Source organism: Hibiscus syriacus, unplaced genomic scaffold (assembly GCF_006381635.1).
Source record: "Hibiscus syriacus cultivar Baekdansim isolate YM2019G1 unplaced genomic scaffold, ASM638163v2 tig00110733_pilon, whole genome shotgun sequence".
Taxonomy (NCBI): Eukaryota; Viridiplantae; Streptophyta; class Magnoliopsida; order Malvales; family Malvaceae; genus Hibiscus; species Hibiscus syriacus.
In genome coordinates, this window is record NW_024062845.1 from 2,673,281 (window position 1) to 2,745,369 (window position 72,089).

Here is a 72,089-nt window from a genome sequence, read left to right on the forward strand (position 1 = left end):
TGAAAACAAAGATCAAAGAGAAGGAGGAAAAGCCTTCGACGTACAATGCTGGAGCTTCCCTCGGCCACCACGAACTGTCCCAACGATCTAGCTCCTCTCAGACGCCTAGTTCGCCACTCCCTCTAGCTTTTCAACGGAGAAATGCCACGGCAAAAACGATTGATGGAAAAATAAGAGATTTTTTTCTCTAAATTTTTAGGCTCTTGGCGGCTGTGTAAAAGTCTCTAAGTATCCTCAAAAAGTCTGGCTTCATCTCCTATTTATAGGGGAGAATGAACCTAGGGTTTTTGTCAAAATTACACAAGTACCCTAAAGTTCATTCCTTTTATGTGAAAGGCGGTGCATAGGTGGTAATGGGCCCCTCCTTTATGGTTGATTGCATAAATCACGCATAGTAAAAGACAGCTGGCTCTTACTAAAAATATTGTCTTTGACTTTTTCTGCCCAGAAATGTCGTCCGAGTTGTCACTAAAATCGCATTTTTCTCAGTAGTCTCATCTTGTCATGGCAATTCCCTTTTGGTTATCCTTGCTCTCAATTCCTGTACATCATCAAACAAAACACATTCCCCATAAAGCAGCACTGATTACAAAATAAAATACCTTGACAAACAGAATTCCACCACATGTAACTATATGCTACTAAATGCATCTATATGATCCTATATGAGCTCTTAGACAGTCAATAACTTTAGTGAAAAGGTCTCAAATATGACCTTTTTACGGAGTTATCAACTAATCCCTTCCTTTCTGTGTTTTCCTCCATCACAACTATTAAAGAGTGCCTTATAAAACCATGTAAATCTTTCAGGAGCTTGAAGTACTGGCAAATCCCATGAGAAATGAAGTTGTCATAGTGAGGAAGAAGATCGATGCGGTCAACAAATAATTGAAACCATTAGGGCAAACCTGCCAAAAAAAGGTACAAAATCACCACACTTTGAGACTATTCAACTTTTTTCAGAATTCATCGAGAGTAATATTATTCTCCCTAAAGCATTTGAGTTTTAAAAAGGAACTCTCAATCTCTCTACTGTATTCTTTAATCGGTTTTACCTCTTTTTTTCCATCTATCATCCAGTTCATCATAAAAAATAACACTAAAAAACCACTGCAATCTTATTTCTCTTATAAACATTATATTGTTTTTCTCTTGACTTGGAATACAACAAAATATCATCTATAAATACCGCCACGAATTGATCCAACTAAGGTTGGAATACTCGGTTCATCAAGTCCGTAAATGTTGCAGGAGCATTAGTCAATCCAAATGGCATCACTACAAATTCATAGTACCCATACCGAGTCCGAAAAGTTATCTTTGAAATATCATCCTCTTTGATCTTTAATTGATGGTACCCTGTCCTTAGATCTATCTTAAAAACACCACTGCTCCTTTCAGTTAATCGAACAGATCATCAATCCTCGGAAGAGGATACTTGCTCTTTATTGTTACTTTATTTAACTGACGGTAACCGATGCATAATCACATAGACCCATCATTCTTTTTCACAAACAGCACAGGTGATCCCCAAGAAGAAACATTGGGTCTTACAAATCCCTTATCGAGTATCTCTTACAGTTTGGCTTTTAATTCTCTCAATTCAGTCGGAGCCATCCGATATGGAGCCATAGAAATAGGTTCGGTGCCCGGGTAAACCCCAATCCCGAATTCTACTTCATGATCTGGAGGTAATCCCGGTAACTCTTTGGCAAAAACATCCCAAAATTCCCTAACTGTGGGGATATAATTTTCTCCAACTTTTGTTATTCGAGTGTCTATCACATTGGTTAGAAAAGCTATACATCCTTTTGACATCATTTTCCTTGCAGTCATGGTTGATATAACATTTGATGGTGCTTTTTCTTTTTTGCCAATCACTACGATTTTCAAACCTTCTACATCTTTTATAAACAATCATTTCTTGCAACAATCGACCCATCCATAATGTTAAGACAATCAATCCATTCCCAGAATAATTTCAAATTCATCGAAGGGCAACTCCATCAAGTTTGCCAGGAACACAATACCTTGGATCTTTATAGGGAATTCTACACACTCTAGTTACTAACGCACTGTGACCCATAGGGTTTACCACTATCATCTCACTAACAGTTGGTTCTAAAGGAATTCCTCTAGCTCTAACCAACTTTGTACTAATGAATGAGTATGTAGAACACATGTCAACTAAGACAAATACAGGCTCATCAAGATAGAAAGTACATGTTATGATTTCGGGGTCATCCCGATCCTTATTGGATTTAATGTTGTAAATTCTAGCGACTCCCTGAGTCTCTTGTCTCTTTATTGAATCAGATTATCCCCTAGATCTACCATTTCCTATTCTTCTATTAGAAACTACCAACGATCTTTCAGATTGAGGCAAATTGTCCCCAAATTTCTTAGGACAATTTCGGGCAAAGTGACCCATATCGCCACATTGAAAACAAGCTTTACTGAGAAGTCGGCATGCTCCATGGTGCAATTTACCACATGTTTAACATATATTACTTTCTCTGGTGCTCTACCCGAGCTAACAGTAAAAGACTTGTATTATTTATTTTTCTGTGAAGCTGCCGCAGAACTATCTCTATCAGTATATCTAGAACTCGAGCCCTTGTCTCTTTTAACATGATGGGGAATTGAAGGTATTCCCACTCTTTTTCCCGTCTGAAAACTCTGTTCTGTAGCTAAAATCTATTCTTGAGCTCTTTCAATAGCCTTGGCTCGATTTATGACTTCTTTCAAACTTGGCAAGTTTATAGTCAACATCATCTCTTTTAACTTTGTCCTCAAACCCTCTATAAACCAATCACGCTATGCTTTATCATTTCGAACCACTTCAGTAGCAAAACGGCTCAACTTGTTATACTCAGCCTCAAACTCATGTACGACTTAATCACCTTGCTTCAAATTAAGATACTTTAACATCAATGCCCATCTGAACTGCTCACCCACATACTTGTTCTTGAATTTTTCTAGGAAGAATTACTAGGTCACTTGCTTTGTGGTGCATACATCGTAGTATTTGGCCACCATGCTCGAGCTGATCCTCTAAGTAAAGATACAGCTCCTCCCAACTTTTCTGGATCCAAGCATTGAAGTCTTGTGAGCATTATTATAACATCATTTAGCCATAAGTCGGCCTCCATAGGACCCTCACCCTCTTCTCCTTAGAACTCTAGAGCTTCCAAGCTCTCCACTCTTTTGGAATTAACATCCTCGGTGCTGGAGGAGCAGGGGGAGGTTGAAATCGAGTCAGTATGGCGTCAATAGCTTGCATAAAAGTATCAAACTCAGGCACTAAAATCTTTGTTATGCAGGCACACTAGCATTTTCAGATGGGATCGGTTGTTCACTATTAGCCTCGTAATTTCACTATCAGTTCCTTATCTCATCTCTTATTCCCCCACTCTTCGCGAGTTCAAATATTCTGATATCTAGTAATACACACATAATAATAACACTTTAATTAGTAAGGAGTGTCATCAATCATACTCTAATGGCGCAGTGTCAGCAACATTGACAATCTTAATGGCATGTAATCCCTTTTCTATTTTTAAATAAAACCAGTTTCGGCCAAGACTCAACTAAACCTATGGCTCTAATACCAATAAATGTAACACCCATCTCTCGTATACCTTTCCGTACACGAGATACATATGTCATATCACTTGAAAAATATTTCCTCAATTAAAAACCCGTAAAATTTTGTTTCCATATTTCTTAAAACATAACATTTGCTTTCTACAGCAAAACATTAATTGGAATATTGTTGAAAACATTTTTGATATTTCGATATAACAAATCAAGTTAAATGAATTTTAAGATTTCACAAATGATTTTACAAATTTATATTCGATTCAATTAACCAAATATCAAATTATTACTCTAAGTTTTTCAAGATCAATTTTAATCCTTACTAAATGTGTAAAATTGTGATTTGTACTTAAACTATTTTTGAAACAATTTTCACAAAGTATTTTGAACCAAAAACAAGCCTTAAATCAATTATTCAAAGGCATGCACCGATGCATCAGTCCATGCATCGATGCATCGATGAATTAATTGAACATCGAATGCATTCCATGCACCGATGCACTCTCCATGCATCGATGGACTCTGAATATTTTCAAAACATCAAATGCATTTGATGCATCGATGCACAAGCCATGCATCGATGCACCAGGCTATTTTTCAAACATCGAATGCATTTCATGCATCGATGCACACTTGGTGCACCGATGCATCAAGTGTTCCAATGGTCAAAATATTTGAATTTTACACGAATGCACCGATGCATCCTTGATCATGCATCGATGCATGAGACGCTCCACCTAGAAAAATTAATTATTTTCACACTTAAACGGCTCTATTGACTCCACTAATTATCACCAACGTTCAGAATTGATTCAAGGGGTATTTAAACAAGTTCTGAAGCCATTGATCAATAACAAGAAACATCAAGCAACTAGAATCAAGAGAGAATCAAAGAGAAAGCATCAAACCTCAAGTTTGAGCATTTCAAGCCTATTTTTCATCCAATATTCATTTGCTTTCAAGAACACTTTTGTACTCAATTGTATTTATCTTTGAGTGTTCTTTTCTTTGTTCTAGAATTGTGCAAACATCTTACCTTGTGAGGTTTTCTTGTAAGTTTGCAAATTTGTAATCTTCTCTTTGGGAAAAAGAGTGTTCTCAAGAGTTGGGGTATACTCTTGAGGGATTTTGTAAGGTTATCTCTTTGGCCTCAAAAGAAAGAACAAATTAGTGAATTTGTTGGAAAATCCTTAGAGTGGATAGCTAAGGTAGTGGACGTAGACTTTGTTTGAGAAAGTCGAACCACTGTAAATCGCTGTGCAATTACTTTCAATTTTCTGCAAAAGCTTCCACGAAATTTTTAATTACCAATTCAACCCCCTCTTGGCCGATTCTGCCGATCGATTAACTCAATAATTGGTATCAGAGCCTCACTCATTTGAAGGCTTAATCACCTCTTGAGTAGATCCGGGAAGAGTTAAATCGATAAAGATGGCGTCCACTTCCGGTTCATTCTCCATAGAAGAATCCAGACCAATTGGCGTGCCTCCACACTTCAATGGAACAAATTATCGTCGTTGGAAGAGGTTCATGATGATGTTTATTCAAGCACATGATATGGAAGCTTGGATGATAATCGAGAACGGATATTCTTTTCCTACAAAGAAGGTAAAGAAGTGGAGTAATCAAGAACGGAAGGAAGCTCAACAAAACACAAAGGCTATGCATATGTTGTGTTGTGCAATTGATCCTAATGTATATAAAGGAGTTTCTTCTTGTTCAAGTGCCAAGGAAATATGGGATAAACTTGAGGAGATCTATGGAGACAAGGAAAAAGAAGAACCAATAAAAGTGATGTCTCTATTAGCTCTCACAGAGCCAAAGGTATCTTCTAACTCAAATAGATTAAATTCAAAATCTTTTAGTGGGTTACAAGATGCTTATGATGAATTATTTTCGGAGTTTGAAACCATGAACTCCAAATACAATAAATTGATTTCTAAATTTATTACTAAAAATGATCTTATTTTGAAAGCTAAAAAGGACTTGGAAAATAAAAATGAAATGTTGAAAAAGGAGTTAGAGCTTTCAAAAATAAAATCGGAAAACTTTGAAAAAGAAATTTTCAAATTAAACAAACTTCTTCTAGAAACTAAAATGGATTTTGAAAAACAAAATGAAATTTCGAAGAAGAATTTAGAGCTTTCAAAGATAAAATTTGAAAGTATGGAAAAGGAAATTTTCGATTTAGAAGTTAAGCTTGAATGTTTAACAAAAGAAAAAGAGATCATTTTAAATAATTCATCTAGTTCAATAATGACAATATGCTCACATTGTCATTATCATGGTCATAAGGAACATACTTGTCCTTTAAAGAAAGGAAAACGATTTAAAATTAGACAAGTATGGGTTCCAAAAGGAACAAGAGGCATTGAAACTAATGTTCAAGGATCCAAAGCAATTTGGATACCAAAATACACTTAAATGTCTCTTGTAGATGTGTGGGAGCAATGGTGATGAAGATGATGATATTCAAGATGCTCTAGCCACACATGAAAAAGGAATGGGTAACCTCTAAACTTAATGTTATTATTTTATTTGGTTTCTCATTTAGTTTGTGCATACATGAGGTTTTAAATGTTGAATAATTTTTGATTTTGCATAATTGTTTTATTCTCATGTATGTTGAAAATATGGTTATGATGAACATTTTAAAGTTATATTTATTTTTTTAGAATTTTAGTTCATCATAATAAAACTTGGTCAAAATTTTAACGTAATTGATATTCATTTTAAACCATTGATATCAATTTTCAAACAATTTGATTTTTGACCTTAAATTTTGTTCTAATGTTTATGCAAGTAATTTCAAAGTTTTAATGATATCTCTCTAAATCGATATCAATCTTTAATGCATAACATCTTTGTAAAACTTTATGCATATGCTCTTAATTTTGATAATCAACATTGCATAATGTTTTATATGTAAATGGATTAAAGCATAATCTATTGAGTATTAGTCAATTATGCGATAAAGGATTCAATGTCTTATTTGAAATTAATGGTTGTAAAGTCATTGACATTGCATCTAATCGGATTATGCTTGTTGGTCATAGAATAGGGAACATTTACATGGTGCATTTAGATTCTTTTGATATGACTAATTTATGCCTAGTTGCTAAAGATGAACATGATAGTTGGTTATGGCATAGGAGACTAGGACATGCTAGTATGAGTGTTTTGCAACGGCTAATTCAAGGTGATTTAGTTCGAGGGTTGCCTAATCTTAAATTTGATAATGATAAAATCTGTGATGCTTGTGCTAAAGGAAAACAAAAGCGTGTTTCTTTTAAATCCATTAATGACGTATCAACTAGTAGAGTATTACAATTGATCCATGTAGATCTTTTTGGGCCAACTAGGACTACTAGCTTGGGTGGAAAACAATATGCATTTGTCTTGGTAGATGACTATTCTAGATATACTTGGGTTCTATTTTTAAATACTAAAGACGAAGCATTAGAACAGTTCATCACATTTTCAAAAATAATCCAAAATGAAAAGGGTTACTCTATAACTAGTGTTACGAGTGATCATGGCACTGAATTTGAAAATCTTGGATTTATTGAATTTTGTAATTCTAATGGTATTAGTCATAATTTTTCAGCACCTAGAACCCCTCAACAAAATGGAGTTGTTGAGAGGAAAAATCGAACTTTAGAAGAAATGGCTAGAACCATGTTTTGTGAAAATAGTTTGCCAAAATATTTTTGGGCGGAAGCCACAAATACCGCTTGTTATGTTGTAAATCGAGTAATGATTAGGCCAATTTTAAAGAAAACTCCATATGAAATTTTCAAAAATAAAAAGCCTAACATTAGTTATTTTCATCCTTTTGGATGTAAATGTTTTGTTTTAAACAACGGTAAAGAAAACCTTGGCAAATTTGATGCTAAAAGTGATGAAGGACTTTTTCTGGGTTATTCCTTAAATTCTAAAGCCTATCATGTATTTAATAAAAGAACTTTAGTTGTAGAAGAGTCTATACATGTTGTTTTCGATGATAATCCCCTTCCGAGGAAGGATTCTTGTGTGAATGATGATGTTGGTGTTATAAATACAAATGACGTTAGACATGAAGTTAGAGAACCATCATCAAAGGAAGAAACGAAAAATGAGGAAACTCATGATCCTCTTGAGAATCCAACCATTGAAGAAAGGGAAGTATCTTATCCAAGAGAGTACAACTATGTCAAGGATGGTGAAATTATAGGTGATCCATCAAAAGGGGTAACAACTCGATCTTCTCTTAGAAATATTTGTAATTATGTTGCATTTATCTCATGCATAGAGCCTAAGAATATTAAAGAAGCATTAAATGATGAACATTGGATTATGGCTATGCAAGAAGAGTTAAATCAATTTGAGAGAAATAAAGTATGGACATTAGTTGAAAGGCCTAGTAATAAATCTACTGTAGGTACTAGATGGGTATTTAGGAATAAGCTTGATGAGAGTGGTAATATAGTGAGAAACAAGGCTAGACTTGTTGCTCAAGGGTATACTCAAGAAGAGGGCATAGACTATGTTGAAACATACGCTCCCATAGCTAGGATGGAAGCAATTAGAATGTTATTAGCATTTGCATGTTTTCATGAATTTAAATTATATCAAATGGATGTTAAAAGTGCATTTTTAAATGGTTTTATAAAAGAAGAAGTGTATGTGGAACAACCTCCAGGTTTTGAAGATTCAAAATTTCCAGATCATGTTCTTAAATTGACAAAAGGTCTTTATGGTTTAAAACAAGCTCCTAGAGCTTGGTATGAAAGATTGTCAAATTTTTTAATTGAAAAAGGTTTTTCAAAAGGAAAGGTTGACACTACATTGTTTTTAAAGCATAAAGGTAAAGATTTATTAGTAGTTCAAATTTATGTTGATGATATAATATTTGGTTCTACTAATGATGTTCTTTGTCAAGAATTTTCTAAGCTAATGCAAAGTGAGTTTGAGATGAGCATGATGGGGGAGCTCTCATTTTTCTTGGGACTCCAAATCAAGCAAAGAAAAGATGGCATCTTCATTAATCAAGCTAAGTACGTCAAAGATATGCTCAAGAAGTTTGGACTAGAAAATGGGAAACCTCATAACACTCCAATGAGCTCTTCAATAAAGCTTGACTTAGATGAAGGAGGTAAATGTGTAGATGTTAAATTATATAGGTCAATGATTGGCTCTTTGCTCTATCTAACCGCAAGTAGACCGGATATTATGTTTATTGTTTTCTTATGTGCTAGATTTCAATCATGTCCTAAGGAATCACATTTACTAGCCGTTAAGAGGATCTTTAGATACCTTAAGGACTCTCCTAGTATAGGTCTTTGGTATCCTAGAGACTCTAGTTTTAGCTTGCATGCCTTCTCTGATGCGGATTATGGAGGATGCAAATTAGATAGGAAAAGCACCTCCGGTACTTGCCAATTCCTTGGAAATATGCTGATTTCTTGGTTTTCAAAGAAACAAATTTGTGTTGCATTATCTACCACTGAAGCGGAATACATTTCAGCCGGTAGTTGTTGTGCACAAGTTTTATGGATGAAACAACAACTTTTTGATTATGGAATTGAAGTAGGTACCATTCCTATCAAGTGTGACAATACTAGTGCTATTTGTCTCACTAAAAATCCCATCCAACACTCTAGAACTAAGCATATTGAAATAAGACATCACTTCATTAGGGACCATGTCACTAAGGAAGATGTAGTTCTAGAATTTGTTGATACTTTGCACCAATTAGCGGATATTTTTACAAAACCCTTAGATAAAGAAAGATTTTGGACACTTAGGAGAGAATTAGGTTTAACTGACCTATCTTCACTTAGTGTTTAAAATATTTTAGCACTTTTAAATAATATTGAAAAATGCTTATAATTATAATTTTTGATTGCATTCTTGCTATTAGTTAGGGGGAGTTTATGATTCTTAATGAAAATTAATTTTATGTTCAAATAAAGTTTGAAGATTAATTTGATTGATTGAACATAATTAATTTTTGATATATGAGTTGCCATTACCATTAGAGCCAAATTATTTAGCATTTTAAGTGTTTAAAACGGATTTTTGACATTTTTGTGCTTCATGCACCGATGCATTTAACAATGCATCGATGCATCCCTTTGAATATGTATCGATGCATCACCATGATGCACCGATACATGCCTTGAATAGGCATCGATGCATAAGACCATGCACCGATGCATCCGTCGGGTTTTAGGTTTAAAATCCTCATCTTCTTCATTTTATCAAAACCTAAAACACTAAACACACGGCCATTCGTCCCCCTCTCCCTCAAATCTCTATTTTTGCTCAAAATCTTCGGGAAATCATTGGATTCTTCAAGATTTTTATCCTACAAACCTGCTACAATCATTAAATCGCTCAAAACATCTCCACATTCTCCTCAATCTGAATTTTTCAAGGTATTTTTCTAAAAACCTCTATTTTACAAATTTATGATTTTAGAACTAGTTTTAATTAGTTCTAGAATGTACATTATATCGGGCATTTATTGTTTGTTGGTTCTAAACTAGATTTTACTACCAATTTCTTCAAAAACAAAAAAAAATTCAAAAATTTTCTTTGAATTTCGAAACTTAAAAAAAACGAAAATTAGTAAGATTTTTGATTTAATTGTTTTGTCTTCATGAAAACTATATTATGATTATCAAATATTTTTTTAAATAGTTTTCAAAACATGCCCATTAGGATATGGTTTAGAGAACCTTGAATTATTGAGGACTCATTTGAGTTTTGGGAATTGATTGTGCATACATGTGTTTCAAATTGCAGGTGATATTCCTTATTCCGATTTATTTTAATCATGTCTAATCCCAAACATCCTAGAACTTCGTCTAGTCGTTCTCATTCAAACCAATCGTCAAATCCCATTTTCCTCCGCTACCTCTCGATCCTTCTATAGACGAATAGATCTTGTTGTGGTTTTGGATCGTCTTGAACGTTTATTGTTAAACCATTTTGAATATTTTGGGGGTTATTGTTTGACTTGCTTGACTTCATTTGGATATAAGATTTGGATGTTTTATGGATAGTTTGTTTGAATTTTCATTTTGAGCTTAATATTTATTAATTTTTTCATCATCATATTAGTTGGATTATGACCAATTATCCATTTATGTTTATGAATATTGATTATGAAACTAATGGCTAATCTCTCTTTTGATTGTGATCTTAGCAGCCTATTATTAATAAATCAATTGGCTAATGTTTTTCAAAATTCTTGTTTAAAACGTTTTTATAGAGTCTTTTTGATTTAACAAAAAGGGGGAGAAAATTTAAGATGTGTGCTATAGTAAGGGGGAGTAAGTTTTTCAAAATCGATTTCAAAAATAATTTCTTAAACAAATCTTAAAATTATTCAAATGTTTTGTTATATTAAAAAGAGGGAGATTGTTGAAAACATTTTTGAAATTTCGATATAACAAATTAAGTTAAATGAATTTTAAGATTTCACAAATGATTTTACAAATTTATATTCGATTCAATTAACCGAATATCAAATTATTACTCCAAGTTTTTCAAGATCAATTTTAATCCTTACTAAATGTGTAAAATTGTGATTTGTACTTAAACTATTTTTGAAACAATTTTCACAAAGTATTTTGAACCAAAAACAAGCCTTAAATCAATTATTCAAAGGCATGCACCGATGCATCAGTCCATGCATCGATGCATCGATGAATTAATTGAACATCGAATGCATTCCATGCACCGATGCACTCTCCATGCATCGATGCACTCTGAATATTTTCAAAACATCGAATGCATTTGATGCATCGATGCACAAGCCATGCATCGATGCACCAGGCTATTTTTCAAACATCAAATGCATTTCATGCATCGATGCACACTTGGTGCACAGATGCATCAAGTGTTCCAACGGTCAAAATATTTGAATTTTACACGAATGCACCGATGCATCCTTGATCATGCATCGATGCATGAGACGCTCCACCTAGAAAAATTAATTGTTTTCACACTTAAACGGCTCTATTGACTCCACTAATTATCACCAACGTTCAGAATTGATTCAAGGGGTATTTAAATAAGTTCTGAAGCCATTGATCAATAACAAGAAACATCAAGCAACTAGAATCAAAAGAGAATCAAAGAGAAAGCATCAAACCTCAAGTTTGAGCATTTCAAGCTTATTTTTCATCCAATATTCATTTTCTTTCAAGAACACTTTTGTACTCAATTGTATTTATCTTTGAGTGTTCTTTTCTTTGTTCTAGAATTGTGCAAACATCTTACCTTGTGAGGTTTTCTTGTAAGTTTGCAAATTTGTAATCTTCTCTTTGGGAAAAAAGAGTGTTCTCAAGAGTTGGGGTATACTCTTGAGGGATTTTGTAAGGTTATCTCTTTGGCCTCAAAAGAAAGAACAAATTAGTGAATTTGTTGGAAAATCCTTAGTGTGGATAGCTAAGGTAGTGGACGTAGACTTTGTTTGAGAAAGTCGAACCACTGTAAATCGCTGTGCAATTACTTTCAATTTTCTACAAAAGCTTCCACAAAATTTTTAATTGCCAATTCACCCCCCTCTTGGCTGATTCCGTCGATCGATTAACTCAACAAATATGTTACGAGGTTCTACCTAAATACAATTCAGAGAATTTTTTGTACTTTAATTACATGCCAACTAAGTTTTTCAAAATAAACTAATTTTCCTATTGTTACTACGAGTCAACCTTAATTGATGATAAATGTTGCTTTTGCTGCACTCATTGCTTGGTTAATCTCTGCCTTTACCTACGTGTGAAATCAACATGTTAAATATTTACTTAGTGAGACATAATATTGTAAAGAAACATTAATTTATACATAAGTATATCATGATTATTTGATTTCGAAATAATTCGCATCGTCCATAAGGATTAGATAAGTTCCTATTATCTAAATCATATTCCTTTTAAACTATCATCATAAAAATTCTTAGTATATCCATCATACATTTCTTTCTATACATTTGTCTCATTATTCTTTAGTAATTGTTCATTATTTCCATTTATGGCATCCTTTAATGCACCGTTATGCATTTCATTTATGGAATTCTTTCATGCCTTTAATGCACCGGTAATCATTTCATTTATGGCAGCCTTTCATGCCTTTAATGCATCGTTCTGCATTTCATTTATGGCATCATTTCATGCCTTTAATGCAACGTTATGCATTTCATTTATGAAATCCTTTCATGCCTTTAATGCACCGTTATGCATTTCATTTATGTCATCCTTTCATGCCTTTAATACACCGTTATGCATTTCATTTATGGCATCCTTTCATGCCTTAATGCACCGTTATGCATTTCATGTATGGCATCCTTTCATTCCTTTAATGCATCGTTATGCATTTCATTTATGGCATCCTTTCATGCCTTTAATGCATCGTTATGCATTTCATTTATGAAATAAAAACATATTGAATACAATAAAACATACATTAAATTAAAACATTCTAATTTGAATCATTGCAAATATTTTTCATCTCAAATAAATACAATAAATGTAATCTCCTGACAATCCTCGCTAATAAAATGTAATGATGTCTGGCTACTCAGTAACTTTATCTTTACCCTTGTTCTTGCTAGATTCGGGAACTTGGTTATGATCTACACAAGCATCCATTAAAAACACATATCATACCAAATGTTAGTATATTCCTTAACATTTATACTTTAATAATACTCAAAAGTACTATTATTTCAATTTCTATAACAATTTCAGCCTATCTTGTAATTTTAGGCTCAATAGTATAGGTACCCTTACCATGGTATCGATACTTTTATACTATAGTACCGATACTCCATTTCAATATCGATACCATTTTGGCATTCTGTAATCCATGCTATCGATATTTTCATTTTAGTATCGATACCCTATTAATATCGATACTAATTACATCAGTACAGATATTGTTCATCGCATTTCTACCCATTTAAACCTATAGTATCGATACTATTCTTCCAATACCGATGCGCCTACCCAGATTTACCATTGTCAGCCCGATTTTTACCAACTTTTCCCTTAAATCTCTTACTTTTATTTTAACAGAACTATTAAACTCTTCTTTACTTAACTCAACTAACTTTCCTTCTTTTAGCTTCTTTTAACATTTAAAATCTCCAAAGAACATCTCAAATTATGAATCATACCACTTTTCCTAACATGTTTTTAATCATATCAAATGTTTCTAATCTCTTATTCACTCATTTGACAAATATACTAATAAACCTCAATAAAAACTAATATATCAACATATCATTCAAAAACTCATTTCCCTAAATCTCAAATAGAACTTCCACCCCTTAGTTTTAATCTTCTTTAAACCATCCTTTGGCTTACATATTACTTAATGTTACAAGAGCAAACCAGAAATGGAAGGAAGAACTAGCTGAAGGAAATTTACCTTTTCTATGGAGGAGATCACAACCCACGAGAGGAAGAATAAGAGGAGTAAGTAACCTAGCTAAATCTTTTACTTTCCCCTTTTTCTTAAATCACTAGTATTTTAAAAATAAGTTTTCATTTCATTTCCTTTCTAATGACCAAAATGCCCTTTTAATTATCATTTTCTTATTAATTGGTCTTACTTAAATCATTCCTTATACTTTAACATTTATTAAATTAAACCCTTAAATTTTTAAATTATTTTAAAATAGTCACTAACCTACCATTTGGGGTATTACAACTCTATAACATCCCAAAATCATGGCTAATGACTAAAATGGATGTTTTTGAAATTAGGTGACTAATTTAAGAAGAATTGAAAAGTTCAGGGATTTAAAGTGAAATATTCTTGGATTGAATTAAATAGTAAAGATGGAAAGAATAAAGGGTAGCATGGTTTTTTCATTTTAAATGATATTTTCTCTCCTTTATTAGGAGATAAACACGTGGGATTTGAGAGATATCTCTGGAAGCTTATTTCTTCTTGTTTTCTTCTTCTTCTTCTCGTTTGCTCCAGCTCCAAAGGTAAGTTTAATTTTAGTTGTTTAATTCTTGGATTTTTAAGTTGGGTTTTGTTCTTTGGGTGTTATATAAGCTTTAGGAAAGCTTATATAAGATCAAAACAACAAGAAGAGATAATTAGAAAGGAAATTGTAAAAAGGTTGAAGAAATGAATTATTAGTTTAAAGAGGTTTTTGAAGTTCTAATTAAGAATTTTACTTGTCATAAGAAGGAAAAAGAAGTTTAAAGTATTAGAAATGAATATGGAAAGTTTAGTAAGATTTTTAGTTTCAAGAATTTGAATGAGATATTGAAGTTTATAAGGTGTTAAGTTGATAAAAGATAGTTAAAATGGTTGTAGTTGAGTTTAAAGGCATAAAGAGAGTTAGATAAGTAGAATTTGGGTGAAGTGTTGGAAAGTTTTGGGTTAAGAAGCAGATTTTGGGTGAGTAGTATCGGTACCTGTTGGGTAGTACCGATACTACAAGGTAAAACATATGAAATTTAAGCATAGGGTATCGATACTGCATGAACAGTATCGATACCATAAGGCAATAATGGGATGAACGCTTCATAGGGTATCGATATTGAAGTGATAGTATCGGTATCATGGGTATCGATACTAATGGGAGGGTATCGATACCAGAAAACATCGAATCTAATTTTGGTACCGATACCAGAAGGGGGTATCGGTACCCTAGAGTAGAAGTATCGGTACTATGCTTGTAGTACCGATACTATTTTAGTTGGGAAGTTGAAAATTGGTATTTTTATTTAGTTTACATTGGTATGAAGCATTTCAAGTAATTCAATTCTGATATTCATTGGATTATATTCGTGTAGATATCGATCGAAAGCGAAGTTTGGTTAAGCCATCAGAATAAGATTCGAGAAAGAACAAGAGATTGATATTGGCAAGTAAACCAATGTGAGTACATGATATTATGTGTAAGTTAGGTTAAAGAATTAAGACTTGCGATAAGTCTAATTCTAATATTAGATTATATGAGTACAAGCATGTAATGATATGATGTTTATGTGCATATAAGTGTATGTATATGTCTACAGTTTAGGCTCATCTTGAGATGTGATTTATGTGAATAAGTTTATGTGATAATAAATTGTATGATTATATGATCATAAGAGATAAGATATATGACAAGAGATATGTGGAATTAATCTATGTGATTATAAGTTATATGAAAACAAGAACATGTGATATGAGAACATGTATATGATTATGAGCTATGTGATAATGTGATTAAATGAGCAAGAAATATAAGTTATGTGCTATGTGACATTTGAATCATATGGAAATGATCTACGTGTAAGTGAATTTGTGTGACTATGTGAATGTGTAATAACATAAATAATAATGCCCAAGTTATGTGTTATGAGAGCTAGGGGTATAGTTGGCATGCCAAGAGTCGAGGGTTCTACGTGGTCATTCGGGACATATATGTAATCTTTTGGAACATATATGTGGTACTTCAGTACACTTATTTAATCTATTGGAATATGTATGTGGTCCTTAAGGAGTGGTCCTTCGGGACATATGTGTTATATGTGGTGCTTCGGGACAAATTCTATGTGGCCCTAGTGGGAATTATACGAGATGTGGTGACAGCATACGTTCACAACCTCTATGTACTCACATACCTTAAGTTCTCAGATGTATACACGGGCTTTAAAGAGAATAAATAAACCAATTAATATGATACTATGTGTGTACTTTTGTGAAATGATATATTTGTGTTTTATGATGTGTATAGAAATGTTAAGTATATGTTTATATGATAAAAAGGAATTAGTGATATAAGAAGTGATAAAAATATTAATGATGATTTATGTATGTATACAAGCCTTGTGTTACATGATATGTGCATGTACATATATAGAAGCATTATGTAGAATGAAATGTACATGCATTTGTTAGATAGTAATAGTTTCCATTATTTATTTACATGTCAAACTAAGCCAACGACTTAGTGTGTGAGTGTTTCACACGTATGCTCAATAAGATTATGGAGTGATGTGGAGCAAGACATGTCAGATTCTCCTTTCTAAAGATCAAATCAAAAATGTATTTCAATAGTATATATTTTGTATAAGAAATATAGTTGGCATGTAAATAAAGATTTGAATTGTATAATATCTGTTATGTTTTGTAAAACCAATTGATTATTCATGTGAAATATTTATTTTCTTGAATTGTGAATTTAAATTTTAATCAATTTGTAAAGAAAAATGCTTTGAAAAGTCAAATATGATACCTCATACTCGTGTCCGGGTCGGATATGGGTTGGGGTGTTACATTTAATGGTATCAGAGCTAAGGTTTAGCTGATTCTAGGTTTAAACTGAAGTCAAATGAGTTTTAAAATGTGTACATGCCACCACAAAGTGAAACTTTTCTGATCTAATAAGTGTAAGGAGTATGCTATCTTGCTAATAGAATAAGATTAATAAGGTATAGTAGAAATCTGATTATGAGAATTGTTGAAGTGAACCGAGAGGTGATAAACCTGATGGTGGTAGTAATTCACCTGCTCAGGCCAGGCAGGATGAAGAGCGGACACTTTGGGAAATGCCTCATAAGATCAAAGGTTGATTTCAGAAAGTTGAAATCATGTCAGAATAACGTTAGAATGTCTCCATTGTTTTGAATCAGAAAAGTGATATGGAGTAGTTTCGTTATTACGTGGATAAGATAGAATATGGTGGACAAGTGTCACCATAAGAACGTTAAAAGATCAAATGACATGGGTAGAATTGGTAGAATAGTTCAAGAATAAGTGCCTTAGTGACAAGTGTATAAGATAAATGAAACCATAGCTTATGAGTGTGAAACAAGGGAATAGTATTGTGTGTGAGTAAGAGTGTGGATTTGATAAGGGTTTGTATCCTAGATTGATTGAGTTGGTACTGATGATTAAGGTTGTGTGATGGAAGTGTCCTGGAATTAAAAGATTTGAAGATATTATCAGGTTAAGTTAACCCAATATGAAGTGGATATGAATATGGTTGTGTATCTTGATCAATATGATGTAGTAAAGGAGATAAGGAATTGTATGTATGAAGAAAGTTAAGAGTATAGTAGAAAAGTTGAGATGATTTAAAATGTGATAAAGGTTAGTGCTCAGGAATAAGTACAAGTGATATGAAATGAGTATGGGAGTATAAAGGAGATTTTGATTTATGAAATAAGGAAATTAAAAGGATAGAGTTTAAAGGATAAGATATAGTAAAGGTTATGTTGAGGTATAGATTATAAGTTTGATTAGGAGTAAGAAAGGTTCGTCAGGTGATATGAAATATTGTTTTACTCTACAAAGTATATGTCTTAAAAATCTATGATGAAGATTTAAGTTGGTGTTTCTTGGTCAACTAGAAATAGTCCGAGAAAGGTAAGGATTTATTCATATGCATTAAGAAAGTTTAGGGAATGTATGTTTTTTTAAAGGGAAATGGAGTAAAGGTTTGGTTATTATTGCAAGGCAATTAGAGAATGATAAGGAAATTTATTGATTGATTGATTTATGATTTTGAGTAATAAGAACTAATGTTACTGTCTACATGATAAGTGTCATGATATGGAAATATTAAGGAAAAAGGTAGTTAAAGAATTGAAGTAATTAGAGAATGATAAGGAAATTGATTGATTGATTGATTTATGATTTTGAGTAATAAGAACTGATGTTACTGTCTACATGATAAGTGACATGATATGGAAATATTAAGGAAAAAGGTAGTTAAAGAATTGAAGTAATGAAATCCAAGTTTGTTAATGATAAAACGAAAGATTATATTGAGGAGGAAATATGAGAATATGAATAGGATATGTGTAGATAGTATCTTTATCTATTAGTGCAGTGAAAATTCGAGGACGAATTTTCTTAAAGGAGAGGTGATTTGTAACATCCCAAAATCAGGGCTAGTTCCTAAAATAGAAGTTTTTGAAATTAGGTGACCAATTTAAGAAGAATTAAAAAGTTTAGGGATTTAAAGTGAAATATTCTTGGATTGGATTAAATAGTAAAGATGGAAAGAATAAAGGGTAGCATGGTCTTTTCATTTTAAAGGATATTTTATATCCTTTATTAGGAGATAAACACGTTGGATTTGAGAGATATCTCTAGAAGTTTATTTCTTCTTGTTTTCTTCTTCTTCTTCCCGTTTGCTCCAGCTCCAAAGGTGAGTTTAATTTTAGTTGTTTAATTCATGGATTTTTAAGTTAGGTTTTGTTCTTTGAGTGTTATATAAGCTTTAGGAAAGCTTATATAAGATCAAAACAACAAGAAGAGATAATTAGAAAGGAAATTGTAAAAAGGGTGAAGAAATGAATTGTTAGTATGAAGAGGTTTTTGAAGTTCTAATTATGAATTTGACTTGTCATAAGAAGGATAAAGAAGTTTAAAGTATTAGAAATGAATTTAGAACATATAGAAAGTTTAGTAAGATTCTTAGTTTCAAGAATTTGAATTAGATACGGAAGTTTATAAGGTGTTAAGTTGATAAAAGATAGTTAAAATGGTTGTAGTTGAGTTTAAAGGCATAAAGAGAGTTAGATAAATAGAATTTGGGTAAAGTGTTGGAAATTTTCGGGTTAAGAAGCATTTTCTGGGTGAGTAGTATCGGTACCTATTGGGTAGTACCTATACTACAAGGCAAAACATATGAAATTTAAGCATAGGGTATCGATACTGCATGAACAGTAATATACCATAAGGCAATAATGGAATGAAAGCTTCATAGGGTATCAATACTGAAGTGATAGTATCGGTACCATGGGTATCGATACCAATGAGAGGGTATCGATACCAGACAACATCGAATCTAATTTTGGTATCGATACCAGAAAGGGGTATCTGTACCTAGGGTAGAAGTATCGGTACTGTGCTTGTAGTACCGATATTATTTTAGTAGGGAAGTTGAAATTTGGTATTTTATTTGGTTTACATTGGTATGAAGCATTTCGAGTAATTTAATTCCGATATTCATTGGATTATATTCGTGTAAACATCGATCGAAAGCCAAGATCGGATAAGTCATCAGAATAATATTCGAGAAAGAACAAGAGATTGATATTGGCAAGTAAACCAAGGTGAATACATGATATTAGGTGTAAGTTAGGTTAAAGAATTAAGACTTGCTATAAGTCTAATTCCGATATTAGATTATATGAGTATAAGGATATAAGCATGTAATGATATGATGTTTATGTGCATATAAGTGTATGTATTTGTCTAGATTTTAGGCTCATCTTGAGATATGATTTATGTGAATGCGTGTATGTGATAATAAATTGTATGACTATATGATCATAAGAGATAAGATATATGACAAGAGATATGCGAAAGTAATATATGTGATTATATGTTATTTGAAAACAAGCACATGTGATATGAGAACATGTATATGATTATGAGCTATGTGATAATATGTTATGTGATTAAATGAGCAAGAAATATAAGTTATGTGATATGTGACATGTGAATCATATGGAACTGATCTACGTGTAAGTGAATTTATGTGACTATGTGAATGTTTAATAACATAAATAATAATGCCCATGTTATGTGTTATGAGAGCTAGGGGTATAGTTGGCATACCAAGAGTCGAGGGTTCTACGTGGTCCTTCGGACATATATGTAATCCTTTGGAACATATATGCGGTACTTTAGTACACTTATTTGATCCATTGGAATATGTATGTGGTCCTTTGGGACATATGTGTTATATGTGGTCCTTCGGGACAAATTCTATGTGCCCCTAGTGGGAATTATACGAGCTGTGGTGACAGCATATGTGCACAACCTCTATGTACTCACATACCTTAAGTTCTCAGAAGTATACATGGGCTTTAAAGAGAATAAATAAACCAACTGATATGATACTATGTGTGTACTTTTGTGAAATGATATATTTGTGTTTTATGATGTGTATAGAAATGTTAAGTATATGCTTATATGATAAAAAGGAATTAGTGATATAAGAAATGATAAAAATGTTAATGATGATTTATGTATGTATACAAGCCTTGTGTTACATGGTATGTACATGTATATGTATGGAAGCATTATGTAGAATGAAATGTAGAATGAAATGTACATGCATTTGTTAGATAGTAATAGTTTCCATTATTTATTTACATGTCTCACTAAGTCAACGATTTAGCGTGTGAGTGTTTCACACGTAGGTTCAATAAGATTATGAAGCGAAGTGGAGCAAGACATGTCAGATTCTCCTTTCCAAAGATCAGATCAGAAATGTATTTGAATAGTATGTATTTTGTATAAGAAATATATTTAGCATGTAAATAAATATTTGAATTGTATAAGATCTGTTATGTTTTGTAAAACCAATTGATTTTTAATTAATGTGAAATATTTATTTTCTTGAATTGTGAATTTAAATTTTAATCAATTTTTAAAGAAAAACGTTTTGAAAAGTCAAATGTAACACCTCAGACTCGTGTCCTAGTCGGATACGGGTTAGGGTGTTACAAGCTCGACTCGACCCAAAAATTTTATATCTTCCATCTGACCCTACTCGACCCGAAAAATATATATCATCTACCCGATCCGAATTTTTAGAGTATAAATCCGACCAAACCCAATATAAAATAAGGACTTAATTAAAAAATAATAATTTTTTAAGGAAATTACATTATTATCCTCGGGTCGGGTCGGAGTTTTTGCACTCTTCACCTGACCCGACCTGACTCAACCCACCCCTTCAAAAATTTTACTCGACCCGACCCGACCCAACCCGAATCCGATTTTTTTAAATCGAACCCTATTAAGTCGAGTCGAAATCCATCGAATTTGGGTTAAATTATCAACTTTAGTATTATATAGTATGCATTCAGAGATAACACTTAATCTATTGATATTGAATGATAACACTCTTGACATTCATAGTGCTTAAACTCAAAATCCTAAAAATAATTATAATTATTTTATTACTGATGTTGCTTGGTTCGTGAAGAAATAAAATATTATTAAAATCAACATAAAGTAGATTTAGAAGATGTGGCCTACCTCTATTGCCAGAATGAAAACACACAGAAGTTACCGTATAAGGAAATTTGTCGCTTAACCCTTGCTTCTTTCCATTCATTGGGTCTGAATACGACGTGGAAGGTTGCAACTTGCAATTGGATTTTCCGTAGCACAAAAAAGGCGCGGGACCTCACGATGCACTCTTCACAAGAAACGGTGTCGTTGTGGTGTTTATTCCCGAGAGTAAAATATCCAATGAATTGAGGATGACCGGAATTAAACGATCCAAGAACATGGTGCACAGCGCCTATGATTCCTTCCAGCTCCTCACCGGCTGTCCTAATAAAATCGACGCCATCGAATCCTACGGCTCGAAGCTGCTTCTCGGTTGCTCCGATGGTTCCCTTCGAATATACGGTTCGGATCCCTCTGCTGATCGATCTCCTCCGTCCGATCCCCACGCCTTGCGGAAGGAACCTTACTCGCTGGAGAGAACCGTTTCTGGGTTGTCGAAGAAGGCTCTGATTTCAATGCAAGTACTGGAATCGAGAGAGCTACTGTTATCACTCTCTGAATCGATCGCTTTTCATCGCCTCCCCAATTTGGAAACCATTGCTGTGATCACCAAAGCTAAAGGCGCTAATGTCTACTCTTGGGACGATCGTAGAGGTTTCCTTTGCTTTGGTAGGCAAAAGAGGGTCTGTATCTTCAGGCACGACGGTAATTCCATGGAATCTCTCCTCCTTTTATTTCTTTCCCAGTTACAAATAATTTTAATTTTTTGATTTCTCAAGGAAGGGAATGAAAGCCAAATATTTTCTTACAATGTACTATTTCTGGACATGAATTTACGATAATATAGAATGATATATTAAAATTGGTATGCCTATTGAATCATCTTTTTACTTTTAGCTAATTAAGGTTTTATTAATCAAAAAGCAAACGGCACAGGTAACAAACAATCAAACAAGCCTTATTGATGTGATCTCCTGATTTAGATTTGATAAAAGACTGGTAACTGTTGAATGAAATTGATCCGAAAATTAATTTGCAGGAGGGCGAGGGTTTGTGGAGGTAAAAGATTTTGGTGTACCAGATACAGTGAAGTCTATGTCATGGTGTGGCGAGAACATATGTCTAGGAATTAGAAAGGAATACGTGATACTAAATGCCACAAATGGTGCATTGTGGGAGGTGTTTTCTTCTGGGAAGATAGCACCACCTTTGGTCGTTGCTCTTCCCTCTGGGGAACTTATTCTTGGGAAGGTAATGACTTAGTTCCATAACTTATTTACAACATCATAGATCTTTTAGCTATATAATAACATCCTGCTCTCACTTAGGAAAATATCGGTGTCTTTGTGGATCAAAATGGAAAGCTTCTTCAAGCTGATAGGATATGTTGGTCAGAAGCTCCTACTTCTGTTGTCATCCAGAAACCATATGCAATAGCTCTATTTCCAAGGCGTGTTGAGGTAGGTCTGATTAAATGCTAAAGAAAGTGAGCTTTTGCTTATATTAATAATTAAGCAGTTTCATTTATTTATTCTTTGCAGATTCGCTCTCTTAGAGTTCCTTATCAATTGATACAGACTATTGCGCTCCCTGGTGTTCGCCGTCTTATAAAAAGTAACAATGCCATTGTTGTAGCCTTAGAAAATTCTGTTCATGGACTCTTCCCTGTTCCTCTCGGTGCACAGGTATTCCTAGCATGCTAAAGAATTTTAATCTTCTCATATGAATTTTGATCCTTCCTTTTCCTTGTGCTCTAACATCAAAGTTTTCTCTAACTTGAAATGCTTTGAATGTTGCAATGAAAGCTTCCAACTTGCTTTGCAGATTGTCCAATTAACAGCATCCGGAAATTTTGAGGAAGCATTGGCTTTGTGTAAGTTGCTTCCACCAGAAGATGCAAGTCTTAGAGCTGCAAAGGAGGGATCAATTCATATGAGGTGGATTTTTCATTATTAACAGTGATTGTTAAGTGCAGTTTATCAAGTTTAATAAGATTTAATGAATCACTCACAAAGCTTATATTTATTTTAATATACCACATTATCATCGTACATCTTTTAGAAAAGTTCCACATGGCCATGCTCTATTTTGTCAAGAAATTATAAAAAAAAAACACACAGCATAAGAAACCTCTGTTTCTTACTAGGAAACTGCATTTTCCCTGGTATATAATCAAAAATTTCAATAGGTTATTCTGGTTTATTGTATGTTCCTCAAGTTATAAATTCTAGTTAAACGGTCGTTTCTGCAGGTACGCTCATTATCTTTTTGACAATGGGTCCTATGAGGAAGCAATGGAGCACTTTGTGGCATCTCAAGTAGATATTACGTATGTTCTTTCTTTGTATCCATCCATTATTCTTCCCAAAGCAACTGCAGTGTCAGAGCCAGAGAAGCTGGTGGGCCATTCTCTGGATGCTCCACACCTTTCAAGAGGCTCATCTGGACTGTCTGATGATCTGGAAACCTTTCTCCCACCATCAGAGTCTGATGATAATTCCGCACTCGAGTTCAAGAAAATGAGCCACAATACTCTCATGGCTCTTATTAAGTTCCTACAGAAGAAGAGATACAGTATTGTAGAGAAAGCTGCCGCTGAGGGAACTGAAGAGGTAGTTTTAGATGCTGTTGAGGATAGTTTTACTTCGTCCAGGCTTAAGAAATCAAGTAAGGTGAGGCCAATCTCAGTTTTTGTAAATGTCAATATTTTGTTACAGCGAAGTTTATTTTGGGATTCTATGTCAATTCATAGATTAGAATTTGGCTTTTATGCAGAGGTGCATGATTGTATGGACGGGTAAAAAAACAATTGCTTCTGTTAATATCCATTTTTCCCCAAATTTTCAAAAATTTTATTATCTATTTCTATTTTGATGACCTAACACTATGCTTTGTCTCTTAGGGGCGTGTTAATGTTCCAATTAACTCAGCTGCCAGGGAGATGGCAGCTATACTGGATACAGCCCTCCTCCAAGCTCTGCTTCTTACTGGACAATCAGCAGCAGCTGTTGAATTGCTTAAAGGTCTTAATTATTGTGATGCAAAAATATGTGAGGAGATTCTTCAAAAAGGAAATCATTATGCTGCTCTTTTAGAACTTTATAGAAGCAGTTCGATGCATCGGGAGGCATTAACACTTCTACAGCAATTAGCAGAAGAATCAAAATCAAACCATTCGCAAGCTGAACTCATCCAAGAGTTCAGTCCTGAGGCAATTATTGAATATCTCAAGGTCAGATATCAGCTAGTGGGAAACTTGCTCTTAATGGGTGTTGAGTTGGATGCGATGGATAAAGAGAGACTGAAATTTGGTCCTGACTAATATGAGAAATAATGTTAATTTTGTTATGGCTCGGTCTCTCAGGCCATAATATGTTAGCATTAGGCACATGATTCCTACTATTGGAGCACAGGAACATGATCTAATAGAACTTCTATATGCTGAATACTTTATATTGTTTACTTGCAGCCCCTCTGTGGCACTGATCCCATGCTTGTACTTGAGTTCTCGATGCTTGTTCTCGAAAGCTCTCCAACACAAACCATTGAGCTTTTTTTGTCTGGAAATATTCCAGCAGACTTGGTCAACTCTTATTTGAAGCAGCATGCTCCAAACATGCAGGGCAGGTACTTGGAGCTCATGCTTGCAATGAATGAAAATGGGATCTCAGGGAACCTGCAAAATGAAATGGTAAAGACTCTTTCTGTTTTCTATAAAAATAACTCATTTCAGTTGTCATTTGTGTTGGTGATAGTGCCGCTGACGTTAGTAGCCATGACTATTCCAGGTACAAATCTATCTTTCTGAAGTACTTGAATGGTATTCAGAACTAAGTGCTCAACAGATATGGGATGAAAAGGAATATTCTCCAACAAGGAAGAAACTTGTATCTGCGCTGGAAAGCATCTCAGGATACAATCCTGAGGCTTTGTTGAAACGTCTTCCTCCAGATGCTCTATTTGAAGAGCGTGCGACTCTGTTAGGGAAAATGAACCAACATGAGCTTGCTTTATCACTATATGTTCATAAGGTAGTTTTGGTTTATATGAAACCTTAAAATTGTTGAATTTGATTGAACTAGGGTTAATATAATACACATTCTGTTAGGAAATAACTGCACAGGTATTATTTCATTGCAGCCTTTTTTTCTATCCTCCTGCCCCCACTTTTTTATATATATATATATCGTCTTCATTGTAAATATGCTCCTAGTAAATGGATTTCTCTTGACCTTTATAGCTTCATGTACCTGAACTGGCACTGGCCTATTGTGATCGGGTCTACGAGTCAGCTGTTCATCACCCACCGACAAAATCTTCTGGCAATATATACCTCACTCTGTTACAGATATATCTGAATCCTCAAAAAACAACCAAGAACTTTGAAAAGAGAATTACAAATTTAGTATCATCCTCAAATGCAAGCATCCCAAAGATTAGTTCAACAGCTTCATTTAAAACTAGAGGAGCACGAAAGAAAATTGCATCCATTGAAGGTGCAGAGGATATGCGTATTAGTCCCACCAATACTGATAGTAGCAGGAGTGACGGTGATGCTGAAGAATCTAGTGAGGAAGGAGGTTCTTCTATCATGCTTGATCAGGTGCTTGATCTTTTGAGCCGAAGGTGGGATAGACTCAATGGAGCTCAGGCACTCAGACTCTTACCGAGGGAGACTAAACTACAGGTATGCCCTAAAATCTTGAGTTGATTACAAAGATGTGGTTGCATCTTGGTGTATAAGTTCATTGATATCTAAGTTGTTAAGTTCTTTTTTCTTTTTGAAAAATAAGTTATTAAGTTTCGCTCTGTGCTTACGGTACCAATTATACACTTTCTTAAGTTATCTGCCTTCTACTTGTAGAACTTGCTTCCATTTCTTGGACCTTTTGTGAAAAAATCCAGTGAAGCATACAGGAACTTCTCTGTTATCAAGAGCTTGAGGCAGAGTGAGAACCTACAGGTATGTAAATTGTTTAAGCACATAAAATACCTTATACTGTTTGAGATTTCCTGTTAGACTGTGTACACGTGTGTGTGTGTGTGTGTAGTCATCAATACGGTGGGCTCCTCGGAAATTACTTTTTTCTTTTTTCTTTCTTCCAATCATGTATCTGAAATCCTATTTGAAACAGGTGAAAGATGAACTTTACAACCAAAGAAAAGCCGTAGTGAAGATCTCGAGTGACAGTATGTGCTCTCTGTGCAACAAGAAACTAGGAACAAGTGTATTTGCCGTCTATCCAAATGGGACAACACTGGCCCACTTTGTTTGCTTTAGAGATTCACAAAGTATGAAAGCAGTATCCAAAGTCTCACAACTAAGGAAGAGATGATTCTGAGTAGTAGGATGTATTTCTGTTATTCATGAAAAGATGATTCCTGCTCAAGTGCCAGAATCAAAGCTCAGAAACAGTTTCTGAGGCTAGGACTCGTAAACTGTGGATTTTATGCATAATTCGGGGTCAGTAATGCAGTTATGAAGTTGAAAGCAGTGGTTCAATGGTGTGACTAAGGAATGCTTCAGTTTGAGGATTTGTTATTTCTGTGAATGTAGATTCTGGGGCACTTATTCCCTCTATCCTTATTGTTCGAAGACCTTATTTCCAGGTACGTCCAATCCATGATCAACGTGGGTTTTGATACTTCTGTTGTTAAGTACTATTACAGTATGGGATTGGGGTAAAAATGATGCTCTTTAGATTTGAGTTTGATCGCCCTCAGTGCAATCAAATATTTTAAGGATATATTTTAAATTTCATCACCCAACTTTCTTATCACTTTTTTTTATAATTAAAATTTAAAAAATTTCAATGCACTCATTGAATTTTTTTTTGTTTATTCTTATTTTGATCACCCAAACATTAACTTAGAAGTAGAAAGGTGATATAACAGCCACATATGTTGATTTGGACTGTCTCGCTAACATATCATCCACATCATCCATGTTTTTTCTATCTTCTTTTTTCAAAACTAAATGTTTTACATTTTTTTTACTAGTTAGGCTTATGCTGAAATCACCATTCTCTGGTGTTGTCTGATCACTGAATATATTCAACAATTTTTTGTTTCGTTTTCTACCACTGTATTAATTTAGTTTTTCCCCCAAAAGCATTTCAAAATTCATGAAAGTAAACCTAAACGTGTAAAATTTCAACCACCACAATATTCACCTTTTAGTTAATGTGAAATTATGATATATAGTTCAACTTTTTACTCTACCCTTTCATCATTGGGATTTAGAAAAAGGTATTTTATCATCAAAAAATCAAAATAAATATAAATTCAAGAGTATTTTCATAAAAATAAAAAGATTGAGGTGACTAAAGTATAAATAAATATTGGACTTAAAAGATTTAAGTAATGAAATTTGGACTTAAAATAATTAAGTAATGAAATTTGCAATTGCCCATGTTTACGCCGCCAATGTCACATGGTTCTCTCCAATTTTTAAAGTTTACGAGGGCTCATTATGAGATAAGGGTGTAAACGAGTCAAGTTGATTTTGAGTATTGTTAAGTTTAAATTTATTTAAAAGTTTTAAAATGGAGTTTGGTGCAGTTTGAAAATTCACGAGTCTAAAATTTCAAACCTCTAACTCGAACTCAAAACCATAACCTAAAGCTTGAAAAAGCTAAAAAAAAAGCTCGAAATGAAAAAAATCGTAAACTTAACTTATTAAAGCTCAAACTCAAACTTAAACCTTACATACATTAAAACCTTATAATCCATTTTATAAAAAAATCAACACATAAATATTTAATATTATTAATAATTTAATTTTTAAAAAATATTAATATATTATATTTTCGAATTGTTCTTAAATTTTTCGAGTCGAGTATCAAATAGCTTGTTTCGGCTCGTTAAGAATTTGAGTCAAGATGGAGCTCAAGCCAAGTGTAATTGAGTTGAATATTTATCAAATTTGAACCGAATTGATCTTGAATACCTTACGATGTACCTTGTCTCATTTACAACCTCATTTACAGTAAAATTGAGGATTATTATATAATTTATATTTAATATTAATTGCCGAATATCTATTATATATTATATTCCTAAGTTACCCTCGTTGGCTTTCACTTGATTTTATCGACTGTTCGATGACGTTTTTTCCATTTGTAAATTTCATGATTATTTGAAAGGGATTCTATCCTATTAGTCCGTAGATTATACTGTCGCCTCAATTTTTGTTATCGAATTAATATTTTATCAATTTAATCAAATTAAGTTAAATAATTTTATAAATTATTAATGTAAAAGTTTTAAAATTAGTAAACGATATAAGATAAAGTATACAAATGATCTTTAAATTATATTAGAATACTTTTTAATTTCGAAGTTCTAGAAATTATAAAATGGTCATTAAACTTTATCAAATTATTACATAATGCTCATTAAATTTATCAAAGTATCACAAAATAATAATTACATTAATAAAAGAGAAAATAACCTCAGTGACCGAAAATGTCTTATAATATACGATTTTAACCAACTTTTTTTGATTTGCGAAAATAACCAACAAATTCGCAACGCGAATTTTCCAGATTCGCAACTCAGTTTTGTAATTCGCAACTCAATTTTGTAATTCGCAATGCGATTTTCTAATTCGCGATGCTAATTTCGAATTCACAATTCATGACGCTAGTTCCGAATTCGCGACGCTAGTTCCTAATTCGCGACGCTAATTTCGAATTCGTGACGCTAATTTTGAATTCACGACGCTAATTCCTAATTCGCGATTCGCAACGCGATTTTCCAAATTCGTAATGCGATTTTCTAATTCGCGATGCTAATTCCTAATTCGCGACGATAATTCCAAATTCACAACGCAATTTTGTAATTCGCAACGCGATTTTCTAATTCGCGACGCTAATTCCTAATTCGCGATTCACAACGCGATTTTGTAATTCAGAATTAGCGTCGCGAATTCGAAATTAGCGTCGCGAATTAGGAATTAGCGTCGCGAATTAGAATTAGCGTCGCGAATCCGGAATTAGCGTCACGAATTAGAAAATCGCGTTGCCAATCGTAAATTCGGAATTAGCGTCACGAATTCGGAATTAGCGTCGTGAATTAGAAAATCACAACACGAATTTAGAAAATCGCAACGCGATTTTGTAATTCGCAATGCGATTTACAAATTCGCGTTGCGAATTTCAAAACTGAGTAGCGAATCTGGAAAATTTGCGTTGCGAATTTGGAAACTGTGTTGCGAAATTGAAGTTCGCGTTGCGAACTTAAGATCAAATCCGAAAAAAGTTGGTTAAAATCGTATATTATAAGGCATTTTCGGTAACTGAGGTTATTTTCTCTTTATAAAATTATCATTATTTTATAACGTACAGTGAACATTATGTAACAATTCAATAAGTTTAACGATTATTTTACAATTTCTAAAACTTTAATGACTAAAAGATCATTTTAACATAATTAATGATAATTGTATACTTTATATAATAATATATTAGAGTACCAAAGAAGATAGAAGGGAAATAGGAGACGAGGAGAAATAGAAAAGGGATATGTTCACTGATTATAACAATATTCATGTCATTCCTTCTACTCTACGATGTATTTAACAACTAGGTACAGTAACCAACAAAGCTTTGAGGATGCCTTCTCTCACGTGTATTCTTCCTAACCGTCTGATGTTGAATTGTCAATGGTTGATGGGTGTATTGACTTGGCATAGCTACTGTTATGACTATTGGATCATAACATTGTACCTAATAATATATTTAATTTTTAATATCAGTATCTGTTAATAATTTAATCCTAACCTTGAATACTTTAACAATTATACAGTAATTTTTCTCTTTGCCTTCCATCATCATACCCACGTTCATCATAATACACTGTATTGTGAAATGTATGATCTTACCCATATTTATGTCTTCTGTGTATAGAATGGTGATCAAATGTCTTATATAAGAAAAATATTTTACCTAAGAAGAATGATGAGAAATCTTACCAGAAAATTAATTCCTGAAGAAACGAAATTACAATAAAGATTATTAAAAAATAGTTAAAATAACTGTGGGAAAATGGTAGTACGAAACAGCAGAGCAAATAACGGTGCAAAAACAAGAAACGTATTGAAAATTACAAGGTCCCACCAAGATTTGAACTCGGATTACTGGATTCAGAGTCCAATGTCCTGACCATTAGTATATTCGATAATCGCAACGCGCCATTAGTATCGCAACGCGTATTTTATTTTCAAATTCCAAACACGAATATAATATATCTCGTAATCGCAACTCTTAACCTAAAACCCTAAATCACAACTTAGCCCCATCTCCATCTCTCACTCTCTACGACGATATCCGTCCCCATCTCCGACGAAATCCATCCTCATCTCCGGCGAAATCCGTCTATCTCCATCTCTCAGAGCCACTCTCACAATCATTCACGATCAGAAATGAAAAATCAACCACCGAGGGTTAGTTTTCATAATTATTTTTATTTTGAAATTTTTGCATTATTATTAGGTTTTTTTTATTGAAATTGATGATAAGTTTACTGGTAATTTCAATAATAGATTAACCATTTCACTTAGATTGCTTATTAAATTCATTTGATTGCTGTCAATACTGCTAAACTGTTTAGTCTTTAACCCTATAAAGTTAGTATTTATCTTTTGATTGAAGTAATGCAATTCATTCAAGTTTCAATTTTAGACAATGACTATTTGAAACCGAGGATCGCAACGCGAAATGAAAATCACAACGACAAAATCGCATCGCGATTTTAGTTTCGCGTTGCGATTTTCATTTCGCGTTGCGATAGTCATTTTCGTGTTGCGATTTTCATTTTCGTGTTGTGATTTTAAGTTTCAGAAACTATTCTTCTTCTGCAAATTGAAACTTGAATGAATTGCATTACTTCAACCAAAAAACAAAGACAAATACGAAATTCACAGTGTTGCAAATTTAAGTTTGAAGAATAAACTACTACTACTCTTTATGTTTATTATTGTTTTTGGTATATCTTCACAATGTAGTTTTTGGTATATCTAACTTGGTATGTTTATTATTTTTGTAGAACTTTTTTTCGACTCAATTGACCTTAAGGAATAAAATAAGCCTAGTCACTACAATTGCGTCGAAGCTTTCACCTGTACAAAGAAAATTGTTTAAGGATACTTGCTTCGGGCCATGGCTGAAAGTACAACATCCGGGTGGAGATGTTATGTTGACCCATTTGTGGCTTCAGACCATGACTAGCGATCTACCCGAGAGTATAAAACGTGGTAATGAAGAGATATGGTTTCATTTTCCACCGGCGTATATGTGTTTTGGGCGGGAGGAGTTTTACTTAATCACTGGTATATGCTTCGGACACGATGATGTAGGTCGATACACTAGTCATATTATCCGCCAATCATGGTTATCCCGGGTTTTTCCTGAGCTGTCAATGGAGAAGCTGAATTTACACGTTGACGACTTGACGAGATTATTGAATAAGAAAGATGGTTTTACTCGGGTGGATGACGTCGATGTTGTCTGAGCATGCCTTTTAGTACTTTTGCATGCCAGCTTTTTAGGCAGAGAGGCCAGACAACCTATTCCTAAGGACCTAATATTATTGGTAGAGGACCTAAATGCATGGAACCTGTTTCCGTGGGGTTCGTATCTATGGAAAGCTACCTGGAATAAGTTGTCGTCTGCCTTTGATGACCGCAAAAGTTTGCGTGGCAATGGTTCCAAATACACTTTGTCAGGCTTAATTTGGGCCTTTAAGGTAAAAATTTCTATATAATGTTTCCAAAATTATAATTAATTATTTAACAATTACTAATATTTGTGTATTATATTGTTTGTAGATTTGGATATTTAAGGCTTTTCCCGACATGCAGACATATGCATTAAAAACTTCAAATGATATTCCTAGAGCTATTTCCTGGAAGAGGAAACGACGGCTGTTGATTTGGGAAGAGTTACTACGGTATACGATAATAAATGATGTAAGTTAACACAAATACTACCATATATAAACAAGTTATTACTAGTACACGTTTAACTTTGTTTGAGTTTTTATATTGTTAGGAGGCCAACACTCCATTACAGAGGCTGACACCCACGGAGGCTGAGCTTGCCACTGATTGGTTGCAAGCTAGTAAGCGTTTTTTTGATGGCACGGATGATGATCAGCCTCCACTTCGAGAGCCATCACCTCACCCAGAGCCATCACCTGATCGACCACACTATACACCTCTACAACGAGAGCCATCACCTATTCCGTCATATCATCGAGCCTCTTCTCCACCATCACCTCATGATAGGCGACCGGAAAAGATGCCACGACATTTATCTCCCTGTTCTCCACCTCCACGGGATGAGTTAGGGGAGTTACGTGATGAGGTCAATGCCTTGCGTGAGAAGGTCTGTACTTTACGCGATGACAATGGTGCATGGCGTGATGAGGTATCTACTTTATGTGGTGAGGTAGCGGCTCTACGTGAGATGGTAGTATCATTGCAGAATGAGGTTCATACTCTACGCAATGAGGTAAGTTTAAGATTTTTCATATTTAACTTGATTTACTCGTAATTTCACTTAGATTAACCATTTCACTTAGATTGCTTAGTAAATTCATTCGGTTGCTGCCAATACTGCTAAACAGTTCTAAAATAACCCTGTGAAGTTAGTATTTGTCTTTGTTTTGTCTTTTGGTTGAAGTAATGCAATCCATTCAAGTTTCAATTTGTAGAAGAAGAATAGTCGCAACACGAAACTTAAAATCGCAATGCGAAAATGACTATCGCAACGGGATAATCGCAATGCGAAATAAAAATCGCAACGTGAAAATCGCAATGCAAAAATGAAAATCGCAACGCGAATTTAGTTTTGCGTTTCGATTTTGGTTTCGCGTTACAATTTTTTCGTTGCGATTTTTATTTCTCATTGCGATTATCTTGTTGAGATAGTCAAATTCGCGTTGCGATAGTCATTTCCGCGTTGCGATTTTAAGTTTCGTGTTGCGATTTTAAGTTTCAGAAACTATTCTTCTTCTGCAAATTGAAGCTTGAATGGATTGCATTACTTCAACGAAAGACAAATACTAACTTCACAGTGTTGCAAATTTAAGTTTCAAGAATAAACTACTACTCTTTATGTTGTCCTTGAACATGCACTAAACCTATATGTTGTCCTTTTAAATGTTTATATAAGTGCTTACTTCTAGAATGTTATCTGATGTATTTTGTGAACAATGATAGAATTATGACTTGGGTGAATACCGTGCAAGTTTTAAACATATTTTTCTTTGTTTTCACTGTTTAATATCATGTCTGTTTATTTACTGATTTATGTATTAATTTATTTTTAGCGGCCTGATAAGGTGGATGCTTTACGTCGGGTTTTTCTTGCACGACGGGGTTCACGCATCAGACGGCGTGCACGTGCCATTACGTCTCCGTTCACCCCAATAGTGCGAAGACTCTTAAGAAGAAGCCTGACTCACCTATCATCGTTCAAGAGGCCTCTCCTATCATTCAAGAGGCCCCTATCATCCCTCAAGAGTCCCCTCCCATCGTTCAAGAGGCCCCTGTCATCGTTGAAGAGGTCCCTCCCACCATTCAAGAGCCCGATTCACACGGCGTAATATGTCAAATTATTGAGAAACCCTCTCACGTGCCGGACATGATGGATGACTGTTGGCTTTCGTATGAGTTACCGGCCAGTACCATTCTGGCAGATGAAGTGGAGAGGAGAAAACTACCGGAAACAATTATGGATAATACCCTTTGGGCTAAGATCGCAGTTGATTTTTATCTACATGAGCGGAGCCAGGGGTGTTACGCTGACTTATACAAACTCAACGATGATATACATTTGTTGATTGATCGGTCTTTGTGGGGTGTGTTATTAGGGGTTGAAGACAAAGGCTATTTCGATGGGGGGTAAGTCTTATATTTTCTTATATTTCATTTTGATTAATTTTTTTTAATTTATGTAATTCACTAATATATGTCTTTTTTTGTAAAACAACATATTGATGCATGGGTGTCACGTCTTCTAATGATAACGAAAATGAGGAAAAATAAAAAAAATACGCAATATACAATTATGCCGACGTCTTTTCACGTAGTTCACTTGAAGAATCAACGACAGGAATCATATGTGTTGGCTAATGGACAAGCTAAACTTTATCCTGCATGGTGGGAGGTCGATAAGGTTAGTATTTATTTTTTAAATATTTTAAAGGTGTTCATAAATAAGTGCACAATTGAATTATTACTTATGATTGTAGGTGTTTATCCCTGTTTTGGAACGTACTCATTGGCTTCTCGTCGGGCTTCAGCTCCCATCCCTGAAGATAATAGTATATGACAGCATGATAAATTACATATCATTGTCTGATTTGAGAGATATTATTAAGGGATGGAGCTCTCATTTGGCTAAATTCTTGGATGCGATTAATTATTGGACTTATTCTGGAAACAATAAGCCAAAGAAGTTCAATGTTACAGTTATCAGAGACGAGACCGCGCCACAACAAACGCAGGAAGCCATTGGGGATTGTAGTCCTCTCGTATGCATGTGCTTGGAGCGTTTGACGACAGGAAGTACACAGTTTCTACCTCCCACTGATAGAGATAGAGGTGCAGTAGGCTTGTGGTTTCGGTATTTTATGGCTAGAGCGATATATGCGAGACGCTGCCTACTTGCATCCGCGTTATGAAAGTGTCCATAAACAATTTGTAAGTCAAATGCAAGTGTTTTTAAGTACCTAGAATTCAATAATAATTTGCTGTTTGTTGGTTTTAGATGTGTAGAAAGTGTTGTTTGAGCAAATGTTTGGTTTCTGCAGGTTAATCCTGAAGTGAGCTGTGTGAAATTGATGTATGGGTGCATAAACAACTGTCTGGGGTACACTTTTTTTTTATTTAATTGATTCTTAAAAGTCTGATTTGTTTAATTGATGAGGAAAATAAGAATTATTAGCATTTTTTGCTTGTTTAATTGATTTGTAAAAGTTGATTTGTTTAATTGATGTGTAAATAATTTTTATTTGTGCTTGTTTAATTGATTGAAATGTAAAAGTTGATTTGTTGATTTCAATCTGCATCATATTGAAGGTACACTTTCGCAACGCTAAACTCAAAATCGCAACGCGAAAGTCAAAATCGCAATGCGAAAGTCAAAATCGCAATGCGAAAGCAAAAATCGCGTTACGATAGTTAAATTCCCGTTGCGATAATCAAATTCGCGTTGCGATAGTCAAATTCGCGTTGCGATAGTCAAACTCGCGTTGCGATAGTCATATTCGCGTTGCGATAGTCAAATTCGCGTTGCGATTTTTGCGTTGCGATAGTCAAATTCGCGTTGTGATAGTCAAATTCGCATTGCGATATTCAAATGAATGTGTAATAAGTGATAACAACTGAACAGATCATAGCAATGTTCAAACTCAAGTTACTAATACATGGCTAACTGAAAATGTTAAAAGTTTACACATAAAATACACATAATAGTCAAATTCACGTTACGATATTCAAATGAATGTGTAATAAGTGATAACAACTGAACAGATCATAGAAATGTTCAAACTCAAGTTACTAATACATGCCTAACTGAAAATGTTAAAAGTTTACACATAAAATACACATAATACAACGTTTGCATTTAACAATCACCTAAGTTAATAGTCCCAAAAGGTGAAGCCGGTTGTGATTGGGATTTTGATTTTGATTGCGATTTTGATTGCCTTTTTCTTGACACCATATGAGCTTTGGATTTTGATGAGGATCCATATTATGGTAGAGGAAAAGATGATTGTGATGGCATTGGTGATCCACATGTCAACCTTGTATGACCACTTTCCTTGCACCGACTATATGTCGATCTCTTCTTCTCTTCACCCTTAGACGGTATACGATCATGACGTTTTGGTCGGTCAAGTAGCCTTCTGTCCATGGCTGGTGGCAAAACTATTTGTAAGTCATCTGGTATGTCCCACTCAGAAGGATATGGAATAGGGTAGATAATCTCGGCATAAGTCTGTCGATATACTTCTGTAGTGTAGCAATCCATAGCGTATGCGCTTGAATCATCTTGGTTTAGATGAAGAGCAACTTTTATAACATGGCCACACGGATAACCAGATGTTTGCCATTTCATACAACTACACGTCTTTGTATTTAGATCGACAAGCCCATTTAAGTTATTATCCAGTACTTCAAACAATGTGTTTGAACATGGTTCAACTCTCCATGAAGTTGACTTCACAACATGTTTCGTTATCTTTTTTTCAGTCCATGGTGTAACACGATGTTCCAATGTTCCTGTAAATTTAAATAAATAATACTTAGTAAAATATATGATAAGTTACGAATTTAAAGAAATAATACATGCATGGTTTCTTTTCTTGTAGTACCACTGTTGAATAGAGGCTCGAAAAAACTCCATTAACATAGTAATGGGTAATTTCCAGGAATGACGACTTAGAGCGTTGATTGATTCTGCACTATTAGACGTCATGAAACCATATCTTGCTCCAAGTTGATGTACTCTTGACCATCTTTCAAACCCGATATCTTCTAGTGTTTGAGCACACTGAGGCAAAACACGTCTTAAACAATTTATATGCTTATTAAAATCCACTTCCCGATAAGCTTTTACAGCCTTCCAGTATGTCCATTTGTGATTTTTTATACCAGCAGACCTTGATTTTAGATTTCTATACAAATAAACACCACAAAGTCCATGAAAAGCATCTGGGAAACACCTTCTAACAGCGTTGTCAATTGAGTTTGCCCTATCAGATATGATTGTCAGATTGCTAATAGGACCTATGCAATCCCTAAGATGCCCCATAAACCATATCCATGAATCAGAGGTTTCAGATTTGCTAACCCCGTAAGCTATTGGCAGTATCCCATTGTTAGTATCCATGACTACTGCTAATAAGTTTACTCCAAGGTATCGACCTTTTAAATGTGCTCCATCAACTATAATAACTGGGCACATGCAAGTAATAAATGAACGAATCTACAAAATCATATACACAAGAAATATAATCATTTAAATGTGAAATGCATGTAACTAACAAAAATGAGTCAACAAAATTATATTGATTTACTAACCGTAGAACCAATGGCGATAAACAGCAACTCAAAGCATCCATCTCTATCTGTTTTGATATGAGTTACCGACCCAGGATTTTTTAGCTTTAAATTGTGACAATAAGCCGGTAGTTGGGCAAACGATGCTTATGGCGACCCCTCAACAATTCCAAGGCATAACATTTGGCTCTCCAAGCTTGAGAATATGAGATACTAATCTTGAACCGAGTATTCATGTCAATCATAATTTCATGTCCCCGATATACCCTACCATTTAAAAAAATTAACTCGGCCAGAAAACCACCCAACACCTTTTTGTTTGACTGTCTATGGCGAGGAAAAACTTGGGTTCTTGAACATGTATGTTTATCAATAAAAGTCTTAACTTGAAACATTTCGCAATCTTTTATCCTCTTTGCAATCATACGCCACGTACATTTTTTGTCAATCATACACCTTATTTCAAAACGATCTTTGCTTGATTTGTTAACTTTTAGTTGATAGCCATCTTCCACACATTTCGTATACAAAGCTATCTTCAAGTCTTCCTTTGTATCAAAACAATCATCTTTCTTGATACGAATAATTTTTGTGTAACAATCAACTGCTATCTTTACCAATTCTTCTTCCGGTATCTGAAGTAATTCTGGCATATTCCAGTTATACTCCCGTGGCATTTTCTTCGGGGACTTTTCTTCGGGGATTTCTTCTTCTTCTTTTTCTTCTTCAGGGTTATATGAATTACAGAATGGATATTCAATATGTTCATTCACAGTCGTAACTTCCTCCTCATTATCATCAACAACATCTTCCTCGGCAGCGGCTGTTTCATCATCAAAATTCAGGTATTGACCAATATCAAAATCATTACATTCAGGGTCTGTTTCTTCTTCTGAAACATCATCAAAATCCGATTATTGACGAAGATCAAAGTCCGGGTATTGACCAAGATCAAATTTCGAATACTGACTAGTACTCACAATTTTTTTTGTTGGCTCATCATCGTCTAACTCGTCAATATGAAAACCGAAATTTGGTGCTGAAAGTTGATTGGGATTTGGATTAGGGAAAGGTTGTGGGTTTTGAGATTGTGTTTGGTATTGGAAATGTGGTGAAACAAAATTTGCTTGGTGATGAAATTGTGGTGGAACCATTAAATTTTGAGCACCATAAACTGGGGTTGAAAAACTTAGTTGATTACTACCCGCTACTGACCCAACTTCACTACTTCTAGGTTCAACAACATACAATGTAACATCATCTTGCGAAACACTAATATAAGCAATGAATCGTTCAACATCTTCATTGTCGGTTAACAAATAAACTTTACCTTTTCTCTGATAAGGTAGCCTAAATCCACTTAAGGGCTCTAAATTCAATTTATTTGCATCACGTAACATTAGAGTTTCATAAGTTAACTTTTTTAATGACAGTTTTAGTTGAAGATTCATGGGTAAAGATATATATTGTAAAACACCATGAGCATTCTCCCATGACCCTCCAAAACACAAATCTATCCAAACATGATCAACATTAGATGATTTCATTATTGTAAATTAATTTACTAAACAAACAAGCTGCGAAACTAAAACATGTTGCCGAATGGGGAAGGATGTCGTTGGATATAGGAATGGATGTCGCCGGAGAGAGTGATAGATAGAGATAGAATGAGTTGCGATTTAGGGATTTAGGTTATGAGTTGCTGCTACTGCGGCGTAGTTATATACCCAAAACATTTGTGTTGTGAAACTAAAACCTGTTACGAATTTGAAATTTAGCGTTGCGACAGTCAGAATCGCATTGCGATAGTCAAAATCACGTTGCGATAGTCAGAATCGTGTTGCGATAGTCAGAATCGCGTTGCGATTATGTATTATCGTGTTGCGATAGTCAGAATCGCGTTGCGATTTACATATTCGCAACGCGATTTTGGAAAATCGCAATGCGATAGTCAAAATCGCGTTGCGAATCTGGAAACTGATTTGCGATACTGGAGATCACATTGCGATTTTGTTGGTCATTTTGGAGAATCGAAAAAAAGTTGATCAAAATCGTATATTATAAGGAATTTTCGGTCACTGAGGTTATTTTCTCTAATTGAAATACTCCCACGAGATTAAAATGTTTATATATAAGTAGTTAAAAAGCTCCCGAATGAAGAAATATAGAATTTTAGATTCAATCAAGTCCCTCAAGCAGGCCTTCATCATTGTATGCACTGCACCTACAATTCCTTGTTTTATCCATAGCTTCCAGGTTCAGCTCAACATTCACATGTCCATAACAAACCAGCATTTCAAAAGAAAGACTTAATGGCGTGAAAATGTGAAAATACATCCGAATCCGAGCACAAAATTTGCAAAACAACACTGGGTTTTTCCGAAACATAGCATTCTCGGCTTTGGCAATCTAAAACTCAAAAAGTGACATGCTGAAGAGTAGCTAATTATCAATTAGTAGCCTTACTTTAACTATTTCAGCTGGTTTGACAGCGCCCTTCCGTATAAAAAATAGTTATAGAGGGGTCATTTACAAGGCACTTAGCCGATTTTTAAAGTCATTGAGATGCCCTTTGTATGATGATAGGTAGGGTGTTTCAAATTCGGTTTTAATCGAATTAATCGATCGATTTAAATTAGTTCAGTTAATTTAGTTGGTCACCGAATTAGTTCGATCGGGGAACGGTTAAAGATTTTTTTAGAATTCGGTTAACGATTAAATCGGTTTGAAATCGATTAATTAACTGAATTAATCAAATTAACCTTTAAATATAATTATATTAAGAGACTTAGCCGGCCCAATCCATTTAAAACCCAAATTAATATTAAATAATTAAAATAATCTCAAAACTAAATGCAAAATATTTGAATCAAATTAATTAGATACTATTTAAATTAATTGTAAATTGTTTTTTTAATTAAAAAAATATTAAATTCTATTTATTTTTTTTGTTAATTCGAAAATTAATCGAATTAACCGAAATTTCTTCGGATCGGTTAATACTTTCAAAAAAAAGTTCGGTTCGATTAACGGTTAAAGAAAAAAAAATTCGATTAATTCGGTTAAAGGTATTTCGTTCGATCGGCTACCGTTTTAACCAAATGAACACCATAAGTTAATAGAATACCTATTTCTAAAACTTAAACCATAATGATTTGCAGTATTTCTTTGTTGTTCATGCATACACGGCCATTTTCCTTCTCGTTTGCGAATTGGGATCATAAGGTCGTGGAAATTAGAGAAAGGAGAAATCACCTTCCGTTGTTAGGAAGAGACTCTCCCATTGAACGTTGTTGTGCCTGGTCGGCTGGTCCCATCCCATGTTGGAGATTTTGACGATCGTCTATAGATGGTAATACGATGAGGTGATATCGGCAATCAGGCCGTCGATCTCGTTGGAATGGCGACTAGGTATCTGGGTTTCACAGGACACAACCTTAACCTCCCCCAAAAGAATGAGCTTGCGGAACACCGATAAGGCAAAACAAAACCATTGTTGATATAGTAGGAATGTCGCTCTAAATAACCTTGTTTTAGGATAAATATTAAATCATTCCACTTTTATTTTCCCTCGTTTTCTCACTTCTAGCGGAAAATCCCTTCTTTTTACCTTCAGATTTTGTCCAAAATTGTCTCGGTGATTAGTCAGTGATTTATAATTTAACATTCAATCGACTCGAACCAGGTTGAGTGAGAATTTGAGATAATCGAAAAGATAAGGATTATTTTATATTTAAATATTATTTATTTTTTCCAAATCGATATTATATTAATAATGATATTGTAGATATCTATTTTTGAATGGGGTTTATTTAGTATATATATTAATATTATATTTTATCTTTGTATTTTAGTTTAAACAGATTTAGTATTTCAATTAGGATTTTATTTTAAATATTATTTTATTTTATCTTTGTTTTAGGTATTTTAGTTTAAATAGTTTTATGTATTTTAATTAGTATAAAAGATATTATTTTAGGAATTATTTTTAGCTTGTTTTTTAGAATTTAAAAGCTATAAATATCCTCTCATGGTAAGTCTAAGAAGACACATTTGAGCTCACACACAGATCTGAAAATAAAATCTCATTTTTTTCTCTAGCTTTCTCTCTATTTCTTCGCACACTTCTTTATTTTCTTTTAAATTTCGTTTTCAACAGTTATGCTAAGTATGACTTTGGACATGCTTAGCTAATTTTCTTTAAGCCGAAGGCTAAAGCGAAGGCTCAGTCCCAAACGTAAGAATTCATATTCAACTTTTTGAGAACACGCTTAGCAAAATTGTTTGCTAAGAGGAAACATAGATCGTAATCATTTATTGTTGAAACAACATAATCCGAGTCGGCAACAAGGAATTGTTCTTGTAGTAATCAATGTGAATCTTGAAGTAAAAATCAGTTTCGATGATTCGAGGAATTTGAGGCAAAACTGAAGTCTGATGCTGCTTTCACTAAGTTTTTCATTATCTCAATCTCTTTAGATTATTTATTTAATTATTTTCTTTTATTTAATTCTTACCTTTTATTTTAAAAATAACTTTTAAAAACCTATTTTTATCTTTATTACTATTATTTATTATTTTATTATTTTATCTTTTATTTTATTTTATTATACCTTTTATTTTACCTTTATTTTTTTCCTTGTATTTTCTTTAAAATTTAACACTTCTTTTTTAATTTTATTTTGTTTTATCTTTATTTTTCCACTTCTTTATTTTATTTTATTTTATTTTGTTTTTATTTTGTTTTTTAGTATTTTTTATATTTTATTATTTTTCTTTTTTGAAATTTAATATTTTCTTCATTTATTTTATTTTTCTTTTAACATTTTTTATTTAACATTTTTTTTAAATTTAATATTTCCTTCTTTGATTTATTTTTTAATTTTAATTTGATATTTCTTTTATTTTATAGTCTAACATTTTCAACTTTTTAGAGATAATTTTAATCGATCAAAGGTAAGTAATTCGAATCGAGTCTTTAAATTTTAATTTTCGTAATTAAGACAACCGATAAATTAAAATGGTATCGAAAGAGCAGTTCAAGGGTGCTAATCCTTCCTTGAGTGTAACCGACTCATCCGACATATTTTTGGTAAAACACAGATCAGGTAAGATGGTGTCCGATCAACCTAAATATTTTTTAAATGATCGGTGGCGACTCTAACATGTTTTATTTAAGTCGAAGCCCAATACCAAGCCCAACCGAAAGACAGCCGTGACAGCTTGGTGACTCTACTGGGGATAGGTAAGTGAGTCAGGCCAAAATTAATTTTGGTTGTCTTTTTGAGCGGAAATTATAAGTTTAAATTCTAATTTATTTATTCGATTCTAATTATTTATCTTTGATTAATTTTTAAATAAATAGTTGTACTAATGTTTTCTTTCAATGATTTCAGATTTTTGAAAATTTTTCAGCTCTGACTCTATACCCGAGCTCTAAACCTTTCTAAGTGGGGTTGAAAGCAACGCCTTCGTGAGAATTTATTCTCCATGCGGGTCTAGCAAGTAACCTTTGGGATTTATATACCTTATGTCTTCGTGTGAATTTATTCTCTGTATGGGCATAAGGGAATGTATATTCTCGAGTTTAACTTAGTCCACATAAGCTTGTAATAGGCTTATAACTAAGCGTTTGGCAAGCCCAATGGGGCACCAGCAAGGAGAACTTTGGCATCTTTTTTAGAACTTAAACCAGGAGACTACAGGGAATTAGAACCCTCCTCGAAACCTCATTTCAAAACCTAGGTTATCTTGAATTATTTCTTAATTTACCTTTTGTTCAAAGCATGCGAACTAGACAGATATGAGGTTAGGACTTGTCCAAAATTAACATGCGGGATAGAGATCATGTCCGGGTAGGAATAAGCATATGGGGTAGATATCATGTGGGGTAGGACTTTTATTTTCATTATTATTTTGTTTATTATCTTTATCTCACTAACTTTTTTCTCTCTCCTTTCATTTTTGTCTTATTTTACTTTGTTTTTTTATTATTTACAACATTCAAAAGAGGTGTTGATCCACAAAAACATGTTTGTTAAACATAAATAATTTGCATTAATGGATAAAGGAGTTGTAATACAAGAGGTGAAAAATGCAGAGGTCCGACTATGGTAAAAAAAGACTCAGAAATAAAAGGAGACAATCTACAGGGTAACCATGTGTCACATTCAATCAAGAAGATGTGGTGCCCACAATCAAAGAATATACCACTATACTACATTGTGAAGGAATCAGAATAGACCAGGCTTACACCAAGTCATCAAATTCATCTTTTCAAAAATGGGTTGACAAATGTTGCAGGGGAAAATGAGAAAAAGGTTACTACATGGAGAGATCCATTCAATGAAAAAGAAAACATGATGGCAAAACGATAGTTGAAATTGGAGGTCGTTGTTGACAAATTCAAGAAACAAGCAAATGAACTTCAGATAGTTCCTATCGATGGAGGGCTCCAATGGCATTTTTGTTAGGGAACAGACTCAGCAGAGAGTGCAAGGCAGAGATGCAATTATTCGAGACTTCTTGGAACAAGTACAAAAAGCAGCTCGATACTTGCACAGTTTAGCCTGAGAAGTTAGAGTGGTCTGACAAGATATTCAACTGGTGACAGACGAAGGTAGAAGACTATTCAACTTGTTAGAAGCTGTTCGGGGTCTAGAAGACTTAGTCAGAATGTACCTTTAGGAGGTTTTTGTCTCTTAAGAAATAACACTTTTGTCCCAATAAAGATTATTCATAATAACAGACATGTTTTTGGATCAATGCCTCGAACATTTCATGTATCATGCATTTAGACATATTTTGCATTTTATCTCATCAGAAGAGGGAACAAACACCAGATATACCTCCACAAGCCTTAGATCCATCAAGCTGGAGCAGTACCATCTACGCTGCACCAGAAAGTCAAGTTTGTCATCGACAGGGCTCTGGTAATTGTTAATGCTGAAGAAGATATTGTCGTAAGTGTGACTACTGACGCCCCATACATAGAAGTAACTGATGAAGCGTTAGAATGTTCATTCCACTCCTTAGAGTTTGTGAATGCCACATTTGTGGCTGAAGAATGAAAGATTTTTAAACCCCGGCTCTCTGAATGCACTAAAATGGAGATCAAACAGACCTTGGGAAAAGGTGCCAAGATAGAAAGAGGATTTGGGAGTCTGTTGCAAGAAAAGATCAATCTCGTCCTTCCTATAACAAAGCTAAACTAGTTCGGGCTTGGTTTTCGGCCCAGTCAACAACAGAAGAGGAAAGAAATTCAGAAAAACCGAGAAAAAAGATTGGTCAGATTAAATGGAAGTGAATTCTGATGGGAACTCACTGATTGCGAGGTCAGATATCCTCCCATAGAAAAGCCCAATGGCAGATACTGTTATCTGAATTTGACATCGAGTATGTGAGACAAAAAGCTATAAAGGGAACTCTCATATCAGATTTCTTGGCAAGCAGAACTGTTGAAAATTACGAGCCACTAAACTTTGACTTCCCAGACGAAGATTAGCATGGCCCCTGCACAAGGATGGCAAGCACAAATCGAGAAATGGTCCAAATTTTTTCACCCCTAGATTGGGGAGTATTCATTTTCCCTCTTTTTGTTTTTAAATTCGACATACGTTTAGGACAAAACAGATTAAATGAGGGTGGGAAAGATAAGCATGTCGTCAAAGTTTCTTTGACTTGTTTGATTGATTGAAATTGAGTTATTCTGATATTGATGTGTTGGGATCGTTGGTTGCCAGTCTTGAACTTCACTTTATACTCTTGATTTCTTTTGGATTGTGATCATGTTTTGATCGAATTAATTTTCATGATTGGTGATTGGTATAGCTGGTGAATTTTTTGTTGAGTATTGATATTTCATGCTTTTGTCGATAGAGATGAATTTGACTCGGTGCATATAAACTTTTCTTGAGAGATTTGAGCCTAACGATCATACATTTTCTTTCTTGCTCATTGTTTGACTTGTGTGTGTTGGACTAATTATGATATTCTAAAACTTGTAATCACAATGCATATCGAGACAACATGTTGAACATAATGTTTTAATGTGATAGGGGAACCTAGGATAAACCCATTTTCCCCAAAAAAACCTACCCATTTACATATCCACTAGTGAACCACATTTGAAGTCTATTTCCCTTTCTTTATTTTACACCTCATAATTAAACCCGAAGCCTTTATTTTTATTTTTCCTCTCTTTTTACACCCTTGCCGAGACATGAGATCTTGTATCACTTTTGTTCCACGACAAAAAAAAAAGAAAAAGAAAAAATGTTCACTGTTTTGAACAGAGAAAAAAAGAAGAAGAATGAAAAATCGATCATTTCAATTATCTTTCATCTATTCTTTTTCCTTGTTTCATTGCACTTCATGTAAATTCATGGATTGTTCTTAATTATTTCAGTCTCTTGTTTTGGTATTCTAAACTTTTTTTTGGCCTTTTCCCTACCCTAACCTAAGCCCCGTTACACCTTATTTAAAGACCCATTGATTATTGCATTATGTTCATTTTTCGTAGTAGAGACTTGATTGGATTCCAAGTTTATGATAATGTTTTTGTTAGTTTCGGCTTGAGCGATTTCATTCACCCCAAACATTTTAAGCGAATATGTGTATCTTTGTGAGGTATTGATTCATGTTTTATTAAAATTGGCAATTTATTGGGATGTCTTACTTACTTTAAATTTTCCTAGTTGTGTCTTTGCTTGATTGTAACTTAAATTCGACAAATGTCATGGACTTAGTTTGACTGGAAGTTTGAGGAATAAATTGAAATTGAAGATGACAACTTATGATTTTGATATGTTAATTGAGGAATGCTTGAGGACGAGCATTGAATAAGTGAGGGGAATTTGATAAATGCTTGATTTAGTTAATATTTTACTTTTAAATTACTCCTTAATCATTGGTTTTTGTGGCTTATTTGTTCATTTTCTGTGCAGGACGTCAAATTATGGAAATTTCACTAAAAGGAAGGCATTCTGTAATTTTTTATTATTATTTGGTCACGGCTGAAAGACTACCTCACTTGGCTTTCTAACAAAGAGGAGTCACTCGAAGAACATCTCACATGACTTTCCAGTGAAGGGGAGTCATCCAAAGATAATCTCACTTGGTTCAGACCCGCGAAGGGGAACCGCCTGAAGAATATACCACATGACTTTCCCGTGAAGGGGAGTCATCCAAAGATCATATCACCTGGTTCAGACCCACGAAGGGGAACCACCTGAAGAATATACCACTTGGCTTTCCCGTGAAGGGGATTCAACTAAAGAATTATGACCAGCTTAGATCCGTGAAGGGGAGCCATCCTTCACTTAGAGGAACCGTTTACAGCATAACTCAAGGCGGTAATGGCTATATGTCAACAAAAACTTTCGAGTTGATTCAATTCAGATCGATGACATATAAACCGCATGGTAGCAACGAGGAACTACTTTCCGGTTGAAGTTTAAACTGAGGTCTGTAAGTTAAGAAAAATACCTAGGTTGGCTGCGATTTAGTAACAAGGAACTATCTCCCAGCCGAATTTACAGCATAGCTCAAGGCGAGAAGGGCTATATGTCAACAAAACATTCGAATTCGATTATATTCAGCTCAAAAGCATATCAACCGCATGGTATCAACGAGGAACTACTTTCCGGTTAAAGTTTACACTGAGGTCTTTAAGTCAAGAAGAAGATCTAGGTTGGCTGCGATTTAGCGAAAATGAACTATCTCCCAGCCGAATTTACAGCATAACTCTAGACGAGAAGGGCTATCTGTCAACAAATACCTTCGAGTTTGATTCCATTCAACTCGAGGGCATATCAACCATATGGTAGCATCGAGGAACTACTTTTCGGTTGAATTTTCAAACCGAGAACTTTAAACCGAGAAGAAGACCAAGGTTGACGACGATTTGGCAACAAGAAGCCACCTTCCGATTCAAATTCTGATTTCATGAAGAAGGATATCATTTCAAGACTGACCCAACTTCGCGACGAAGAAGTCATCCGCAACTATCGAACGAAAAGTTGTGTCATTTTATCTTTTTTCTATTTTTTCATTACACGAAAAAGGACAAAGAGGGGCAGCTGTAGAAACTCATTTTCGTCCGGGGCTTATTTAGTGTATATATATATATATATATATATATATATATATATATATATATATATATATATATTAATATTATATTTTATCTTTGTATTTTAGTTTAAATAGATGTTAGTATTTCAATTAGGATTTTATTTTAAATATTATTTTATTTTATCTTTGTTTTAGGTATTTTAGTTTAAATAGTTTTAAGTGTTTTAATTAGGATAAAATATATTATTTTAGGAATTATCTTTAACTTGTTTTTAGAAATTTGAAGGCTATAAATACCCTCTCAGGGTAAGCCTAAGAAGACACATTTGAGCTCACACATAGATCTGAGAATAAAATCTCTTTTTTTCTCTAGCTTTCTCTCTATTTTTTTCGCACATTTTTTTAAATTTCATTTTCAACAATTATGTTAAGTATGACTTTGGTCATGCTTAGCTAATTTTCTTTTATGCCGAAGGCTAAAGCGAAGACTCAGTCCTAAAAGTGAGAATTTATATTCGACTTTCCGAGAACACACTTAGCAAAATTGTTTGCTGAGAGGAAACAGAGATCAGAATCAATTATTTTTGAAATAACATAATCCAAGTCGGAAGCAAGGAATTGTTCTTGTAGTAATCAACGTGAATCTTGAAGTAAAAAATCAATTTCGATGATCCGAAGAATTTGAGGCAAAACTGATGTCTGAAGGTGCTTTCATTAAGTTTCTCTTTATCTCAATCTCTTTAGATTATTTATTTAATTATTTTCTTTTATTTAATTCTTGTCTTTTATTTTAAAAATAATTTTTAAAAACCTCTTTTTATCTTTATTACTATTATTTATTATTCTATTATTTTATCTTTTATTTTATTCTATTATACCTTTTATTTCACCTTTATTTTTTTCTTTCCTTGTCTTTTCTTTAAAGTTTAACACTTTTTTTTAATTTAATTTTGTTTTATCTTTATTTTTTTACTTCTTAATTTTATTTTTTTATTTTTATTCTAATATTTTTTATATTTTATTATTTTTTTTCTGAAATTTAATATTTTCATCATTTATTTTAATTTTTCTTTTCACATTTTTTATATAATATTTTTTTAAAATTTAAAATTTCATTCTTTGATTTATTTTTTTAAATTTAAATTTTATTTTATATTTCTTTTATTTTATAGTATAACGTTTTCAATTTTTTAAAGATAATTTTAATCGAGTCTTTAAATTTTAAGTTTCGTAATTAAGAAAACCGACAAATTAAAATGATACCGAAAGGGCAGTTCAAGGGTGCTAATCCTTCATTGACTATAATAGACTCTCGAATCCGACATATTTCTGGTAAAATGCAGATAAGATAAAATGGTGTCCGATTAACCTAATTATTTTTTAAATGATCGGTGACGACTCTAACTTATTTTATTTAAGTCGAAGTCCAATTTCAGATCTACCCGAAAGATGGCCACGACAGATACCACAAGAAGTAATTGATACAAAGAAACGAGAGATAGTGGCGAAAGCTGGAAGCCTTTTCCTCCTATGAATATACCTTTGGTCAGTTCAGATGTGAAGAGGAAATGTTTTGGGTAAAATAATCTGCCTCCGTGAAGAGGCTATTTGACATAACTGACACCAATTTTCTTTAATATTTCTTTCTGACACCGTTTGATCAATATTTCCCGAAGTAGCACCCTTTCTGCTGAGTTGGCAAAGGCGCGTCCCCAGGGACGCGCTTTACCCGTGTTTTCGCTGAGTTGGATGCCACGTGTGGAAGGCGCATCCCCGGGGACGCGCCTTTCGCCAGCTCGACTGCCACGTGTGGAAAGCGCATCCCCGGGGACGCGCCTTCCATTAAATGACATAAATGCCCCCATCCATTTTTCCTTACTACCCCTCCTCCTCCCCTATATAAACCCCCTCAACCCTCCCTCATTCTTCACACCAAAATCATATTCTCCTCTCTTATATAACTCAAATTCTCCAACTATTTGAGTTTTAAATTTGTTATTAGTGGTAAGAAATTTATTTTTATGTTAGTATTTTTTTAAATAGTTATTATTTTTATATTAATATATTTATGTAAATATTATTTTTTTATTAAAATTATATTTATATAATTATTATTTATTTAGAATTATTAATTTTTTTTTGCTAATTATATTGTTTTGTCTACAGTTATAATGGAAAATGAAATGTCCAGCTCTGTTATCATCATATAACCGTTAACTCTTATGTAATTAATATTGTATTTAAATGGATGTTTTTGTTTCTAATAATTTAATGTTATTGCATTTATATAATTTGTCAATGTATGTACACCTAAATAATTTTTTTAACTTTTAAATACATACATATATTTAATATATTTATTTAATATAATAATTAATATTATTAGTTATATTTTTTTTTAAAATATAATAATAATTCCACCTTCTAAGTAGAGAAAAATATTAAATTAAACAATTTAAAAGTTATTAAAAAATTTATGTATACGATGACACATTTCATGTTCTGATTGGAGGATTAAATTTATTAAATTAAATTTTCAATAAGACTAATTTTATAAAATATGTAAGTCTTAAAGATTAAATATGTAATTATACTAATTTATTAACTTATGCATCAATATTTTCGTTAAATATTGATATGAGATGACTAGATTGATAACATTTAAATAATTAACTGATAAAATTAATAGATCGATAATCAAAATCAAAAATAATAATATAACCATATGTGTAATATTATAATTTCATACATTTTTCCTATAACTACAATAAAGTCAAAACTGGTTTTCATATATTATTATATCATATTAATGTAGATAATTCATTCCACCTTTAACACACATTAACAAAATACATTTGATAATTCTTACATTATAATCGAAACATTTTACATAATATATTATTAATTTATAATAATAATAAAAATAAAATATTTATTATTAAACAAAATACGTGGCAGTCGAGCTGGCGAAAGGCGCGTCCCCGGGGATGCGCCTTCCACACGTGGCATCCAACTCAGCGAAAACACGGGTAAAGCGCGTCCCCGGGGATGCGCCTTTGCCAACTCAGCTGAAAGGGTGCTACTTCGGGAAATATTGATCAAACAGTGTCAGAAAGGGAATAGTAAAGAAAATTGGTGTCAGTTATGTCAAATCCCCCCGTGAAGAAGAATAACATCATCATAAACGCTCAGCAGAGTTCAGAAAAGGCGTTTTTTTTAATTTTCAATAATTTATAATTTATCATTTTATAGTTTCTGTTGTATTTTTATTTTTTATTTTTAATATTGTTTTCAATAATTTAATTTTTTTGGGTATTTTTATATTTAACATTTTGAATATTTTTAAATTTAAAATTTAAAATATTTTTATTTTTGTAAAATATCGAATAAGCTTTGAATTTAAAGAAAATAAATTTAGCCCTTCAACTCAAAAAAAATTTAGCTCATCTAACACGTTATCAGCCACATCATCATCATTGTGTACTATCATGTCAGTATCGTAACAATCAATGACAGAACTCATGGATCAAAGGGTCACATTGTATTTTTCTGAGTTTGAGGTTCCGTTGTGTGAAAAAATAATTCGAGGGTCACATTAATTCTTTTGAAAAAGTTTGATTTCCTCACATATTATTATTGCCAAAAAATATAATAATTTATATTTTTTTATTAATCTACGGTGATTACAATTGATAGTATTTTTTAAAATACTCTCAACCATAGAAAAATAAACGGTCAAATACATTTTACTATCGCTGGTGCTCTAACCTGAAACCTCTAAGAATAAACTTCATTCATTTAACCACCGAGATCGTTTGTTTCATACTACTAATTTTATATTTAATTTTAAGGAAACATGTTCAATCATTTGAAATTTATCAAAAAATTAAAAAGATGGTGTTATTTTAATAAATAATCATAGATAAATGTCATCTTAATATTTAATTTCGAAGACATTATATATTTAAATAAATTAACCCTAAATTTATTTTTTAAATATAACATTTCTTCTCATTTTTTAATTTCATATAAGGTATAAGATAAAAAAAATATTCGTTTGTTTAAATAGTTATTTTGCCCATATATATTTTTAGAGTATTTTTGTCTCCAACATTTTATTTTATACTAAAAAAGTCCCTAGCATTTGACTAAATAATCACTTTAGTCTTTATTTTTTTGGAGTATTTGGACTCTTAATATTTCATTTTAGGACAAAATGTCTCATATTTTAGATCATTTATTAACTATCCATTTCCATCCATAAATGAACAATTTTGTCCCAAGATAAAATGTTCATAATCAAAATATTCTAGACAGAAAATAAAATAAAATAAATTATTTAATCAACATTAGAAACATTTTTATACCTTCATACAAACCTTTAAATTAAAAAAAAAGATAGCTACTCCCTTGAACAAGATGTAGCATGTATGAAAATTTTATAGGTCACACTGAAACACATCATTAATGCGACACACCAAAGCATACCATTAGCTAAATTAAAATAGAGTAAAATTCCAAATAATCATTAAACTATGTCATTCAACATTTTAAAAGTTATAAATAAGCATTAAACTTTAGATTTGGTTAAAAATATAAGCATGGATCATTAACTATCATTAAGAGATGATGTGACATTTTAAGTTAATAAAATATATCTTTTTTGGTCCCTCAATTATGACTAAAATTTTATTTTGGTATTTTCCTATGTTTTTAAGTGAAAATTTCAAAAATTATATATTTTTTTTCAATAAATATATAATTAAACTAAAGTTAAATAATTGAATCACTTTGCTTAATAAAAAATTGACTTCACTTGTTGATAATTGAAATTGTTAGATCTCGAAAATTATAAATTTTATAAATTTAATCACATCTAGATAAAAAATTATTTACAAAACAATTTGATGAAATAACAAAACAAAAAAATTAACTTCGCTGGTTGATAATTGAAATTGTTAAAACTCAAAAATTATATAATTATAAATTTTATAAATTTAATCATAGCTAAATAAAAAATTATTTATAAATTGATAAATTTTAAAAAATATGTTATAATTTTAAAAATAAATTATGAATTCCTATTTTTTAAACTTTTGAGAATTATTACTTAAAAATTGAAAATTTATCAAAAACAAAATTTTATTTATAATTGTGGGTACAAATAAATTATTTATTAATTTAATATGTCATTTCACTCTTTTAACAACAGTTAAAGATGTTGTATCAACTCCATAAAAAAATTAAAGTTTAATATTCATTATATAACTCTTGAAAGTTTAATATTCAAAAATATTATTTTAACATAATTTTGTGACTATTTAAAAATTTTATCCTATGAAATTAGTGAAATAATTATGGAATGGTCTTTGAGTTTTCTATTATTTATTTTATAAAAATAATTTAATTAATAATACATTTAAAATTGGTTCCAAGTAGGGGAGCTGGCTATAGTTATCTCAATAAATTTGTTCTTATAACCAAGTCATTCTGTAGACACTCATTTTCATCCATATTTTTATTTTTATTTTATACATATATATCTATATCTATATATATATAATATAGTTTTTAAAACCCCATTTTTGAAATACATATAATATATAGTTTTTAAAAATAATTTTTTGAAATTATATATTATATGATTTTAAAACATTTATTTACTTGTTATTATTATTAATATTTTTATTTTATTTTTATTTTTTGTAGGCACCATACACTACCCACCATTATCTCCACCACTTTTACCACAAATCACGTGGGTTTTGTTTTTCATGGGAGTTGTGGACCACTCCTCCCTCAAGCTCATTTCTCTCCACTTTCAAATGACTTTTAGCATTTGTTTTTAATTTAAAAGGGGACCTGCACGAAGGAAAAAGGAGGAGGGGGGATTGAATTCCTCTCATCTCAACTCACGCCATTTCAAGATTATTGGGGGAAGGGATACATGCACTTCTTCCTCAATTTCTTTTTCACTTAATTTCTTTGCTCAAACCCACTTCCAATCACAAAAAAACAAGAACCCACTATCACCATCTCTGGATTTCTTTCAGGCACCAAACTACGCATTGCTCCTTTTCCTCGGGGAATATAAAGAGATGGGTAGCCAAGCCCTTGCAACTAATGATCGTACGAGGACATACTGGACACCCGTTTCTGATCGATTGTCAACCTCCTCACCGAGTGGTGGTTCCCCCTTCGCAACTGTTTTTCAAGTCAATGGCAACACTCTCTCGCTTGCCCTCTTCACCGACGCCACCAATTCCAAGGAACTCCTGGACTCTATGCAAGCTGGGACACTAAATCATGAAGTAGCATTTCTTAATGCATCACTTATTCCAGATGTTTTTCCTGTTCTAGCTGCTACACATAAGACGCTTATTTCCAAGTCGCGCGAGTCATTGACTACACGAACTCTTCATTCCAACTCGATTTAACGCTTCTTCTGATGAGATGAAAGCCGTGGAGAAGCTTATCGGTGGAAAAGAGGAGATAAAAAATCATATTATGAGGCAGAAAGTTTTGCTGCGAGAATTGATGGCTTTGATCCATACCAGGTATTTTTTTTATTATTGTTATGGAATTTGAATCTGCGTGGAGGAACCGAGGAGCACAATATTGCTGTAATTTTAAATAATTTCCAGCTTTTGTTGTAGCTTGTGGAGTTTGATTTGATGACTCTGTTAATTAGATTCAAATATGAAACCTCTTAAGTGGAGTTGCTGAAGGATCTGTTAGAGATAAGGATTGTAATACTGTCAGTGGTCATTTTTGAACAATATATTCATTTTAAGCTCATGGAGAAACTTGTTACTTATGCATTTCCCATGAACTTTTGAAAGCATTGATTGGTTTTTTGGATGTCGTTGGACTTTATTTTGCCTTAACACAGTTGACACACAGGAGTCTCTCTCAAAATCATAAATTTCAAGCTGTTGGACTTGGTTGGACTTGGAATTATGTGCTTCCAATTTAAAATATATATATACACGTATATTTTACAACTTATCTATGACGCAGCTTCAAGAGTTTGTGTTTTGTCGAATTAAAATTTGTGTTTATTGATTCTTTGGTGATTACTGGTTTTCCATATTTGTGGTTCAGATGGTGCAATCATCGTATGGTAGGTGTCAGTAAATATTTTATTTAATCGGATTAATCAATTAAATATATCAGATTTAATTTAATCTTTTTATTTATTTGATCTTCACGATTAAATTATATTTTTTAGGTAATTTCTAATTTCTAATTATTTTATTTTACCATCTAACATCTTCTTGACTTTTTCAGTAGCAATTTCAATTGGTCAGAGGTAATTAATTCAAATTGAATTTTTAAATTTTAATTTTAATTTTAATTTTCGCTACTAAGATAACCGAAAAATTAATTGGTACCGAAAGGGCGGTTCAAGGGTGCTAATCCTTCCTTCACCGTAACCGACTCCCGAACCCGACACATCTCTGGTAAAACGCAGATCAGGTAAGATGGTTTCCGACCTACCTAAACGTTTTTAAAATGGTCGGTGGCGACTCTAACCCAATTCATTCAAGTCGAAGCCCAATTCCGGGGCCCAACCGAAAGACGGTCGCGACAGCTTGGCGACTCTGCTGGGGACAGGTAAGTGAGTCAGGCCGAAATTAATTTTCGGTTGTCTTTTTATGCGAAAATGGTAAATTTAAATTTATTTATTCGATTCCAGTTATTTACCTTTGATTATTTTTCAAATAAATAGTTGTACTAACATTTTTTAATGATTTTAGATTTTTCAAAGTTTTCATCTCAAGCTCTATACCCGAGCTCCAAACCCTATTTAAGTGGGGGTAAAAGCGACGCCTTCGTGTGAATTTATTCACCGTGCGGGCCTAGCAAGTAGCCTTCGGGATTCATATACCTTATGTCTTCGTGTGGATTTATTCACCGTGCGGGCATAAGGGAATGTGTCCTCTCGAGTTTAACTTAGTTCACACAAGCCTGTGATGGGCTTAGGACTAAGGGTCTGGTAAGCCCAAGGGGGCACCAGCAAGGAGAACTCGAGTACCTTTTTAGAACCTAAACCTGGAGACTTTGAAGGAGTTAGAGCCCACCCCAAAACCTCATTTCAAACCCTAGGATGCCGGAATTATTTCTTGCTTTACTTTCTGTTCAAAGCATGTGAACTAGAAATTTATGCGGTTATGACTTGTTTAAAATCAACTTGCGGGATAGAGATCATGTCCGGGTAGGAATAATAAGCATGTGGGGTAGATATCATGTGGGGTAAGACTTTTCATTTTTATCATTTTTTTATCATCATTATCTCACTAACTTTTTTTTGCTCCTTTCATTTTTATTCTTTGGCATTTTTTTATCATTCGCATCATTAAAACGAGGTATTGATCCACCAAAAATGTGTTTGTTAAACGTAAATAATCTGCATTAATGGACAAAGGGGTTATAATACAAAGAGATAAAAAGCTCAGAAGTCCAACCGTGATCAAAGAATACTCAGAGGCAAAAGTTGTAGGGACAAGACGAGGAAATGGTTACTGACCCGGAGAGTCCTTTCGAAAATTACGAGAACAAGATGGTGAAACCCTAGCTAAGCCGGAGACCATTATTGATTAATTCCAAGAACAGGTCGACAAACTTCGGATTGAGGGCTCCAATGGCACTTTCGTTTGGAACGAGCTCGGCATAGAGTGAAGGCCAGAGATGCAGTCATTCGAGACCTTTTTTGGGGCAAGCAACTCGTTACCCGCACAAGTTTAGCCAAAGGAACTGGAATGGTTCGACAAAATATTCAACCGGTGAAAAAGCGGAAGACGAATCAACTTTCCAGAGGCTGTGCAGGATCTATACCATCAAAAAAGTTTTTTGTCTCTTCAGACGTAACATTTTTGTCCCCAATAAGGATTATTCAGAATAATAGGCACATTTTTCGGATCAATGCCTCGAACATTTCATGCATCATACATTCAGACATATTGTGCATTTTGTTATTTTTTCTTTACATTCGCATTATGATTCCCTTTTTTCATTACATTCACATGTCTCATCAAAAATGAGAACATTCCGATCCTATGACATATAAGGAGCTTTACCAACAGTTGTTTGATGCACACGTGGTGTCCATGAAGCCCCGTACCCCAGGTAGTATGATGAGAACGCTCATTGCGAAAATCATAGCGGAGTCCCAGGGTGCACTATCGAGAATTACTCCACCATCAAGAGAATCATACAGAAAATACGTAACAAGAATCGGATCGACTTCAACAACTTGGGGGCATCCAAGTGAGGCATATCATCTCATCATTTGAGCCATTCTGTTTGGATTTGTTTTTTCATTCTTTTCTCAAGTTTTTGCAAGGACTTTTAAATAAATTTATGTTGCTTTAATGATGGCGAGCAATAAATCACATTTGCAAACTTGCAATTCTTTGAATATCATTTGAATTAAGAAACTCTGTTAATGGTTCAAAGTTACGGATCTTTGACAAAGTAACATGATTTAAAAAAAAGGACTTTGACCTTATCCAAAATATACCCTCAAACACCATACCCTGCTCTTGTAATTAACCAATATACCCTTTTCCTTTCATAAGGTGCGGACAACACGGGGCATCATTTCATATGACAATTACTAAGTTTTTTATTTAAGACGTTCAATGACGATGATGATCTTTACAAATGAAAGAGTCGAGTAGGTGAATCCAGTTTAGGTCAGTTGCTTGAAAATTGAACTCTAAAGATGAGATTCCTTGACTTTCAAAAAACACCTAGGCTATAACAGGTTCTTCTTGACAATCTTAGGAAATTAAATCCGTAAAAACTGAGCTATTCCGCTAAGCCAATTGGTTATAGAGGAAACTTGAAAGCCCTGGCCTTATGAGTAGATTACGTTCAAACCATGACATTGCTTGGACACTAGGCAATTCGGTGTTTGCTCCACTGCTCTTGTCAGGCTGAAGACTCTGTGATGAGATGAACCCTTCAGTTAACTTGATAACTGTGATTATAATATTAAGCTGTCCCTCTAAAGCAATTGGTTAAACGCCCCGGCTTTATGGATTCAACTAGTCAGATAACGACAAATTAAATCAAATTTATCTAAGCAAGAAATTTTCGGTAAAATGGACTAAGGGAGTTAAGGAACACCTGTTATAGTCAACTACACACGAGCACTCAAGAATTTCATTTTTAGACCGATGTTTTTGCACTGCCTTTGTTAGAGGAGCCTGCAAAGCTTGAACAAATAGAAGATTTCAGAGGACTGAAATAAAAGGTCTAGTAAGTCATCATGCTAGTTGTGTCATTTTGTCCGCACCCAATTGAAGTGCCAAAGCATGTTGCGATATTTCAAAAAAAATGACATTTTTTTTTCTTCCAAAACCTTATAAAGGAGGCCAAGCTAAAGCCAACCCATCCATTTGACACTGGTCAAAGAGCTGTAACTCTGAAAACGTTAAAAGAGCTATTGATTCCTTTGATATTCTTTGAACTCACGTTTATAATTTGATTCAATTGCGAATAATATTTTACAGCATTTTTATCGTTTTCTCTCCTGAAACAAGAAAAATGAGAAAAACATTTTCAAACAGAACAATCTCAGATATGAAATGTCTGTAAAGCCCAAGCTCGAGAAGCAAATGGGGCACGATCGATTCCATGGACCAGATTGGCAGACAAAGCACGAAGAGATAACACATAATTCATTCATGTTGCATGCATCTTAGACATACTTAGGTGCGTCACATTCATCATTTTAACATACACGTTTTTGCAGCTTTTAGAGTCAAGTTTTGACTTCAGGATGAAGGATACTCGATTCTCAAGCGCCTTCAAAGAAGGACGGTGGTTGCTTAACTCGGCAGTAAGGAGCTACACCTCAACCGACTTGATATCTCAGAACCAATTTCAGATAGGTTCGAGAACCAGTTCAAAACAAATCCAGTTCGACTCAAACTCATCCATGAGCATCATGTTTCCAGTTAAAACTTTCAAGCCAGATTTCAATTCCACGACGGAAGATATCCGACTCAAAATTTGGTGAAAAGGGCCATCATTTATTTAAAGGAAATTTACAGCACAGCTTAAGTCAAGAAAAGCTGACTGTCAACAAACAACTTCTCAACTTCAGAGTCAATTTCAACTTCAAAGCGAAGGATATTGGACTCAAGACAACGCAAGTTCAACTTCATGACGAAGGGACCGCTGGTTGTCAATAAACAACTTCCCAATTTCAGAGCCAATTTCAACTTCACAGCGAAGGATATTGGACTCAAGACAACCTAAGTTCAACTTCACGACGAAGGGACCGCTGGTTGTTAACAAACAATTTCCCAATTTCGGAGCCAATTTCAACTTCACAGCGAAAGATATTGGACTCCAGACAACGCAAGTTCAACTTCACGACGAAGGGACCGTTGGTTGTCAACAAACAATTTCCCAATTTTGGAGCCAATTTCAACTTCACAGAGAAGGATATTGGACTCTAGACAATGCAAGTTCAACTTCACGACGAAGGAACCGCTGGTTGTCAACAAACAACTTCTCAATTTCAGAGCCAATTTCAACGTCACAACGAAGGATATTAGACTCCAGACAACGCAAGTTCAACTTCACGACGAAGGGACCGCTGGTTGTCAACAAACAACTTCCTAATTTCAGAGCCAATTTCAACTTCACAACGAAGGATATTGGACTCCAGACAGCGCAAGTTCAACTTCACGACGAAGGGACCGCTGGTTGTCAACAAACATTTCTCAATTTCAGAGCCAATTTCAACTTCACAGCGAAGGATATTGGACTCAAGACAACGCAAGTTCAAATTCACGACGAAGGGACCGCTGGTTGTCAACAAACATTTCTCAATTTCAAAGCCAATTTCAACTTCACAACGAAGGATATTGGACTCCAGACAACTCAAGTTCAACTTCACGACGAAGGAACCGCTGGTTGTCAACAAACATTTTTCAATTTCAAAGCCAATTTCAACTTCACAACGAAGGATATTGGACTCCAGACAACGCAAGTTCAACTTCACGACGAAGGGACCGCTGGTTGTCAACAAACATTTCTCAATTTCAGAGCCAATTTCAACTTCACAACGAAAGATATTGGACTCCAGACAACGCAAGTTCAACTTCATGACGAAGGGACCGCTGGTTGTCAATAAACAACTTCCCAATTTCAGAGCCAATTTCAACTTCACAGCGAAGGATATTGGACTCCAGACAACGCAAGTTCAACTTCACGACGAAGGGACCGCTGGTTGTCAACAAACAACTTCCTAATTTCAGAGCCAATTTCAACTTCACAACGAAGGATATTGGACTCCAGACAGTGCAAGTTCAACTTCACGACGAAGGGACCGCTGGTTGTCAACAAACATTTCTCAATTTCAGAGCCAATTTCAACTTCACAGCGAAGGATATTGGACTCAAGACAACGCAAGTTCAACTTCACGACGAAGGGACCGCTGGTTGTCAACAAACATTTCTCAATTTCAGAGCCAATTTCAACTTCACAGCGAAGGATATTGGACTCCAGACAACGCAAGTTCAACTTCACGACGAAGGGACCGCTGGTTGTCAACAAATTTTTCAATTTCAGAGCCAATTTCAACTTCACAACGAAGGATATTGGACTCCAGACAACGCAAGTTCAACTTCACGACGAATGGACCGCTGGTTGTCAACAAACATTTCTCAATTTCACAGCCAATTTCAACTTCACAACGAAGGATATTGGACTCCAGACAACGCAAGTTCAACTTCACGACGAAGGGACCGCTGGTTGTCAACAACAACTTCCCAATTTCAGAGCCAATTTCAACTTCACAGCGAAGGATATTGGACTCAAGACAACGCAAGTTCAACTTCACGACGAAGGGACCACTGGTTGTCAACAACAACTTCCCAATTTCAGAGCCAATTTCAACTTCACAGCGAAGGATATTGGACTCAAGACAACGCAAGTTCAACTTCACGACGAAGGGACCGCTGGTTGTCAACAAACAATTTCCCAATTTCAGATCCAATTTCAACTTCACAACGAAGGATATTGGACTCGAGACAACAAGTTCAACTTCACAACGAAGGGACGACTGGTTGTCAACAAACAATTTCCCAATTTCAGAGCCAATTTTAACTTCACAGCGAAGGATATTGGACTCGAGACAACATAACTTTCATTGGATTTCAACTTCACGAAGAAGGATATCCAATTCGAGGCTCAACTTCACAACGAGAGGCCATCCATGGTTTCAACTTCACGACGAAGGGAATCGTGCCAACCAAAGACCTTTGAGTTCGACCACGCTCAGCTCCAACGCATGTCATTTGCAGCATAGCTTAAGTCGGGAAGGGCTATCTGCCAACGAAGACCTTCTGAGTTCGATTTCATTCAGCTCGAGGGCCTATCAACTATAGGGTGGAGTCAAGAAACTACTTCCTAGTCGAATTTTTTAAACCAAGGTCTTTAAACCGAGAAGAAGACCGAAGTTGACTACAATTGGGCAACAAGAAGCTGCATCCTGATTCAAATTTCGGATTACGGCTTCAATTCCAGATCATTTCAAGATGAAATCGATTTCGCGACGGATGAATCATCCGCAAATTAATTCGACAGGGAGTTATTCTATTCCAATTTTAACTCCACTGAACGAAAATTTGTGTCTTTTTATCTTTGTCCTATTTTTCGTTCCCTGAAAAAGGACAAAGAGGGGCAGCTGTAGACACTCATTTTCATCTATATTTTTATTTTTATTTTATACATATATATCTATATCTATATATATAATATAGTTTTTAAAACCCCATTTTTGAAATACATATAATATATAGTTTTTAAAAATAATTTTTTGAAATTATATATTATATGATTTTAAAACATTTATTTACTTGTTATTATTATTAATATTTTTATTTTATTTTTATTTTTTGTAGGCCCCATACACTACCCACCATTATCTCCACCACTTTTACCACAAATCACGTGGGTTTTGTTTTTCATGGGAGTTGTGGACCACTCCTCCCTCAAGCTCATTGCTCTCCACTTTCAAATGACTTTTAGCATTTTTTTTTAATTTAAAAGGGGACCTGCACGAAGGAAAAAGGAGGAGGGGGGATTGAATTCCTCTCATCTCAACTCACGCCATTTCAAGATTATGGGGGGAAGGGATACATGCACTTCTTCCTCAATTTCTTTTTCACTTAATTTCTTTGCTCAAACCCACTTCCAATCACAAAAAAACAAGAACCCACTATCACCATCTCTGGATTTCTTTCAGGCACCAAACTACGCATTGCTCCTTTTCCTCGGGGAATATAAAGAGATGGGTAGCCAAGCCCTTGCAACTAATGATCGTACGAGGACATACTGGACACCCATTTCTGATCGATTGTCAACCTCCTCACCGAGTGGTGGTTCCCCCTTCGCAACTGTTTTTCAAGTCAATGGCAACACTCTCTCGCTTGCCCTCTTCACCGACGCCACCAATTCCAAGGAACTCCTGGACTCTATGCAAGCTGGGACACTAAATCATGAAGTAGCATTTCTTAATGCATCACTTATTCCAGATGTTTTTCCTGTTCTAGCTGCTACACATAAGACGCTTATTTCCAAGTCGCGCGAGTCATTGACTACACGAACTCTTCATTCCAACTCGATTTAACGCTTCTTCTGATGATGAAAGCCGTGGAGAAGCTTATCGGTGGAAAAGAGGAGATAAAAAATCATATTATGAGGCAGAAGTTTTGCTGCGAGAATTGATGGCTTTGATCCATACCAGGTATTTTTTTATTATTGTTATGGAATTTGAATCTGCGTGGAGGAACCGAGGAGCGCAATATTGCTGTAATTTTAAATAATTTCCAGCTTTTGTTGTAGCTTGTGGAGTTTGATTTGATGACTCTGTTAATTAGATTCAAATATGAAACCTCTTAAGTGGAGTTGCTGAAGGATCTGTTAGAGATAAGGATTGTAATACTGTCAGTGGTCATTTTTGAACAATATATTCATTTTAAGCTCATGGAGAAACTTGTTACTTATACATTTCCCATGAACTTTTGAAAGCATTGATTGGTTTTTTGGATGTCGTTGGACTTTATTTTGCCTTAACACAGTTGACACACAGGAGTCTCTCTCAAAATCATAAATTTCAAGCTGTTGGACTTGGTTGGACTTGGAATTATGTGCTTCCAATTTAAAATATATATATACACGTATATTTTACAACTTATCTATGACGCAGCTTCAAGAGTTTGTGTTTTGTCGAATTAAAATTTGTGTTTATTGATTCTTTGGTGATTACTGGTTTTCCATATTTGTGGTTCAGATGGTGCAATCATCGTATGGTAGGTGTCAGTAAATATTTTATTTAATCGGATTAATCAATTAAATATATCAGATTTAATTTAATCTTTTTATTTATTTGATCTTCACGATTAAATTATATTTTTTAGGTAATTTCTAATTTCTAATTATTTTATTTTACCATCTAACATCTTCTTGACTTTTTCAATAGCAATTTCAATTGGTTAGAGGTAATTAATTCAAATTGAATTTTTAAATTTTAATTTTAATTTTAATTTTCGCTACTAAGATAACCGAAAAATTAATTGGTACCGAAAGGGCGGTTCAAGGGTGCTAATCCTTCCTTCACCGTAACCGACTCCCGAACCCGACACATCTCTGGTAAAATGCAGATCAGGTAAGATGGTGTCCGACCTACCTAAACGTTTTTAAAATGGTCGGTGGCGACTCTAACCCAATTCATTCAAGTCGAAGCCCAATTCCGGGGCCCAACCGAAAGACGGTCGCGACACATTCACTATGTAGTCATCTACAGTTTGGGTTTCCTTATCCCGATACAGGCTTTCAAAAAGTATTTTTTTTCTTATTACCAATCGACTTCATTTATAAGACAATTATTGTTATTTTTTAAAGTTTGAGTTCAAGCATTATGAATGTTAAAGGTGTAAGTATTTAATGTCAAATTGTTGAAAGTTGTATTGTACTTACTCCAGATTAATAAAAAAATAGTTATATTTTTATTTTTTAAAAATATTTTGTGTTTTCTATTTTTTGAAAATTAAAAAAATATGTTTGATAAACGCAAATTAATTTTCTATTTTTCGGTGATTTAGCCCATGAACTTAATTTTAAATATTTAGTTGATACCTAAACTTGAAAAAAATAGAAAATAAAAAGACTTCGTAAAAAATAGATATTTTTTAAACCTATTTGACACCTAAACTTGAAAATTGTCACATATATTAATGAAAAAAAAGTTAATTCTGTTCAAATTTTCTTGACATATCACCTATATTTTAAAGACGCGTGACATCAATTAATTAAAAAATATATAAATATTAAGTTAAAAGGAATAGTTAAAGTATATAATCTGTCTAAAATAAATCAAGTACTAAGAAAATACTCAAGACCAAGTTTAAGTGTTAATCTCTGAAAACATTGATTGATTAGAAATGAAATTTTAATGAAATTTGAGTAAAAATAACTTTTTGTAAATCAATGTAAGTATCTGTTCTAAACTCAAGCATAAACTAAATACCTAAAGTCAAGTTCATGACCAAATGTGTCAAAGACAATTCAGTGACCAATTAGGTATCTAAGACCAATATATCAAAGAAAAGAGCCAATTAAATAGTTGAGGACTGAGGCAAAGCTTAAAAGACAAAATATACGTTAACGAAAAAGAATACATAAAATATAAGTATTTTCACGGAAAATTCAATTGATCATCATACATAAATATTAGTTATTTATTTGACTATTTGTGCCTATCTTGAAATTTTATTGGTGTTCATTCCATATGAAAATTTGTAAAATCATCCTAAAAATATTTCTAGATCCGTTACTTTACATATACACCCCTTGTATATAAAAGTAAGGAAGAAATGGTATACAGATTACAGAATCAATCTTATATATTAGAAATGAAATATATATGAAATGCATATCCTTTCTTTTTATATATATGTAAAACAGTTTCAACATCTATGTTAATTAGGTAATCGGATGTAAAATTATTTAACAGAATAGTTTATTAATTTAATTGTATAATAGATCTTTTAAAAATAAACTTAACCTTATATTTTAAAAATTTTGACCTGATTCGACCCGAAAAATATATATAATTTTACCTATATATTTAGGGACAATTACAATATTTTCCCTCTATATATAATTTTTTTCGATTAAGTCACTATTTTTATTGAATAAAAATATATATTTTTTAATTATTTCGGATCGGGTCGGGTGAAATCTTAATTTCTTCGGGTCGGGTCATGGGTGGTGGACCCTTTCTTCTCGGGTCAGGTCAGGTGACCCAAAAACCCAACCCGACCCGACCCGACCCATTGCCATCCCTAGTTTTGCCCATTCTTTAGTTATTGTGGATTTTTGCAAGATGTCAATGGGGGAGGTCGAACAGGATTTAGAAAATCTCATTTTAGGGGAGAAAGAGGAAGAAGCCTTAGTGTTTGAATAATCAACCCTTTCGCATTTTTTTGACCCAGGTGAAATAAAAGAAATGAACCTTAATTTTAAAAAATTATAAAGAAAATATATAGTATAAAATTTATATTAATTTTTATTAAAATAAAAAAATAATAGCAACCATTCTACCCCGGCTGAGGGCCGTCTCTTCTAAATGACGATGTTGATGTGTTTATGCTTAAAAAATATATATTATAAAAATTATAAAATTTTTATGAGCCATGGGCGAGCGTCCCTTTTGCCCCGTCCCAGAGCCGGCCCTGCTGCTCAGATTTCTTTTAATAATTGCTTGGTGTGGAGATTCCATACATCGACCATGGTGAATCTCCAAGCAATGTGATTAACCTTGGTAAACGGTTGGCATCCGATCTGGGGTATTTCAATTACTGATTTGGGGGAGAATCGATTTTTGTTTCGATTGTACCTTGATGTTGATGTGAATCGGATAGTGTCAGAAGGTCCCTGGTATTTCAATTCACATTTATTGATATTGAACCCTTTGGAGAAGGGTGATGACCAGAGGTTGGTTCCATTAAACACGGTTGACTTCTAGATGTTGGTCAATGACTTACCTGTGGGTCATATTTCATAATTGGTAGCAAGACAACTTGGCAATTTTATCAGAGCTTTTACTGAAATGATACGACAACCATATCATTGGGGTACAGGGGAAGTATTCGAATTAGAGTGATAATAGATGTTCGAAAGCCATTGAAACGTAGGAAAAAGTTAGCTTTACCTGACGGGTCTCACTTATGCAAATTTTTAATATGAGAAACTGTGTTTATTATGTTTTATAGCGGGAAACTTTTCCATGAAGAGAACTACTGCCCGTTGAGAGTGCTACAAGGAAAGACTGATATTGTCCCTCAATGGGACATATCTATCCAAGCACCACAAAGAATGAGGGGATCATAGTCGAGTAATTGGTTACGAGAGGAGAATGTAGGGGATGGAGTGTTGAAGGTAACTCAGATCGTAGATACTATAAAGGAATGGGTGGGAAAAAGCTTTGTGTCCACTGTTAGTGTTTCCGTAACACCCAAAATTTCGGACTAGTAGTTTTGAGTTTACTTGAGAAGTATGTGGGCTCTGTGAGTTTCATAAATTAAGTCATGGGCTTAATTGGACATGGATTTGGGCCCAACTAGTAAAAAAAGAGGGTTTTTGAATAGTAAAAATATGGGAAATGACTCAGCGTAATTTTTTCATTTTGTAAAGATGAGGGTTGATATCTCATTTATATTTCTTTTCTCTTCATTTCTCCAACAATTCTTCTTCATTCTTCCTCCCAAGCTCCATAGCTCAAAGGTAAGTTTTGGGCATCATTCTTACTTCAATTTCATCCCTAATACATCTAGCAACATCATTTTAATGATGCAAAGATTTGGGTTCTTTGGTTGCAAGAAAAATAGGGGTTTTATCATCCAAGCCCTAAAGGGAGGTGTTTGGTGTTTAAAGGATATTCATTTTGGGATTCCAACATCAATGTAGTGTATTTCTAATCCTTTAGAGTATCAAGCTTTCATAAATTTGGAGATTTTGCTAACATTTGGTTATTTATTCTTTTTGGGATTCCAACATCAATGTAGTGTATTTCTAATCCTTTAGAGTATTAAGCTTTCATAAATTTGGAGATTTTGCTAATATTTGGTTATTTATGCATTTTAGGGTTTACTTTTTAATTCTTAAGCAAATCACGTTCTAGGTGTTAATAATGTGTTTTTATGATACCTTAAGGCCCTAAACAACTTACTAGAGCTTCAGAACAATATTAGAAACCAACCCAAGTCATTTAGATTTATTTTTTCAGTGATTCCTGAGCCTAAATAAACCATTCTCAGGTTCGAGTATCGATGCTAGGATGAACATTATCGATACTGGTTGAGTTGGGGGGGGGGGAAATTAGGGATTTAGACATAAACATAATGCATTTTTGGTATCGATACTCATAGGGGTATCGATACTGGATCCTGGGGTATCAATACTGCAAGTAGAGTATCGATACTACTCACTTGGGATGATTAGATTTGACTCGTTTAAGGCTCGTAAGAGCTAAGGAATATCTGTAATAGTACGACTTAGTCCGTGAGGGACACAAATGACCAAAATACCTAGAAACACTCATAGGAGTGGGTTACAATAGATGTAACTATGTTAAGTGTAATTCGTCAAAATATCTTCAGTTAAGGATAGAGATCGTTGTAGAGGATGTGTTAGGCTCAATGAAACTCGTTCGATCAATAGAAATATGCCAAGAGGGGGTGAATTGGTTTTTTGAAGTTTAGAGAGTAAGGAGTATAAAGATAGGAAAATTTGCACAATGATTTATAATGGTTCAACTCCCTCAATGAAGTATACATCCACTACTTAAGCTCCTCACTTAGGATTTTCCAAAAAAATCTACTAATTTTTTATTTCTTTTTCAAGGATCAAGAGTAACCTTTACAACTCACTAGTTTTTCACTTGGTTAAACTAGAACCAAAAGCCTTTTATAAAGGATTAGAAATGTGTAAACAAGAAGAAATCTCTAGGTTGGTGTTTACAAAGATTTAGCTCACAAAAACAAAACCTAAGGATATACAATTGAGTCAAAACACAAATATTTACAAGACAAAGAAAATTAGGATTGAAAAACTTTTCTCTTATGTTTGAATACTTGGATAGGTGTTGGTCACTTTCTTCAAGTGTCTTGAACTTGTTTTTATATGTTAAAATGAGTTACTAATTGTTTCTAGCTGTTGGGGATGTTTCGAAGTCGTTAGGGATCAAATAGTTGTCACCTGCAACTTTTAAGGCACAAGGGATCACTCCTTTTACCAAAGAGATCGATCATTTTTCAAATATTTCGACCGTTATACCAAAGGGATCAATCCTTTTTGGGAATATATCGATCCTTTTCCTCGAGGGATCGATCCTTTTGTCAAGGGATCAATCCCAAATTCACTATTGTCTAAGGGATTGATCCTTTTTCAAGGGGATCGATCCTTTGGTCAAACGGATCGATCCTTTTGCTAAGGGATTGATCCTTTGAGCCAGAGAAGCTTGTAAGCATGACTTTAAAGCGCGAAAACAATTGAATATGTTTTGAAAAGATTCGACTAAGTTTGAAAAACATTTAAAAACATATTTTTAACTTTTATTTGGACTTTGAATTATTTTTGAAGACTTTGAATAAATTCAATTTAGTACAAAACATTTTGCCCTTATTTGTTATATCAAAATATAAGTTCTACAATCTCCCCCTTTTTGATATAACAAAACCTTTAAAAAATGATTTTTTAGAAAAACTCCCCTTAATAAAACATTTAACGAAAAAGATAAATATTTTGGAAAATATTAAAGCTTCCCATTTTTCATTCTTGAAATTAATTTTTTTTAAACCCATACACTTCTCCCACTTTTTGTTATATCAAAAATAATTCAAGATTTAAGGTTCTAAAATAACAATGGAGAGTAAGTAGAGAATCTTAGCATTAAAATCATTTGAAAAACCAAAAGATCCCCCTCAACAAATGCATTCCAAAAATTTTTTGACTTTAAAAGCTTGACACTTATAAAACATTGAATTTAAACAAAGATGAACACACAAGTTAGTAGCACATGAAATTTAATATATCCAAGTCTAACTACTTTATGCAATATCATGAATAAGACATTATAACTCATATGCATAAAGCATTTCAAAAATGTTATGCATTTAACATTGACATAAATTGTTAGAGAGATATCATAACCAATAAAGTCACATGCATAAACATTTAAATTAAGGTCAAAAATTAAAATTTGTAAAAACCAAGCATTAAAACCAATTTTGACCAAAATTCATTATGATGAACAAACATTTATGAAAAATCATTAAAACTTTAGAAAATGTTCATCAAACACTTTTTAACATGCATGTGATAGAAAACATAAAATCATTTAAAATCAAAACTCATGCATGCTTAAACCAAATGAGCAACCAATAATGTAAAATTTAAAACAATAAGAGTAGAGGTTACACATTCCTCATATTGTGTGGCTAGAGCATTTGAATATGTTCACTTTCATCACCATTTCTCCCACACACCTACAAGAGACATTCGTTTGGATTTTGGTATCCAAATTTCTTTGGATCCTTGAACATTACTTTTAATGCCCCTTGTTCCCTTAGGAACCCATACTTGTCTAATTTTAAAACGTTTTCATTTATTTAAAGGATAAGTATGATCCATATGACCATGATAATGACAATGTGAGCATTTTTCCAATATGTTACTAGATAAATTATTTAAAAGATTTTTTTTCTTTTGTTAAGCATTCAAGTTTAAATTTTCAATCAAAACTTTATTTTTCAAAATTTCAATTTTCATTTTTGAAAGCTCTAAATCCTTTGTCAAAATTTTATTTAGAGTTCATGGTCTCAATATCTAAACATAATTCATCATATGAATCTTGTAACTCATTAAAAGAATATGAATCGAATGCATTAGAGTTAGAATACACATCAGGCTCTTCAAGAGCCATTAAGCACAATTCCTTTGGTGGTTCTTCTTTCTTGTTACCATGAATTTCTTCAAGCTTATTCTAAAGCTCCTTGGCATTTGAACAAGAAGAAACACTTTCATATAAATCAAGACCAAATGCACAAAACAACATGTGCATGGCCTTGGCATTTTTTTGGGCGTTCTTTGGTTCTTGGTCACTCAACTCATTCGTCTTCTTCGTTGGAGAAGAGTAGCAATTCTCGATCATCTCTCATACATAAAGATCATTGGATTGGATGAATAGCTTCATTAATTTCTTCCAATGACGGTAGTTAACTCCATTTAAGTATGGAGACTTGTCGATCGGTTGAGAGTCTTCCATGTGGCATTAGCCGGAGGTGGAATCCTTTTTCTCGGTTGTATCAAAAATGGATAGAGCTTCTTCAAGGATTATCTCAAGGTTGTTATACCTTATAATGAGTCAAGATCTGATACCAATTGTTAGGCTCGATGAAACTCGTTCAATCAACCGAAATATTCCAAGATGGGGCTAAATTGGCTTTTTGAAGTTTAGGGAGTAAGGAGTATAAAGATAGGAAAATTTTCAAAATGATTTACAGTGGTTCAACTCCCTCAATGAATCCTACATACACTATATAAGCTCCTCACTTAGGATTTTCCAAAAAAAAATCTACTTATGTGTTCTTTCTTTTACAAGGATCAAGAGTAACCTGTACAACTCCCTAGTTTTTCACTTGGCTAAACTAGAACCAAAACCCCTTTACAAAGGATAATAAATGTGTAAACAATAAGACCTCTCTAGGTTGGTGTTTACAAATATTTAGCTCACAAAAACAAAACATAAGGATATGCAATTGACCTCAAAACACAAATATTTACAAAAGAAAGAAAATTAGGATTTAAAAACTTTTCTCTTGTGTTTGAATGCTTGGATAAATGTTGATCACTTTCTTCAAGTGTCTTAAACATTTTTTATATGTTGGAATGAGTTGCTAGTCCTTTCTAGCCGTTGGGAATCAAAATAGTCGTTAACTGCAACTTTTAAGGCAAATGGATCGATTCTTTTACCAAATGTATCGATCATGTTTCAAGTATTTCGACCGTTATACCAAAGGGATCGATCCTTTTCCACTAGGGATCGATCCATTGGTCAAAGGGATTGATTTTTTCCTCTAGGGATCGATCTATTGGAAACATGACTTTAAAGCACGAAAATGATCATGTATATTTTTAAAAGGTTCTACTAAGTTTGAAAAACATTTAAAAACATATTTTTAACTTTTATTTGGACTTTGAATTATTTTTGAAGACTTTGAATAAATTCAATTTAGTCCAAAAACATTTTGCCCTTATTTGTTATATCAAAATATAAGTTCTATAGGATATACTTACAGACGATGCGATGAATAAGTCAAATTTAGTAATAGTGAAAAGTATGAGCTTCGAGAACTTCAATGAACCCAAGAAGTGTAAGTCGTCCTTTTCAATTCAGGAGGTATTGAAGGGATGTACGATAAGAGTGACTAGAGCGTCGCTACTTAGAGTTGAACCCAAGTCCGATATCGGGCTAGTGAATAACATAGCCAACGATTTGTAAACTCAATAATGTCGTTGAAATCACGAAACACATAGAGACTCCCCTTGAGTCAAAGTGACTAAAGCGTCCTTAAGTAACAAAAGATCAAAATAGAACAACTTAATAATAATAAATAGTAACAGACTAATAAGCCTTCGCATAATGTTCTAGATGAGAGAACGAGAGAGATATCAGCTAGTGACAGAATAACCTCACTTTAGTGAGTCCAGCTATGCTAGGTGTATCTAGATTACCTTAATTGCCTATTGGGACATTATCAGTGGGTAAGGCACATCAGGAGTTAACTAGGGCGCGAGGCTCGAACACTCGCGAGGAGTGGGTTAGCAATGTCAGTGTTGTGTGACCTTTGGACCTTAGATATGTTTGCGTAGTTGCATCAATTTTGTACATTAGATATGTTAAAGCTTGGATTGAAGGATATATGAGACCGAGCCAATGCTTCATATAAGCGAGAATTATACCGATGGTATATGACACCAGGTTCCCCTTCGTAATCTACTTGATGGCTATGTGAGGACCAGGAGATCAATCCGTATGTTAATGGGAATTTCACCGATGTTATGTAACGTTGGTTTCCCTCAATTAACTAGTGTCTGATGGTTATATGAGATTAGATACTAGTCAGGGTGCATTCAGATAATGCAAAATATGTTCAGGTTTGCATTTAGATAATGCATAATATCTTCAGGTTTGTATTCAGGTGATGCACAAGAGTATCAATGTCGCATTTAAATAATGTGTATCAGTAAATTCATTATTGTTAGAGACCCTTTA

The 72,089-nt window shown here is 33.7% G+C and overlaps 2 protein-coding genes, 1 long non-coding RNA gene and 1 pseudogene across 3 annotated transcripts; 3 read left to right on the forward strand and 1 right to left on the reverse strand.

Moving 5' to 3' along the window:
- The first annotated feature begins 21,833 nt into the window (after positions 1-21,833).
- Positions 21,834-26,950, forward strand: LOC120139317 (vacuolar sorting protein 39-like). Its single transcript, XM_039154582.1, has 12 exons — positions 21,834-22,287; positions 22,622-22,833; positions 22,911-23,042; positions 23,124-23,267; positions 23,407-23,519; positions 23,834-24,254; positions 24,485-24,814; positions 25,052-25,273; positions 25,371-25,613; positions 25,823-26,269; positions 26,447-26,545; positions 26,718-26,950. Exons 1-12 carry the CDS (start codon positions 21,834-21,836, stop codon positions 26,916-26,918), a joined length of 3,018 nt encoding a protein of 1,005 aa, XP_039010513.1. The 3' UTR covers positions 26,919-26,950.
- LOC120139318 lies at positions 26,442-43,708 on the reverse strand. The gene is made up of 3 exons (XR_005517618.1): positions 43,698-43,708; positions 39,874-39,878; positions 26,442-26,575 (listed from the first exon to the last, which is right to left on the reverse strand). It is a non-coding gene; the product is annotated as an uncharacterized LOC120139318 (long non-coding RNA).
- Positions 43,709-45,144: 1,436 nt separating this feature from the next.
- On the forward strand, positions 45,145-45,212 carry LOC120139321 (annotated as a pseudogene).
- Positions 45,213-53,811: 8,599 nt separating this feature from the next.
- Positions 53,812-54,210, forward strand: LOC120139288. Its single transcript, XM_039154564.1, has one exon. The coding sequence runs from the start codon at positions 53,827-53,829 to the stop codon at positions 54,163-54,165; it is 339 nt and encodes a 112-aa protein (XP_039010495.1). The 5' UTR covers positions 53,812-53,826; the 3' UTR covers positions 54,166-54,210.
- Positions 54,211-72,089: the final 17,879 nt, after the last annotated feature.

Bases quoted from the DNA above. Each gene is read 5' to 3' on its own strand.
- LOC120139317 (XM_039154582.1), top strand. From the start codon at position 21,834: ATGACCGGAATTAAACGATCCAAGAACATGGTGCACAGCGCCTATGAT. The intron at 22,288-22,621 runs GTAATTCCATGG...ATTAATTTGCAG, and splicing joins CTGTATCTTCAGGCACGACG to GAGGGCGAGGGTTTGTGGAG. The intron at 23,043-23,123 runs GTAGGTCTGATT...TATTCTTTGCAG, and splicing joins TATTTCCAAGGCGTGTTGAG to ATTCGCTCTCTTAGAGTTCC.
- LOC120139288 (XM_039154564.1), top strand. From the start codon at position 53,827: ATGGGTAGCCAAGCCCTTGCAACTAATGATCGTACGAGGACATACTGG.